This window comes from Jaculus jaculus, chromosome 11 (assembly GCF_020740685.1).
Source record: "Jaculus jaculus isolate mJacJac1 chromosome 11, mJacJac1.mat.Y.cur, whole genome shotgun sequence".
NCBI lineage: Eukaryota > Metazoa > Chordata > Mammalia > Rodentia > Dipodidae > Jaculus > Jaculus jaculus.
This window is the reverse complement of record NC_059112.1, coordinates 73,271,597-73,343,685: the sequence shown is the minus strand read 5'-3', so window position 1 is coordinate 73,343,685 and position 72,089 is coordinate 73,271,597. Positions and strand designations below refer to the sequence as shown.

General features: G+C 36.9%; 1 pseudogene; it reads left to right on the top strand.

Moving 5' to 3' along the window:
- The first annotated feature begins 31,886 nt into the window (after positions 1 to 31,886).
- LOC101607213 lies at positions 31,887 to 32,454 on the top strand (annotated as a pseudogene).
- Positions 32,455 to 72,089: the final 39,635 nt, after the last annotated feature.

The window sequence follows — 72,089 nt, the reverse complement described above, 5'->3', positions numbered from 1 at the left end:
GCATACTGAATGTAACTTACAGCCCTCATACTTGCATTCCTTTAATATTTTATTGAGTTTATTAAAATCAGCAGTTATATGTATTATCTTTGATGCTCTACATGAGTGCCAATCTTCTTTGGCATTGTAAAGTTGGTAAATAAATTTGTCACCTTCCTTCATCCATGTGTCATACTGCTCTTCCCCCAATTTATACTCCTCTTATCCTGGCTGCAGTAGCTACACCCAGATACAGTTTTTTATTTATTTATTTATTTTTTGTTGTTGTTTTTTTAGACTTGAGAGATGTTTGCCACTCTGTAGGTTATGACATCATGAAACACCTAAGGAGAATAAAAAATGAATAATTATTTTGGACTTATTATTTTGGGTCATTTATACTGGAAATATTTTGAATTTAGAGTATATAAATCCTTCCCAGATATTAGATTAAGTGCATGTTGCAGTGCTAAGTACAAGACTTAAATTATGAAATGTTAAATCTAGGAATTAATAAACAAGACAACACTTCCTGTTTATACTCAATTATTTTATTATTTATTTTTAGTCACTAAATATGTGAAACAAATGCGATTTAGTTGTTTCTTTCAACTCGTATATCACAAAAGTTAGAAACTAGTAAAACATAAATAAATATGACACATATATATGTCATAGATAGATAGATAGATAGATAGATAGATATGATTATCTGTTCTCATGATACTCTAATTATGAACTAACAAGTAAAATAAACTGTGTTTTGATGAGAATGAAATGCTCAATGTATTATCAATGAAGAAAGGAATTGTAATGAGAAGCTAAGCATAGTGGCACACACTTTTAATCCCAGCACTTGGGAGGCAAAGGTAGGTGGATCCCCATGAGTTCAAGTCCACCCTGAGACTAATAGTGAGTTCCAGGTCAGCCTGGACTAGTGTGAGACCTTACCTTGAAAAATAAAAAAATAAAAAAATAAAAAGTAAAATATAAAATTAATAAAAAGAATTGTAATTAACTTATAAATAGACAATGTAAAATATAATTCTGGCTTTATATTTTTTATCAGTTTCCTATTCTGCAAGTACAGGCAGTTTGGTACCATTATTAGGCTCATCCATGACCCAACCCCTCCCCATTGGCCCCTCCTTGTTGAGGTATATGGGTCATGCATTGTGGAGTTAGCCCACAGTTATTGGTACAATAAATGTCTCTGTATATCATGATCCAACATGTGGCTCTGCATTTTTTCTGCCACATCTTCATCAAAATTTCCCTGAGCCATGTTGGGTTCATTTTTGGTCTGCTTCAGTGATGAAGCGTTGGAGGCCTCTGGGCTCTGGCTCTGTGAATTGGTAGGCATTGATTTTTCTCTGTGTTGGTCTCCTTCCCCCTTGTGCTGGAATCCAGTTCATCAGTAAAACAGCACCCTTGCTTGTTTCGCCAAGTTTCCTTAGCTTCAGCCGGGGCTCCTTTTGAGGTATGATGGGATGGCTCCCTCCTTAGGATCTGCATCTATCTGAAAAAAAGAGAAACAGATTCTCCAATGGAGAGTAAGTTAGCACCAGGACAAATGAGATAGCCCTTAGTTTTTTAATATAGAGGTTAATAGGTGTAGGCTTGTTGTAGCCCATGATTGATGGTAGCTTGATACTGGAGAGTGGGCTTATGTTTGGATATGGTTCTGACTTGTTTCTCAGCTCCAGCTATGGGACCCATACCACTGAGGGGATCAGTTAGCCGAATCAAGAGCAGTTGGTTCCCCACCATGGCTGTGTGCCACTATTGCACTCATGTGGGCATCATACCAGGTTATTTGCTGCTAAGTAGGTTGGACCATGAGTTGCTTGGACAGATACTAGTCATTTCCCCCAGTTGCCCATGTAGCACCCTCTGGCACTAGATGTGCTGACTGTCTGGGGACTGATTCTTTCCTGTCTTCCAGCCATGCCATTTCATTTTACCTGTCAGCTGCATATGGTGTCTTCAGCAATAGGGTCTTACCACTAACATTTGGTGTGTCATCAAGTACTATTACATAAATCTGTCATTCTTTTAGAAAACCTTGTAGGTTTCTCTGATAAAAACTCATTGTGGGTGATAGCCCCAGGCTGGTACTGGGAGTTATAAGTCAGTGTCCCCTAAGAAAATGAGGGAAAAAGGTAACTAATATATAGGAGTTAGAGAGGAGGGGGGGGGAGAAAGAGAGGGAGGGAGGGAAGATGTAGAGGATTTAGGTTAGACTTAATCCTACACTCTCCAGTGTCTTGTGGTTCAGTTGTTTCCTATAAGGGACTGGTGAAGGTTCAACCATTTGGTCTGCATTTTAGGAAGTAGAATTTTATGGTACCATTGCCATTTGGGTCTAGATCAGTGTTTCCCACCCCTACAATGCTCTCCCCTCCCTCTCCATCCCTCCTACTGTCTAGTCCATGAGATGCTTGCTGGGTGTGTAAGGCATCTTGGGTAGATTCAGGTTAGGTGCTGTAGATGAGTGAGACTATGTAGTGATTTTTTTTCTGTGATTGGGTAAGTTCATGGAGAATGATTTGTTCCAAGTTCACCCACTTTTCCTCAAATTTCTTTGTGTCATTTTTTCTTACTGCTGTATAGAATTCCATTGTGCAGATATACCATATCTTAGTTATCCATTCTTCCAGTGATGGACATCTGGGTTGATTCCAGCTCTTAGCTATTACGAATTGAACTACTACAAACGTGGTTGAGCAAATCTCTCTGGCCTGTGGTTTCAAGGTTTTAGGAAAGATGCCCAGTAAGGGAATAACTGGGTCTGTTGGTATTTCTATTGTCATCTTTTTCAGGAGTCTCCATATTGTTTGCAAAGTGGTTGTACCATCCTACATTCCCACCAACAGTGGATGAGTGTTCCTTCTTCTCCACATCCATGCCAGCATTTATTTTTGTTTGATTTTTTTTTAATTTTTATCAATATTTTCCATGATTATAAAATATATCCCATGGTAATTCCCTCCCTCCCCACCCCCACACTTTCCCATTTGAAATTCCATTCTCCATCATATACCTCCCCATTACAATCTGTTTGATTTTTTGATGTTTGCTATCCTTATTGGGGTAAGGTGGAATCTCATAGTTGTTTTAATTTGTATTTCTCTGATGATTAGGGATGATGAACATTTTCTTAGGGGTGTGTTTGCCATTTGTAGTTTTTCCTCTGTGAACTGCCTGTTCATCTCTTTGCTCCATTTTGTGATTGGGTGTTTGACTTCTTCTGTTTAGATTTTTGAGTTCTTGTTGATTCTAGAGAATACGCCTCTATCAGTTGGATAACCAGCAAATATTTTCTCCCATTCTGTGGGTAATCTATTGGCTGTGCTTATTGTATGCTTGTCTGTAAATAAACTCTTCAGCTTCATATGATTATTGGTTGAGTGACTGTTTAAGATCATGAACTACTGCGGTTTTCAGAGCAGATTAATCACCTCAATGAACCCATCACACACATGGAGATTGAAAAAGTAATAAAAATCCTCCCCAAAAAAAGAGTCCAGGACCAGATTGATTCTCAACTGAATTCTATCAAACCTTCATGGAAAAACTTAAGCCAATCTTCCTTAAACTGTGCCACACAATTGAAGAACAGGGAAAGCTACCCAAATCCTTTTATGAAGCTAGTATCACCCTAATTCCAAAAGCAGGCAGAGATGCCACAAGAAAAGAAAACTACTGGCCTATTTCCCTAATGAACTTAGATGCAAAGATCCTGAACAAAATCCTTGCAATCTGAATCCAACAACACATTAAAAGCATCATCCACCTTGACCAGGTGGGATTCATATCAGGAACACAAGAGTGATTCAACATATGAAAATTTGTCAATGTAATACAGCACATAAAAAAGGTTAAAGATAAAAACCACATGATCATTTCGATAGATGCAGAAAATGCCTTTGACAAGATACAACATTACTTCATGATCAAAACATTGGAGAGAATTGGCATAGTTGGTATATATCTTAATATAATAAAGGCAACATACAAAGCTCCAAAGGCCCAAATAATACTTAATGGATAGAGACTGGAGGAATTCCCATTGAGATCAGGAACAAGATAGGGATGCCCTCTCTCACCTCTGCTTTTTAATATAGTACTGGAAGTCCTAGCTCAAGCAATAAGACAGGAGAAGGAAATAAAAGGGATACTTTTTGGAAAGGATGAAGTTAAGTTAGCTCTATTCGCTGATGACATGATTGTATATGTAAGAGACCCGAGAGACTCCATCCCAAAACTCCTGAAGGTGATTAACTCCTATAATAAAGTAGCAGGATACAAAATCAATGCACAAAAATCAATAGCATTTTTATATGCAAATGACAAAGATACAGAGAAAGAAATAAAGGACATAGTCCCATTTTCAATAGCAACAACAACAACAAAATACCGTGGAATAACGTTAACCAAGGAAGTGAAAGATCTATACAATGAAAACATAAAAACACTCACAAAAGAAATTGAGGAGGACTTGAGAAAATGGACAGACTTCCCATGCTCCTGGATAGGCAGAATTAACATTGTGAAGATGACAATCCTACAAAAGGCAATATATAGATTTAATGCAATTCCAATAAAAATCCCTTCTTCACAGAGATATATAAAATGATCTCAAATATCATATGGAAAGGCAGATGCCTCGCATATCCAAACATATCTTCAGCAAAAGAAATACCTCTGGAGGCATCACTATACCTGATCTAAAGCTATATTACAAAGCCTTAGTAATAAAAACAGCATGGTACTTGCATAAAAATAGGAGTATAGACCAATGGAACAGACTTGAGGACCCAGGCTTTGGGTCAAGCAACTATAGCTACTTGATATTCAACAAAAGCCCGAACAATATAGGCTGCAAAGCATCTTCAACATATGGTGCTGGACAAACTGGATAACCACATGTAGGAAACTGAAACTCCATCCACACATTTCACTATGCACTACACTCAAATCCGAATAGATCAAAGACCTCAATATAAGACCAGAAACTCGAATACTACTGGAAGAAAATTTAGGAAGTACTTTCCATGATATAGGAATGGAAAATGACTTCCTGAACATAACCTCAGTAGCGCATGATCTTAAAAAGTCATTCAACCAATGGGATCATATGAAGCTGAAGAATTTCTTTAATTCTGGTTTTATTATACAAAATTCATACCCGTCTTTAATTTTACAAGCATGAAATCATTTTAAAATTCTAAATATTGATGTAATTAGAATGATCAATTGTTATGTTGTTGAATGGGAATAATACACTACTTTGATATCCTGTAATAAATAGACTGAGAAACTGATAATCAATGTCATCAGATGATATTTATTTTCAAAATAAGTTGAAATGAATAATACAAATATCAATAGTTTAAGAAGCAATTGCCAAAATAATAATGAGAAAATTAAAATTAAAAATAATACTACATAGGATGATGAATAAATGGCTCAGAGGATAAAGCCCTTGCGTGCCACATAAGCCTGAGGAATGGAGTTCAGATCCCTCACATCTTCATAAATGCCAAATTGGCTTTGCAGCCCCCTTGATGCCTGCTTGTAATCTGGGAGCAGACAGTGGAATCCCCAAGCTAGACTTCTGAAATGAGCAAACTCTCACTTCAGTTGAGACATTTTACTTCAGTTAATAGAGAGCAAACTAAGAACATATCTTACATAACAAATTGCCTCCACCTATATATACACATATGTGTCCATGTACATTCAAATACACATGCACCCACATTCATTAAAACATGTATATCCACATGCACACATGCATGTGCTCACGTGTGTGTGCACAGACACACATACTCAAGCAATAGACTTCTTTATAGAGTTTTTTTTTTAACATCAAAGTCTTGAAATGGAGAAATAGAGAGATTGCTCAGTTGCTAAAGTGACTTACCTGTAAAGCTTGACAGTATAGGATGAATTTCAATTCCCACCAACCCATATAAAGCCAAATGTTTAAAGTAGCACACCAGAGTTCTATTGCAATGACAAGAGGCCCTGCCATGCTCATATTATCTCTCCCTCTCTACTTAAAAATCAATAATAAGTAAAAATATTTAAAATAATTTTCCTTTAAACAATCTTAAAAATATAGGAAGAATTTTATCTCTTCAGTTTTTGCTAGAAGAAGCAATGATTTCTTTAAAGTATCATAGAGGTAATGAACTATCAACTTAAATTTTATATTCATCCAAATGCCTCTAGGAATCACTGGTGAAATGATCTTTCATGACTTTGATTGCTATTTTCAAACCTTGTTCATACCTCTAGCAAGGATAGTGAGTGGCCAAGCACTGGCCAGAAAATAGTACACAGAGTATCAATGCAATACTCTGAACATTAGCCAACCAAGGGCATGTTCCCTTTGCTTACTGAGATGAGATGCCTGAGTGACAATAAAAAAAATTGCACGAACAAACACAATGGCCTTATACTTTGTTCCAAAATGCCTAGCAGCCCTTATTTAGCAAAAAGTGTTTACAGAAAATGTAAACTGTTGCATTGGTTATTAAAAGACATACATTTACACTAAAGAATTCACAATTTTGGACTAACTAAAACAACATAGGGTCACCCTTAGGTAAATCTATTTCTTTTGTAAAGATTTATAAATTAGAATGTTGTGATTAATTATGGTCTCAAAGACATGATTCCACTTAAGGAGGGAGACCAGACTGATTAAAATGTTTGAATTAGTTTTAACAGCATATGAGATAATCAGTATATTTGTAACATTAACATGCTTCACTTCATTTTTCTAATTAGAGTAATTGACTTTTTTCGAATTCTTATTTTTTGATAAGAAGCAAGGTAGTTTACCAAATGTTATCATTTATTTAATTTTTGAGACAGATTCTCATATATTGCCCAGGTTGACCTAATACTCATTATGCAGCCCAGCATAGCCTGAAACAGAAATTTTTCTGCCTCAAAATTCCTGTGTACAGAGATTACAAAACTAATCCTCCATTCTTATGTGAAACCATAATCTTTAAACTAAAAAGATACACATTTAAGGGCTGGAGAGATGGCTTAGCAGTTAAGCGCTTGCCTGTGAAGCCTGAGGACCCTGGTTCGAGGCTCGGTTCCCCAGGTCCCACGTTAGCCAGATGCAAAAGGGGGCACATGCATGTGGAGTTCATTTGCAGAGGCTGTAAGCCCTGGCATGCCCATTCCCTCTCTCTCCCTCTATCTGTCTTTCTCTCTGTGTCTGTCGCTCTCAAATAAATAAATTAATTAATTTCAAAAAAAGATACACATTTAAAAATTAAGAACGAGGGCTGGAAGATGGCTTAGTGGTTAAGCGCTTGCCTGTGAAGCCTAATGACCCTGGTTCAAGGCTCGAGTCCCCAGGACCCATGTTAGCCAGATGCACAAGGGGGCACATGCATCTGGAGTTTGTTTGCAGTGGCTGGAGGCCCTGGAGCACCCATTTTTTCTTTTTCTCTCTCCACCTGCTTCTTCCTCTCTCTGTCTGTCACTCTCAAATAAATAAAATAAACAAGAAAAATTTAAAAACAAATTAAGAACGAATATTATACCATGTTTTTTCTTCATTTTTCAGGTCTCTTTTAATTTTGTTGATGTTTTATTATATATAACTTTTCTTTGCATTTAAAAATAAATGTAATGGTAAAGGATTAAATTTTAAAGATAGTAAGATAGATTTGTGGTGTGTGTGTGACTCTTTTCTACACAAGGTGAAAGTTGATCTTACAGGGATCAACATCTATTGTGCTTAATGATTCTCCCACTCTGTCCATAAAGTAAGCTTCAGAATCATAAGCAATTAGACCAAAATGCAAGAATTTGGGAGAATGACATCTTGGGAATGAATGAAAGACTCATGCAGGCAACCTACCTCTAGGCATACTAAACATATAGACAAATTCTCAGTACAACATTTTTAAATTATCTGGCACATTTGGAGAAAAAAAAATCCTAAATTCTTGAATTGAGACAATGTTCAACCTGTGAGGTAAGGACAAGTTGATAGAAAACAGGGTATCGCATATAATTGAGAATTTGGAAGTGAGTGGGAGAAGTTAAAATAAATAAATATAAAAATAGATGTATGAGAATTCAGGAAAAGAAATTACTTAAAAGTTTTTCAGTAAAGCATTGCAATTTGAATCTTTTCTAATTTCTTTTAATGGGGCAATTTTTAAATGTAACATATATATAAACTAGTTAATGTTTCCTTGGTATAATAATTCCTAAAGGTATAATGTGGTTCTGTTTAATTAAGTACAGTTATTTTAAAAATACTTTTATTAATTATGCACATACTTATTATGGAAACATCATATGTGCGTACTCTTCTTTTCCTCATCTCTGCCCCCTTACCAAAAGGACCCTGCACATTGGGGTCCCAGGTTATCCCCGTGGAGATTGTGGGTTATGTGTTGCAGGAACAGCAGTTATTGGGGAGAGGCAATGGCTCTGCTCATGATGTCCCAACTTGTAGCTCTTACAATCTTGCTGCACCCCCCCCCTTTCACAAAATTCCCTGAGCTAAGTTGGGTGTGTTTTAAGTCTACTTCAGTGAAGGGCTCTTAGGAGCCTTTTGACCTCTGCTTTGATAGGTGTTGAGGGTCCTTAGGGTCTGTCTCCTTCACCCTGGTGCTGATTATCAGGCTCACCATGGAAACTACATTCTTGCTCATCTTCCCAATTCTTCTGTGGTTTCAGATGGGGCTAGGCTGAAATGCCAGTGGTAGGTTATCTCCTCTGGTCTTGCTCCTGTTATCCCCCAGTAGCTCATTTCATGCCTTACAGCACTTGACAGGCCAACTGTCTGGAGTCTGGCTTCCAGAATCTATCCAGGTCTCTCCATATGCCATGCCAACAGCATATGGTATCTTCAACTGTATGGTATATTCAACCTTTTGCCTCAGGCAGGTAATAAAGGACTTTGACAGAAGTCTGTCATGATTTGAGGACTTGTATATTTCTCTGATCAACAGCTCATTGTGGGTGGTAAACACATCCTGGTACTGGGAGTTACAGGCCAGAGACAAGGGAAAAAAAGAGAGAGAGAGAGAGATTTTTAAGGTTAGGTTTTCCTTTCACCCTCTCCAGGGCCTTTCTTTTCAGGTGCTCCTCCTATGCTCCACTGAAGGGTTCAACCCTTTAGTCTATCTTCAAGGATAAATGTTTCTACAGTACCAGTTCATTTTGGGTTCAGTTTTATCCCCCCCCCAATACTTCTCCTCCCCCAAACCCTTCCCTTCCTGTTGTCTGGGCCTAGGGAATGTTTAAACTCAGACTGATCCAGGTTAGGAACTACAGGTGAGTGAGACCATGCAGCAATTATCTTTCTGTGTTTGTGCAAATTTGCTGAGTACCCTAGTTCTCATAAACTTTTAAGAGATTACTACTAAGTTTTTCAAATTTCAAATGAACCACACAAACATCTTAGTAGCAACTTTATCAATAAAGTAAATAAAAATAATTAAATCATATTTGCTTTTAATAGCAATGACTGCTATTTTTGTCAACAATTTATTCAACCTCATTTGTCAGAGTGAATATCTGATAATTATGTTAAATTGTTTGTGAAAATATGGCCACTTCTGCATACATGCAAGTATTGTTGTATATTTCTTACATTTTTGACTATATTTTCAATGAAATTTCCTTACTATTTCAAGACAATAGCTTGTCTAGTTTTGTCTACTAGCCATCAGATTATTAGCAATAACATAGTTGATCAATTTTAAAAATATTTTTGTTATAAGTCTATAATATAATTCAAATATGTTCATTGAACAAAAATAATGTCCAACCTAGGAATGTGTTGTCATGCTTGTTAAATTAATATCAGTATTTTTAACATAGTCTGTCTATTCTATATATGTTGTGTTATGGAAAAATTATCACGATAGACAGGGATAGATGATTCAAGTGTGATAACCATTAATGAAAATTATTTACATTGGGCTGGAGAGATGGCTTAGTGGCTAAAGTGTTTGCCTGGAAGCCAAAGGACCCAGGTTCAATTCCCCATTACCCACATAATCCAGATGCACAAGGGGGCACATGCGTCTGAAGTTCATTTGCAGTGGCTGGAGGCCCTGGGGCACCCATTCTCTCTCTCTCTCCCTCTCTCTCTCTCTCTCTCTCTCTCTCTCTCTCTCTCTCTCTCGTAGCAAATAAATTTAAAAAGTTCTTTACAAAAAGAAAACTATTTACATAATTAACTTTTCATAGTTAAACTTTACATAGACCAAAATGCAAGAATTTGGGAGAATGACATTCTGGGAATGAATGAAAGACTCATACAGACAACCTACCTCTAGGCATACTAAACATATAGACAAACTTTTCATACAGGTGAACTAACTTCTTTTGCTACATGTACATGATGTGCATACCTGTGTGTATGCAGTGTCGAATATGGTGCATGTGGGGCCAGGGAAGAGGGAGCATTAGTGTGCTTCTGTGGAAGCCCAAGATTGACACTGAGGGTCTTCTTCATTCTCTCACCACATAATGCAACCTAGAGCTCACTAGATTGCTTTGAGGATACCCTGGCACTTTCTCCTTAACCCTTGGATTACAAGCAGGTAACCATAGCTATCTGACATTTCTGTGAGTATTCAGGTTAGGAATGTGTGTCATCATGATTTTGCTGAGAGTAATTGATCACATTTCTCTACCTGTAACAACATTGAAACGTTCCTAACTGGATCATTATTTTCCTTTTATCACTGGAATCATAAATTTCAAATGGAGACTAGCATAATTTTAAATCTAATCTGAATTCATTGAATATGCACATGCCTTAGATTATTTGAATTCATATCTAAGAAAACATATGAAGGTTCAATCATTTGGTTGGCTATCTAACACACATTTGTAAAAGTTCATCTGTATTGAAGACTAGTACAGCAATCATGTAGGAAAAGGAAGACTCGAAGGAGAAAGCAAACACTGAAGGCTTCAGTTGTCCCACTGCCTGTTTTCACTTGAAGTAAGCCTGCCTCCTGGTTCTTCATAAAGACATGTTTTTATATTTCTGTGTGAAAGATTAGAATACCTTTTGCCAAACTCATGAAATAAAAGCACATGCTAAAATTTATTCCAGTAGACTGAATACAAAAGAAATTTGATAATATGTAATTCAAATTTTTTTCTTTTTATTAAGAATCTGCCAGCCTTGGGGCGAAACCTCAGTGGGCAAAGGACTAGCCATAAAGCATGAGGATCTCAGGCTTTTGATCTCCAGTACACATACAAAATGATGAGTATGATGACACCATCTTGTAATCCCAACAGTAGGGATGTAGAGGAAGGTGGATCCCTAGGGATTGCTGGCTAGGTGGTTTAGTTGAATTAGTGAGATCTAGGTTCAGTGACAGCCACTATCCCATAAAATAACATAACTGAGGAAGATGCCTTACATTGACCTTTGACCTCCATACACCCATACATATGTATATGAGAACGCCCACACAGATATTCACCTCCAATCATATAAAAATACACACACACACACACACATACACACACACCACAAATGAATCTTGTATACCAGTTTTATGTTTTATGATACTATATACTTTAAAAGTTATGCTTACTGTGAATTTTAAGGTGCAGTACTAAATCTTAATTGAAAGTTTCTAAGTCAGTGAAAATATGTAAATGAAGTAACTAAAACATTCATGTGTGTGAATTCTCATTTCTTTTCCTAATATGAGGAAGGATGAAAAAATAGCCTTTGCAATTTTAGTATATTTTACTTATCTTGAGTAAGAGAAGGTGCATTATAAGAACAACTCATGTGAATTTTATTATTTTAAATGATAATTTTAGAACTATGTCAAGCATTGTATTCTATGAAAATAAGACCAGTTGCATTATGTTGAGTTAAAGTTTCATGATAATCTTTAGAATTGGTATTACTTTATTATATATTTCTCTTCATGCAATTGGATATTTTAGCAAATACCGTATCATTCCTTGTAAATAGAGGAAGACATGTTACATTTTAGTACTTTCACTATTGCAGAAGTGCTTAAGATATAATTGTATATTTGTACTCACTTGCTTGACCCACTAAAAAGCATTGTCTAACTAATGATCTATATAATAAACATAAGTCAGGATAAAATCATTAGTTTCTTAGTTCATTTGAAAGAACATTTTCTTTGACAGCAATGATATTCAAACTTTGAAAGTATAAAATGAATGAAATACTCTTATTCGGATTTGCTTAGCATTTAAAATATTGAGGGAATTATATTGTGTTCCATAAATTAGATTCCTATGATGATTATTCTTAAGTTCACATTAAATCTTTCAAGTTCCTTGAATCATTTAATGCTGTTCTGGGAATCACAGGAATATTTGGTTTATCTATTTTGAATATTCTATACAAATTTGATGAGCTTAAAGTTATAATTTTATATGTACTACTAAATCATTGCAAAGTATATTTTCTTCTATTTATGTCAAAAGTAAAATACTGAGTATGAATCATTAACATATGTTTTCAACAACTTTTTGTTATTATGCTCATTATGGAGATAAGCACAAAGCACAAACAAAATTTTAAAAATTATGTCTCACACAGATATACACAAATACAACATTATATAAAAGTATTAAGATCCATACATTTGAGTTGCCATGCATAAAGGAGTCCTTATAAAAATGAAATTGCTATAGGCCATTATCTAATAAGAAACGTGGTTCTAATGATCTTGAAGAAAAAATTGTTTAAAATATCTAAGCACTCTTTGTAGTTAATACATGTTCTAAGCCACTGATAATCAAATATTCTGTGATAGCATCAAACAAAGCTAGTGTGTGTTTGAGGACAGTAGTTCTAGTCAGGGAGTGATCACCTGTGGGGTGAAACCTGTTCTTTGTATCATGGAGTCTTATGTTGGTGTGGAGCAGGCATTAGGATCTAAGGGAACGGATGGGTTATTGAATCTGAAGAAGTATCCTTAAAATATAGTCTTCTGGGCTATTTAAAGTACTGCATCACTGACATTCCTGTTACCACCATCATGCCAAGCTGCCTTATTACCAAATAAGAAAGGAATACAATTCAACTTGCACATATCTCCATTCCAAAATATATTGAAATACAAGCTTAAGACTTTATTTTTAAGGAAGAAAAGCTCAGATTGGCAGTAGTAAATGCAATAACAAAAAGGCATTCACTATAATGTAAGTTGCAGAATACATAACATATAAAGAAAGATATATATATTATTGAATATTTATCATGAATAAACTCTGTGACAGGCACATAGATAAGGTTCCCAATCTCTACCTGGAGTCAGTGTTTATGTTCTATTGAGATTGAGTTTTTACTGGAATCATTTCAGTATGTAAATGTTACAATAAGGGTTTCTCTTTCCCCATATCTTCACCAACATTCATTGTCATTTAATTTTTTTATTCATTGCCATCCTGACTGGAGTAAAGTGGAATCTCATAGTTGTTTCAATTTCCATTTCCCTGATGGTTAAGGATGTTGAATATTTTCTTAGGCCAGTATTAGCCATTTGTAATTCTTCTTTTGAAAATTGTTCTCTGCTCCATTTATGAGTGGGTTTCTTTTATTGTTTTTTTTTTATTTTTATTTTTTTGAGATCTTTGTACATTCTAGATATTAGGCTTCTGTCAGTGATATAGCCGGCATAGATTTTCTCCCATTCTGTGGAAGTCTGTGGCTATTTATGGTATGTTTGTCCATATAAAAGCTTTTGAACTTCATGAACTTCACTGGTTGAGGGATTATTTAATTTTCTGGGCTATTAGATTATTGTTCAGAAAGTCTTTCCTCACTCCTATACTGTGGAGAGTTTCCCATATTTATCCATCCAGTAATTTGAGAGTTTTAGCTCTTATATTGAGGACTTTATCCATTTGAAGTTGAATTTTGTGCATGTTGAGAGGAATGGGTCTAGTTTCATTTTTCTACATGTGGTTATCCAATTTGTCCAACACCATTTTTTGAAGATGGTATCTTTTCTCCAGTGGATGTTTTTGGCACCTTTATCAAAGACAAATATCTGTAGTTACTTGAACTAAGGGCTGTGTCTTCAATTATGTTCCATTGGTCTATATGTCTGTTTTTATGCCAGTACCCTTATATTTTGCTGTCATAGCCTTGTAGTATAGCTTTAGATTGGGTATGGTGACAGTTCCAAATGTCATTGCTTTTGCTGAAGATATTGTTGGACATGTGAGGGCATCTGCCATTCCACATGAATTTTGTGACTTTTTTTTCTATCTCTGTAATAAATGATACTGGAATTTTTATTGGTATCACGTTGAATCTGTATACTGTTTTTGGTAAAATTGCCATTTTCACAATATTTATTCTACCTATTCAAGAACATAGGTTTTTCCAACTTCTCATGTCTTCCTCACTTTATTTCTTGAATGTTTTTATGTTTTAATATGTATGTATTGTGCCTACTTGGTTAGTGTTATTCCCAAGTATTTGATCTTTTATTGCTGTTGGTGATGTTCTTACTATATAAAATGGGACAGCCTTGCTGATTTCTTTCTCTGTAGTTGTGTATTTTGTGTATTGGAATAGTACTTGTTTTGTGAGTTGATTTTTTTATCCTTCCAATCTGGGTATTATCACTTTTAGAAGTTTTATCGTAGAGTCCTTTAGGCCACTTATGTATAAGAACATGGCATCTGCAAATAGGGCTAGTTTGATGACTTCCTTTCCAATTTGTATCTGTTTTATATCTTTATACTGTCTTTTTGCTAGAACTAGGATTTCAAGCACTATGTTGAATAGCAGTCATAAGAGTTGGCACCCCTATCTTGATGTTGATCTCAATGGGAACCCTTGACTTTAGTCCCCATTAGATATGATTTGGGCTTTAGGTGTGTTGTATATAGCCTTTATTATGTTGAGCTATAAACCCTCTATTCTCTCTGGCTTTTTAATCATGAAGTGGTGTTGTATTTTGTCACAGGTCTTCTCTTCATCTAGTTAACTGATCATGTGTTTCTTTAAGATTTTTTATATTATATTATATGTCAATCAATTTGTATGTGCTAAACCATTTCCATATCCCTGGGATAAAGCTTGCTTGATCAAGTTCGATGATAAGTCTTTTTTTTTTAAAATTTTTTATTTTGTTTTAGAGAGAGAGAGAGAAAGAACTGGCAAGATAGGGCCTCAGCCACTTAAATTGAAGTCTAGGTCCTTGTGCAATTTAGTAGGCATGTGTGACCTTGTGCTTGCCTCACATTTGTGCATGTGGCTTACATGGGATCTGGGGAGTCTAACGTGGGTCCTTAGGCTTTACAAGCAATGCCATACTGCTAAGCCATCTCTCTAGCCTGGTGGATGTTTTAGATGTGTTGTTGAACTTGATTTGCAAGAATTTTGTTCAGGATTTTTGCTTGTAAGTTCATCTAGTTATAGGTATATAGTTTTATTTTCTTGTTGTATCATTGTCTGGTTTTAGTATTGGGGCTATGCTAGTTTGATAGGAATTAGGGAGCATTCCCTGTTCTCCAATTTTGTGAAAATGCTTAAGAAAAATTGGTTTCAGTTTGTCTAAGAACGTTAAGTGGAATTTGGCTGAGAATACATCAGGTCCTGGACTTTTCCTTTTGGAGATGCTTCTGATTATGTTTTCAATCTAGATAAATGCAATAGGTTTGTTTTGGAGATTTATCTGCTTTTAATTTAGTTTTGGTAGGTGGTATATCTACAAATTCATCCATTTCTTTCAGGTTATACAATTTTGTTCAGAATACATTTTGGAAATAGGTGTTTTTGGCTGTTATGGCTTCATTGATTTCTGTTGTGACCTCTCCTTTTTCATGTCTAATATTTTTATTAAAACTTCTCTCTCTTGTGTTTTTTTTGTGGGGGGGGGTTAATGAAATTGGGCAGGAGTTTATCAATCTTATTTTTTCAAAGAACAACCTCTTTGTTTTGACAGTTTCAATTTTTTTTTTTTTTTTTTTTTTTTTTTGGTTTTTCGAGGTAGGGTCTCACTCTGGCTCAGGCTGACCTGGAATTCACTATGTAGTCTCAGGGTGGCCTTGAACTCATGGTGATCCTCCTACCTCTGCCTCCCAAGTGCTGGGATTAAAGGCGTGCACCACCACGCCCAGCCAGTTTCAATTCTTTTTGCTTCTAATTCTTTAATGTCTGCTCTGATCTTATTTATTTATGTCTGTCTAAAGTTCTTAGGTTGTGGTAGTTCTTATTTTTCCAATGCCTGTAGGTGGATGGTTAGGTTATTAATTTGAGATCTCTTTTTTCATTATGAAGGCATTTAGTGCTATGTCCCCCCACCCCAGGACTGCCTTCATTTTGTCCCATAAGTTTGGGTATGTTGTGTTTTCATTATCGTTCAGTTCTAGAGGTTTTCAGTTTCCTTTTTCATTTCTTCCACAACCCATTCTTCATTTAATAACAATTTTTCAGTCTCCAGTAGTTAATGTAATTTTTCTGTTTCTCTTGTTGTTAATTTCCAGCTTTAACAACTTGTGGTCTGATATGATGTAGGAAGTAAAGTCAATTTTCTTGAATTTATGGAATTGTGCTGTATGCCCTAATAAATGATCTATTTTGGAAATGGTCCCATAGTTGCTGAGTAGAATTAACAGTGGAATGTTCTGTAGAAGTGTGTTAGGTCTATGGTATTGTTGAACTCTATTATTTCTTTGTTAATTGTCTGTTTGAATGATCTATCTACCAGTGGAGTATTGTAATTCCCTATTATGGAAGTATTAGGATTTATTTCTGTTTTCTTTTTATTTTTTTGAGTAGGTATAATTGTGTTTGGTGCATATATCTTTTATGATGTGATGTCCTCTTGTTGCATCATTCCCTTGATGAATAAAAAGTGTCCTTTTTGATTACTTTTGGTTTGAAGTCTATTTTGTCAGATATTTATATAGCCACACACACACTTGTTTCTTATTTTCATTTGCTTAGAAAACCATTTTCCATCCTTTTACCCTGAGGAGTTGTTTATCCTTAGTGGTGAGTTGGGTTTCTTGAAAATAGCAGATATATCCACTTTTCTGACCTACCCTATTAATTTGTGTCTTTTTATGGGTAAGTTAAAACCATTAATATTTAAAGTTATAATTGCGATGTTCAATTTACTCCCTGCCATGTTGGGATCTTTATGGGTTTTGGTGTTTTCTTTTGGGGCTTTGTGCATTGCCATACCAATTATAGTTTTGTTATTATGTTTTTCTTGTTGTAGGATCTTGAGTGTGGTTGTTTCACTCTTCTGTGTGGAGTATTCCCTGAAGTATTCGCTGTAGGTTTGTCTTTGTGCAGGCTTTTATCATGGAAGGTTTTCCTTTCACCAGTTATTATAAAGGATACTTTCACTGGGTACAGTAGTTTTTGTTAGAAGCCATACTTTTTAAATTTTGAAGGGCTCCATTCCAAGCCTTTCTGACTTTTAGAGTTTCCAGTGAAAAGTCTGAGGTAATTCTGATGGGATTGCCTTTGTATGTAATGAGTTTTATGTACTCTCTGGTTTTTGTTGTTGTTTTTTGTTTTGTTTTGGTTATGTATACAGTGTGTATATAGTCACCTGGTACGATCATTAACCTCCTCCCAGTCCTATCTCCTCTGTAGGGACACTCCTTATTGGAGAATGTATGTTGTTCATTGTAGGGTTAGCCATCAGTTATGGGTAAGAAGCAATGTCTCTGGGCATAATGTCCCAACATGTGGCTCTTAAAATCTTTCCACCCACTCTTCTGCAAATTTCCCTGAGCCATGATGGGTTCCTTTTATGTTTACTTCAGTGATGAGGTCTTGGGAGCCTCTGTGTCTCTAGATATCTATTTGGTAAGAGTTGAGTCTTCTCTGTGTCTATCTCCTTCACCCTTATGCTAGCACCAGATTCACAAAGAAAGCGTCACTCTTTCTCATTTCCCCAATGACTCTTGGTTTCAGTTGGGGCCCTGGTGAGGTATGATGGGCTGATTCTCTCCTCAGGATCTGTGACCAACTGAAAAAGAGAAACAAATTCTTCAACAGAGAGTGAAGTCAACACCAGATAAATGAGATAACCATTATTATTTAAGAGATGATTTAATAGGTGTAGGCCCACTTTTAGTACACAATTGTGGGGACTTGATGATGGAGAGATGGCTCATTTTTTGGATATGGTTGTAACTCGTTTCCCAGCTCCAGCTATGGGCTCTGTTCCACTGAGTGGATAACTTAGCCAAATCAAGAGCAGTTGTTTATCCACCATGGCTGAATGCCACCATTGCATTTGTGTGAGCTCACATTGATTTGTTAGGAGCTGAGTAGCTTAGACCATGAGTTCCTTGGACAAATGATGGTCATTTTCTCCTAGTCACTCATGTAGTACCTTCTGGCACTAGACCAGGATACTACCTGGGGGCTGACTCTCTTCCAAGTTCCAGCCAGGTCACTCTGTTCTGTACCAAAAGCATATGGTATCTTCAGCTGTAGGGTCTTACCACTAACCTTTGGTCGGTCATCAAATACTCCAACAAAAATTTGTCTTCTTTTGGGAAACCTTGTAGGTCTCTCTGATCAACAACTCATTGTGGATTTTAGCCATATGCTGGTACTGGAAGTTATATGCGAGCACCAAGAAAAAGAATGAAGACAAAAACGGGTTGTATGAAAGAGACAGAGTGAAAAGAGGGAGAGAGAGATAGAAAGAAAGAAACAGGAGAAGATTTAGGTTAGTCTTCACCATACAATCTCCAGAGCCCTGTGAATCAGATGTTCCCTCTAAGGACCTGGTGAAGGCTCAACCATTTAGCCTGTCTTTTAGGATATAGAATTACATGGTACCATTTCCATTTGGGTCCAGTTTTATGTCCCCCACACCTACTCTTACCCCTTTCCATCCCTCCCTCCCTATTATCCAGTTAGTGCATTGAGATTCTTATTAGGTATGTCAGCATCTTGGGAAGATTCATTTTTGGAGCCACAGATGAGTGAGACCATGTGACGATTATCTTTCTGTGATTGGGTGAGTTCACTGAGAATGAGCTGTTCCAGGTTTGACCATTTTGCTTCAAATTCCATTGTGTCATTTTTTTTTTTCTTACTTCTGTGTAGAATTCCATTGTGTAGATATAATGTTTGCTATCCTTACTGGGATACTGGATTACTGTGTAATCTCATAGTTGTTTTAACTTACATTTCCCTGATGATGAACATGTTCTTAAGTGTATGTTTGCCATTTATATTTCTTCCTGTGAGAACTTCCTGCCCAATACTTTGCCCCATTTAATGAGTAGGTTGTTTGACTTGTTATTTTTTAGGTTTTTGAGTTATTTGTAGATTCTAAAAATTAGGCCTCTATCAGTTGGATAGCCAGAAAAAATTTTGTCCCATGGTGTGGATAATCTATTGGCTCTGTACTCTCTGTTTTGTTATTTAGAGTTTTAACTACATGATGTGCTTGAAGTGTTTCTTGTTTGGTCCAGTCTGTTTGGTGGTCTTCAGGCTTCTTTGGGAGGGTGGGAATGTTTTCTAAAATAATTTTGTTGAATATGTGGTCCATGTATTTGGCTTGAATACCTTCCCCTTCTCATATACTCATAATCTGGATGTTTGGTCATTTAAGGTATTCCTACAATTATCTCATGTTCTGTTCACATTTCTTGAAGTTATAGTGGTTTTAGACTCCTAAGCAATTTCTTCTATCTCATCTTCTAAAACTGAGGCTCTGTCCTCCACATGATGAACTCTGTTAATGCAGGTTTCTAGATAGGCCTTTGCAATCTCTATTTGATTTTAGTTTTCTAGTAAGTCTAGTGTTGAATGCTGTGTGATTTTCATTTAGGCAACTTTTGTTTTTGATGGTTTGTTTCTAGGATAGTTATTTATTTGTTCAGGGCCACTATCTTATTGTATTTTCAGTGGAGGTTATATTTTGGTTGCCTCCTCCATGTTTAAATTTGAGATTTCCATTGTAGGACTAGGCAATCTTGGTGGAGATCACTTAGGTGATTTTTGTTTTGTTTCCTTGTTGTTTTCATGATATGTTTTAATTGTGGTCTATCTATCTGTGGGATGAATTTTCTTTTCAAGGAAGAAGCATGAATTTCCCTTGTAGGATCTTCTGTGAGTGTTCTGCTTTGTGTTTGAACTCGTTTGGATTGGGATGGTGTTGTATTCACAAATGCACAGGTTGTGGAGGTTGCACTGTGCTGTCACCTCGGGGCTATTGGCTGATACAAAAGCTGCAGTTGGAGATCCAGAATCTTTTCAGCCCACTATCCCATTTGTTCCTTGCATGTGTGGCTCAGGAGCAATAATACTTGTCCCTGATTCTCCACTGTTTCCCAGCTGAGCAGATTGTGGAGGAAATCCTGGTACTCTCTGGTGCGCATAGGCAAGATACTTTGCTACTTGTCTGGGGCACTCGTAGGGGGATTTTAGTGGAGAGAACATGGAAGGAGTTATATGGAGGTGGATGGGTCTCTGGAATTCAGTAACCAGGCCTGAAGTTTGTCTCAGGAGGTGGCTCGTGTGAGAGTTTAGGTATGAGAAGGTAGCCTGTGGCATAGTTTTGTGATCAGAAAAGGCAGCAGATAGCAAAAAGATTCTATGATGATGGTGGTGTGGGGATCCTCAGGAGCCAGCAGCATGAGGAACAGACCCCCAGGGTTTGGTTTCTGGGTTGTGGCAGAAGCATGGGTCATGAATCTGGCCACATGGGAACCATAAGTGCAGGAACAGATGGCAATGGAGGAGGGGAAGAGGGTGAACCCTGTCCTTGGCACCCTGGTGATGTAATCAGGGGCTGGTTGTGTGAAGAGGGGTAGAAGGGTGTGTGGTAGGGTGGAGGCATTGGTCTGAGCTCTGGCACCATGGGTACCCCAGGGTCCAATGACACAGAGTGGTATGGAAGCTCATTTTCCTGGCCCTGGCACAGTGTGGATGTGCTGGTGCCACAGGCACAGAACTGGAAAGACACTAGGGTTGCATATGTAGCACCTGGGTACCCATTAGGCTCGAGGTGCAGGGACTGATGGTGAGGGGTGGGGCAGAAGTCTGGGCTCTGTGTCTATCACCTGGAGACCCTCAGAACCCTGCAATGCAGGGACTTGCAGCTCCTTGTAGTGTGTAAGCAGGTGCCCTGGCTCTTGCACTGTGGGGACCTGAGGCATGGGGATCTTATTAGTAGCAGATGGGGCCAACAGCAAGTAAAGACAGTATGGGGATCCAGGTGGGCAGATGCAAGCTGGAAGTGGAAGTTCCTGGTGCCTGGATCCTCCCCATAGGGGCCACCATTTGGTTCCCTGTCTGATTGGTGGGCATAGAGGAAGGCCAGTTGCCATTCTACCCTGCCCACTTGAACTCAGCAGGGCATAGGTACCAGCCCACTCCATTCTGTGGTTGCATGGTAGCTGGTAGTTGTGCTTGAGAGTGGACAGGAATAAGCAGATTCCTGAATGTGTGCCCCTGTGCCCAACCAGGGGAGGTCCTTTAAGACCTGCTGGCACTTGAGTCCACCCAATTCTTGCCTGACATCATCTCAGTAATTTTAGCATGTTTATGAGCCCATAAACTTGACAGGGAGTCCTCAACATTTTCTTAAGTACTTGTTGCCCATTTTTGTTTCTTCTTAATGTGATTTTTTTCTGATTGACAAAAGAAATTTTACAAAAGGTATAAAAGACATGACACCACATAATTGAAAGACATGCTCTTCCATTGACAAAATCAGCATTTTGAAAATGATTATTGTAACAAAATAATCTAATGATTTCATGCAATTCCCATCAAAATTCCTCACAGAACTCAAAAATATAAATTTGGGGATTTGCATGTAACCACCAAGGGCCATGAATAGCAGCAACAACAACAAAAAAAATCATAATGGAAAAGAGCACAGCATGTAGGTATCACCATATCTGTGGGGATAGTAATAAAGACAGCATGGTACTGGCACCAAAACAGGCAAGTAGAGCAATGTCACAGGATTGTGGATCCAGAAATTACACCACACACTTTTGAAACCTGTTTTACAAGTGGACCTAAAATATTCATTGGAAAAAATGTTTATTTAGGAAATGGTGCTGGCAAAACTAGATACACAATAGCAGAAGAATGAAATTGGATACATACTTCCATTCCTGTACAAATATCAAGCAAAATTGATGGACTACAAGCTAAAACCAGAATTACTGTAAGTGCTAGATGGAAAATAAACAACACTTACAAATAAGCAACTCCAGGAGATAGGCATAAGCAACTTTATGAATGGGACTCTAATAGCACAAGAAATAGCTCCAAGAATTACTAAATGGGATTACATGAAATTAAAGTTTCTGTCCATTAAAAAAAAAATGAACAGACAACCTATGGAATGGGAAAAACGCCTTACCTCTTATATTTTAGACAGACAGCTAGTTACCAGAGTATATAAAGAATTATAAAATTTAAACACAGAAAGAATTACTTTGCCAAATCACCAAGTTGGCTGATGAAATAAACAGTTTTTTTTTGTTATTGTTGTTGTTTGTTTCTTTGGAATTACAGTGGTTTTATTTTTAAAATCTCTAGATACAACTAAATTATCCATATATTGTTTCATGTGATCCAAGTTTTCATCAGAAACTTTAACATATAAATAATAGTTAATTAAAAATTGTAAACTAACATTTTAATTGAAAAAAATGTCAATTGTATCACATGTGAGATATTTGATGTTTTGATGCCCACATACAACATAGAATGCAATTTCCATCCAAAGTCTAATGATATTCTTCACAGAATTCAAAAATCAATCACTTGATAAATGTGCATATTACCTTACTTATCTATCATTTTAATGATGAGGCATTGGTAATTTATTTGATTATTTTATTTGAAATACACATTATTGGGCTGGAGAGACTGCTCAGCTACTAAGGTACTAGCCTGCAAAGCCTAACCACCAGGGTTTGTGTCCCCAGGGCCCTTGTAAAGTCAGACAGACAAAGTGGCACATTCATCTGAAATTCTTTTGCAGTGACAGGAGATACTGACACACATTTGTGTTCTCTCTTTCTCTCTGTCTTACCCTCTCTCCTTGTAAATAAATAAATATTTAAAAAGAAATACACCTTGTTATTAATGATAATCTTCATAACCTCAGTAGACCTCAAATCCTTTCCTTCTATGTATCTGAAACTTTGTACTCATAAATAAAGAGATCTCCATTTTCCTCATCCAATTTCTGTTTTCTACCTTTTTCTCCTTATGTCTATGATTTTTAAGACTATTTTTAAACCACATGTAAGGACAATTTTCCAAAATTGGTCTTTTGTGCCTATCTTACTTTACTTATCATATAGTCTACCTAGAATATCCATGTTATTGACATGTCAGCCTTTCCTTCTTTGAGGTGATTGGGATTTTGCCTACTCATTCATTGGTGGACCCTTAGATTGATTTTAAATTTACTATTAGTTAATTGGATTTTTAATGATTAAAGCTGAAAGAAGCATGGGAATACAGTTATTAAACATAACTCTTAAAAAATTAACACATAAGTGAAATTACTGAATCATGTATTAATTTTGTTTATTTTTTTAATATTTTTTAATTTTTATTTGCATTTTCCATGATTATAAAAAAAATCCCATGGTAATTCCCTCCCTCCCCACCCCCACACTTTCCCCTTTGAAAAGAAAACTCTACTCAGTCTTTTCTATAAAGGTTGTACATGTACATACTCACTACTTGTCAGGAGCCATAGAGCAAAGGCCTCTCCATTTTGCCTGGGCCTGCTCATAAGCTGACTCATTACTCAGAAAGCTGGTCCATCCAGCTTTCTGTTAGGTACTTCTGGAACATTGGTCAGCAGACTGCTTACAGAATCTTATCTTTTGCATAAGGCCAGTTTATGGTCAGGATGTGAAGCCTGGTGTAGTCAGGTTGTTAAGCCATTGAGGCAAGATTAGATGAACACCTAATTACATCCCCTCTAGGTTTCCTGACAAGTCCAAAGCCCTAAGTCATGTCAGCCAGCTTATTCCTCCCCTTTTCTTCCCCTATATAACCACTGTGTAAAAAAATAAAGACTCTGAGGCTTTGATAAACATGTAGCATGGTCTCCTTCTTGTGTGTTTTTGCCTCTTCTCATTTAGGTTAATTTCCCCTCGTGTCCTTGTTCAACTCCCCACTGGCTGAGACAACTTCTAACTTATTCAAATTTACTTTGCACTGTTCCCTGCCAACATTTGTTGTCTTTAAGCATTTTGATAGAATACATCTGACAGGTTATGATGCCATATCTATTTCTGGTTGTCCTAAGAACATTCCTATGTTAACAGTGAAGTAGAGTTTTTTAGGCGCTTGCTAGCTTTTCTAAAACAAATTTCTTTGGGTTTTCTGATACTTTTAAAGTTGGATTGTTTGTGTTCTTGATATTGAGGTCAGAACACAAATAAATATAAAGACATCAAGTTTTCATTATTTGGAAAATTTAATGTTATGAGCATAATTTCTAAAACAAGCTATGGATTCACTGAAACAACTATAAAAATGTTAATCTCATTTTTGGAAAAAGGGCATGGAGACACAAATCTGAGAGATGAAAACATTTTGAAGAGAAAGAACATTTCTGGAGACATATCATTACTGAATTTAAACTATGTTATAGAGTAATCATGACAAAAGCAGAATGGCACCATAAGTAAACAGATAAATCAATCCCAAGAATACACAAAGTCAACTGAGTTATGGCACAAGGACAATGAACTTAAATTGGATAATACATTCTTAGAAAATATGGTCATCACAAGCAGAAGAAGAAAATTAGTAGGATGGAAGGGAGGAAGGGAAGAAGGAAAGGAAGGGCAAAAGGATGGAGGCCATCGGGCAGGAAGAAAGGAAAGAAAGAACAAAGGATGAATGGATAACATGTAGGGCTGGGTATGGTAGAGGTAGAATTATGTCTTTAGCATGAGGACTTATGCTATTAAGCCAGAAGTTGGGATCTGTGTAATTTCTTTGCTGAATAAATCCCACAAGACATGGGCCAGTGTCTTCAAGTTCCTATACAGTTTTCATTCTCCACCTCTTGTGCTGACTGTTATTAATGTGCTTCCTTTCCTTGATAAACTCCCAGAATCACAAATCTATTTCCTTCAGAGATTTTTCTTCATCATGGCAATGTGAGTTAGTGGAAAACTCAATATAAACTTTCTTAAATTGAAAATGATCACTAGAAATAAGGTAAACTATATTAGAAGCTGGTTATGATTCAATGAAAGATCAAAGCCAGGGCAATACAGGAAAATCAGTACTGACATGGATGACAAATTGAAATAAGTAGAAATTAAAAATCAATGGTTATAAATTAAGAAATAATTGACACCTAAAATCATAAATTACATGGATTTATAAGAGATTGGTTAGGTATACATATAGACAAATATGTTTATTTTATTTATAAGAGAGAGGTAAAAGTGAGAGCAAAAGTGAGAGGGTCTTGAGAGATGGCTTACCTGTTAAGTCATTTGACTGTGAAGCCAAAAGACCCAGGTTCAATTCTCCAGTATCCATGTAAACCAGATGCCCAAGGTGGCACATGCATCTGGAGTTTATTTACAGTGGCTGATGGCCCTGGAACACCCATTCTCTCTCTTTCTGTCTGCCTCTTTCTCTCTCTCTCTCTCTAAAATAAATTTTAAAAAATATTTAAAAAAGAATGATAACAAGAGAGAAGAAATTGGTGCCCTAAGGCCTGTAGCCGCTGCAATTGAACTCCAGAAGTATATGCCATCTTGTGGGTATGCACAACCTTGTGCTAATGTGTCACCTTGTGCATCTAGTTTATGTGGGCTCAGGGAAGTCAAACCTGGGTCCTCAGGCTTCACAGGCAAGTGCCTTAACTACTAGGCCACTTCTCCAGCCTGAAAAATACTTTTCTTTGCATCTCCAATGTAGAAACAGTAGACATGGAAGAAAACCCTAATTTTATTGGAGTTCTCTTAAGTTTTATCAGATTAGATTTTTCTTTTTATTTTAGAGAGACTAGGACTTCCTTTGACACTATGACACCCTGGGGATAACTGATGCAAGGTATTTATTATATGGCTCTTGCTTCTAAAGTTATGCAACTCAACAATTTCTAGCTCTAGAAAGGCATCACTCAAAGACTATTAAACATCAATCTTGTTAGTGTACAAAAATAATGAAAATTGATACAGTGGTGAACATTGAATTATCCTATAAAGGAACACATTTGAGTAATTAACTTATTTCTTCTTCATCATGTTTTAGTTGTAAAGTTGTATAAACCTACTGTTAATTTCTCTAGGGTGCCAAGTTAACTGTCTTCTGCAATGAAAAAGTATGGTGGGTGCAGAAAATTATAAGAAATGCTTTTATTTGAAAACTGCTTGTAATTGCATTATCTTTCCACTGCCTTTCAATAAGGTTGTATGTTAGATGGAAATGGATATGTGTATTAGTTTGGCATGAAAAACAGAATTCCTGTTTATATTTTATATATCGATTTGGCATTTTATCCTGTAGAAACCCTTAGCAGGTGAACAAGTCAGGAAAGCCACCTGCTGGTAAAAACACGACCTATCACATGACTTCATTTATCATGTTTAGTAAGAAATTGTAATGTAAGTTACTAACAAAAGTAGTTACTTTAGACATATTAATGAAATGATACTGAGGAATCAATGTACAGATGGAATAAAGGAGGGTGCCTGAGTTATATCATTTGGTACTGTAAGTTTTCAGATTTTGAGAACATTATAGGTTTTGTATTTGGTTCACAAGCACTTCCACACTTCTTTCCTTTCTTCTTCATTGTCTCTCTCAAAGTCTTTGTCAATCCCATCCCTTGTTCCTTCATTTCTTTGTTCCTTCCATCCTTTCTTTTTTCTTTCTAGCTTTTTAGCATTTGAAAATTGACTCACAGTATATTTCAAGCTGGATTGGAACTAATTATTTAACCAATGATGACCTCATGCTCACAGTAGTTCTCCTGTCTAAGCCTCCTAGGTACTGGGATTACAGGCATAACCCATCAGGTGTTGAAAACAGTACATTTAAACTTGGGGAAACTGCATTTAACATTATATTACTTAGAGAAACTAAGAACAATACTAGTCACAAGGTCCAATAAATAAATATATGATAAAATCTCAAAACTAAAATGATTCTCAGGTTGGGCATCACCTTTGGTATTGATTGACATGAGATTGTTTTTTGAAATCAGATGCTTTATAATGTAACTCAGCATTTGTTACAGTACTTTAGACTAGACAAAGGAGTACTGAACAATGTTCATTATAAACCTTAACTAGAAATGTGGCATAAAGAAATAAGAAATATCTTTACTTTAAGTCTGTCACTGTACATAAGTAGAACAGGCAAAAGCTTCACATTGCCATGGTTCTCCACTTTCATGGACGTGATCAGAAAAGCGTTACTGGGAAATGCCTGCAAGCAACAACTCTGAATGCTCATGTTCACAGATTAATGCAGGTGATATCTATTCCACATCCAAATGTCACAAAGACAACGTGCAAAGGGAGAGTCAGCACTGGGTCAGCAGATACAGTGAAGTAGATTTAGAAGATGTCAGCATAGATATAGTAGTAAAACTCACGAGTGTGATGCATGGTACCCTCGAGAAGCTCATAAATGTATAATATGTGGAAATATCCATTGTGATTCCTAACATAACCTGGGTTATATTATTTCAATAAAAACATATAACACATTGTAAAAAATAAAATTTGTTATAGGCCAGGATATATAAAAATTTTACACAAAATAAAGTAATTTGAGCTTTCTAAAGTATCTTAAGAACATACAGAAGAAAATGAGTTATAGAATTGTAAAGCAAGTAACATGTTTATATTTTATTTACATGGAGGGCATTGTCCTATTTGCTTTTCTATGTGCTTTACAGATAATGAAAAAAATATACTGAATATAGGTAACAAAAAGGAGAAAACATTTAATTTCTGTCACAATACTAACTACTTAAGTTTCTGTGACTAAAAATATGGTCTTGCTCTCTGCACTTGGGATAATAATGTAAGTGAACTGTGAATGAATGCTTTGAATGGCTTTCAAAACAATGTGATCACAACAACTAAAAGCAAAAAAAAAAAAAAAAACAGAATTTGGGGGATTTTTTTGTCACTTTGGTACATGACATTGCTGTAAAATTAAAAAGAATAGGAGTCATATTATTTATATCTTTTATGATTTTCCAAAGTTGAAAGTCAATATATTGTTTGATGCATATTAGGATATTAAGTTGTTTATCTCACCCCATTTTATTTATTTATTTATTTATTTATTTATGGTTTTTCGAGGTAGGGTCTCACTCTAGCCCAGGCTGAGCTGCCTGGATCTCACTATGAAGTCTCAGGGTAGCCTTAAAAACTCATGCTGATCCTCCTACCTCTGCCTCCCAAGTGCTAGGATGAAAGGCGTGGGCCACCACGCCTGGCTACTTAGGACATTTCTTTTGGCTGTGTCACTGAGATATATGAAATATGTTGATACACTTGAAATAAGGAAACATTTTTTTAAATTTTATCAAATTTATATATTTTCTTGCCCATATCATTTCCATAATTGTTGCTAATGTTAACCTGTACGAATCCTCAATGTAAGTTACTTTTCTGGATCATTTTCCACTGCATATACTAGGACATTTCATTCATACAACTGTAACCTTATCTTTGCCTTCTTGTCATAGGTCACTGATGAGTCTTGGCTCGGCAGTGAAACCCCTCAGCACCCCCACTGTCACCATTCCCTCCTTGACACCTGAGGGTTCAGTATCTACAGAGTCAGCATTTTAGTGCTTGCAACCATTGAGGTCACTATTCCTATTTTAAATGTTGTGCACCCTTTTAAAATAATCATATAGAGGACAGTTAATTAAATATCACCAGTTCTCAGAAGGTTACATCTTCAATAACCCCTCTTCCAGCATTCAATTCTGTATGAACAACTTTTCAATATCAGTCATTTAAAAATATGATCTTCATACCTATTTTTTAAATATTTTTTTAAATTTTTATTTATTTATTGAGGGGGGTAGAGAGAAAGAGGCGGATGGAGAAAGAGAGAGAATGGGAACACCAGAGCCTCTGGTTACTGGAAATGAACTCCAGACACATGTACCATCATATGCATCTGGCTTACATGGGTACTGGGGAATTGAACCTTAGTCCATAGGCTTCACAGGCAAGTACCTTTACCACTATTCCATCGCTCCAGCCCTCTTCCTATCCATTGATTTAAACATTTTATTGTTAATGACTAAGACATACTTCTCACTTTTATATCCTAAATGCTATGAGAAATTATTTTGGAAAAATCATAATGGCTGCTTTTTATAAAATTATTTACCTTATATATTTAGGGATATATGCTGATGCCTGGCAAATTCACAAAATTAATTAATATAGTTTAACTTTGGCTTAGCATGTGAAGCCAAAGCTGAGTCAGGAAAGAATACACACATAAAATGCTCAGATATATTTTTTTAATTTCATAATGATCACTTTAGGGTTCATTGATAGTGTGTTAAACAATATACTATTAAACAATAAATAGTGTATTAAAACAAAAGTATGCATTTTTTATTTTTTTATATTTTAAGTTACTATTTATTTTCCATTTCTCTTAATTTTTGTATTTTTATCCTCTTCAATTTTCTGGTATGTCTCCCTTCTTCATTAAGCTGAAAATACTGTATTATTAATAAAATTAAAACAGTCAAAGGAAGTTTCCTAACCCCCTTAAACTTTGCTTATTGACATCAGTATGTGGGCATGTGAAGGGAACTTCCATAGCTGTATACTAAAGCCAAGCCTGCACTTTTCTCATAGATATTGATTATGGATGGTCAATCTTTCTTTTCTTTATATTTTATTTATTTATTTGAGAAGGGAAGAGAGGGTGAAAGAAAATGGGTGCATCACTTGTAGCCACTGCAAATGAACTATGAACTAAAGATACACAATCCATCTTATACATTTGGCTCACATGAGTACTGGGGAATAGAATATGGGCCATTAATGCTTGACAAGCAAGAACCTTTACCAAGCCATCTCCCCAACCCTGACCTTTCTTAAAGTAATAATTTTACTGGTTATTTATTCATTGATTCAATCAATAGAAAGATTATTTCTATGAAAAATTTGCAAACCCAAAGCTCTTATTTTCCTATTTCCACACCCACCCACCCCCAGAACTGTTAGCTCATATTCTCTTTTTTTACAGCAAGATTTTTAGGAAGAACTTTTAAGTTTTAGCTTCCTTTAATTCTTCTCATCTTATTTTTTCTACAATCATCTACAATCAATATTTGTAGAACACACTGATTTACATTCCTTGGACCTTCTCATCCATCCAGGGTCTCCTCATTTTAAAATATAATGGTCACTATTCTGTCTTCACCTTATCAGCAACTTGAGGTGGTTGATGACACCTCCATCTGGAAACATCTGGTTTAGTTGGAGAGCAAGATACCCACTGCTGTAAATAACCATGAAGAGAATATCATAGATTTATAAGTCTGGCTAGCATTCCTGCCCTGAAATAATATGATGTGTCATTAAATGCTCATTATTATTTGGTATGTCACAAACCATCCTGAGATTTTTGATCTTCTCTTTTTCCCAGATGTGCTCCTTCCACCATTTCCCAAGACTCATTTAATGAAACCATGTTTCCAATGTTCCATAACAGAAAACCAGTTGACATTATTTTATCTGGCCTATTTTTTACCCTGTTTTACCAGCTTCTTTCATACCAGCCTGACCTATATCATCAAAACTGAAAAATTAAACAAAGGAAACCTTTGCTGTATTAGTTTTCTGTAGCTGCTACTTAAATTGGTGCAAACTGCATGACCTGAACAACAGGACTTTATTCTCTCAGCATTGTGCAGGCTAGAAGTCTGGGGCAAATAGTTTGTGAGTACTGGTTTCCCCTACAGCTCTTCCTTCACATGTAGATGTCATCTTTTTCCTGTGGCCTCAATCCTTCTTCCCATTGTGTGACTTATGTACTAGCATCAGGACATAATTCATAGTGGACCTGCCATTATAACTTCAATTTACCTTAATTATCTCTGTAATGACTTTATCCCTAAATATGTTTGCATCCCAAGGTACTGATAGTATACTTTTTATTTCACATGTCTATTATATTATGTTAAAGTATGCCCAGGTGGTTATTAAAACAATACTTATGAAGGTGCCTGGATTTCTGGATGCATTTCTGGATGGTAGTCATATCTAAATCCATAGGCAGTAAAGTAATTAGCTGAACTCACAAAAGTGGGTGGCCAAATTAATCTATGATGAAGCTCATTATATATTAGCTCAAACATGATTTAATCTATCTAAAGTTTTCTAAAGCTTTTTTAAACTTTTAAATGTTCTGTGTTCTTATCCCTATAGATTTCTTTTAAAATATCATATAAGAACTGGAAGTGTTGCTTACTGGTTAAAGATGCTTGCTTACAAAGCCTGGTGGTCTGGATTCAATTTCAAAGCCAACCAAGTAAGTTGGACACATTCACACACACACAAAATATGGTGTAAGTTTCTGGCATTTGTTTGTAGCTGCAATAGGCCCTGTTACACACACACGCACACACACACACCTGAGCACAAATACAAATTATAATGAATAAAAATATCATGCAATTATGTTTTTCTATTTATTGAAGTAGATTGCCCCTCTTTTTTAGATTAATATACAAAAATTAAAAATAAGCCGCCCTCCCGCCCGCCACGCCAGCCTTGGTGGTGAGGCTCCCGGCGCCCGCGAGCCTCGGAGCCCCGCAGCAGTTGGCCTTGCCCGCCCGCCCTCCCGCCTCAGGTCTCCGCGCTCCGGCGCCGCCTCCTCCATGGCCACAGATGTCTTTAATTCCAAAAACCTGGCCGTTCAGGCGCAGAGAAGATCCTGGGTAAAATGGTGTCCAAATCGGTTGCCACCACCTTGATCAAAGACACGAGCAGCGAGGTGCTGGATGAGCTGTACCGGGTGACCAAGGAGTGCACGCAGAACAAGAAGGAGGCCCAGAAGATCATCAAGAACCTCATCAAGACCGTCATCAAGTTGGCTGTCCTCTACAGGAACAGTCAGTTCAACCAGGAGGAGCTGGCCCTCATGGAGAAGTTTAAGAAGAAGGTTCATCAGCTCGCCATGACCGTGGTCAGCTTCCACCAGGTGGACTACACCTTTGACAGGAACGTGCTGTCCAGGCTGCTGAACGAGTGCCGAGAGCTGCTGCATGACATCATCCAGCGTCACCTCACGGCCAAGTCTCACGGACGGGTTAATAATGTCTTTGATCACATCTCAGATTGTGATTTTTTTGGCTGCCTTGTATAATCCCTTTGGAAAATTTAAAACTCACTTACAGAAACTTTGTGACGGCATCAACAAAATGTTGGATGAAGAGAACATTTGAGCTTGGGTGCCTGGCCTGGGGGTGAATGGGATGCATTTGAAGTTGGAGCACCGCTGACTCATGAAGGGGAAAAGAGGACTCCAAAGACGACACTTGAGAAGGGCTTGGCCCCATCCAACAGCCACACATGACGGTGGTCCTTTGGTGAGGTTTATTCTAAAAAAAAACATATTGCCAACCTTTCAGGTTTTTAAAGACTCTAATGGGTGACAGGACATAAATAGGAAAGATGTGGAGTTGGTAATACAAACGTAGTTACATAAAACAAAGTGCATGTCTCCAAACTCTAGTACTTTTTTAAGAACAATTATATTGGTGGTACATTGGATATTTCTGATATGTACAAAGGTGTGTGTTTTTTATTCACTTTTATTCCATACTCTGCATCTCTTTTTAAATGCCAAGAGCTCCTTTTGCTGTCTTTGCTCCTTTTAAAGCAATTCGGTATTCATGTGTACCCCCCCCCCTTTTTTTTTTTTTTGGTTAAAGAGTATGTCACTGACATTCAGGAATTAAATCTGAGGAAAAATGAACCTGAAGTACATTACATATCTGAAGTCATGACTTTGGGAATAAAGCATATTAGATATTATGAATAACGTCCAATGTTAGAATATGCTTATGAAATTGAGTATTGGCTTCTTTGTACCAATAGTGATACTTAAATTCTCAAAACTGTCGTGGCATGCCACTGACTTGAAATATTTGCTTAGAGCTTAACCTCGATGCCATCTTCAACATGTGCCGACAAAATAGTCATCATTGACATCCATTTCACACGTAGGAGGAAACCTAGCTTGGACTTTGTTATGAGACTATGGAAGTCAATACAGTAAGACAGACAGGAAGAACTCATTTTAGAAGTGAACCCATCAAAATAATGTGGGGGGAGGGCCAAAAGGAAAGAGCGGATAATCTGCTTAATAACCCAAGAGGGAGATGAGTGCATTTCAATGTGTAACAAGGTCTGATAAATGAAGATTGTCATTTTTTTATTAAAAAATTAAAAATAATTACAACTATAAAAGTGGATATAAACCACTGGTGAACTGGTAAATTTTAAGCAAATGGATATAGTTTGAATCACTTAGGGTAGAAATTATAAGTATTTTCTTCCTCTAAGGACAACTCTTCATTTTATATCCTACCTATTATTAGCATTATTACTGTCCTCTAAATATTGGAGAACAAAACAGTGAAACTGGTCAACTTTCATAATTTTTACACTGGAGTGTCTAGTGAATCTTTTATCTGAGTTTCCATTATGTGAACTTCTTGGAAAACTATTGTCAAGCACTGTGTCAATCAAATAACCCCTGAGTTCTTTCACTGTGGCTTATGTCACTGGTAAGAAGAAAAATTACACCTACTTGAACCTATCACTCTGTTCAACCATTTCTTTTTTTTTTCTTTTGTTTTAAATATTTTATTTAGTTATGCGAGAGATAGATAGAGAGAAAGAGAAAATGGGCACACCAAAGCCTGTAGCTACTACAAATGAACTCCAGACACATGGGCCCCCTTGTGCAGCTGGCTTATGTGGGTCCTGGAGAATTGAACTGGGGTCCTTAGGCTTTACAGGCAAGCACCTTAATCACTAAGCCATTTCTCCAGCCCTAAAACATTTCTTAAATTGGTTTAGTCAGCTTTAATAAATTACCATACAATGAGTAGCTAACCAGTTAGCATTCATTGTTCATAGTTTTGGAAGATTAAGACCAAATGGATAAAAAGCAAGTTCCTGTAACGAGTCTACTTCCTGTTTAGTGATTTCTTGAAAGAAGGCCCTCTCCTCTAGCCAGGCTTCACAAGGGCTCTGATATTTCATGAATTAATTAGCTCCACAAGCACCATCTCCAAATGGTCTCACACTAAAGATTTGGGATTGAGCATAAGGATTATGTAGGCACACATAGTTCATAGTGGTACAGAATTCCTTCATTTGTTAATCAGTCTGAGCTGAATGTTTGATGTTGTTCTTACTGACCACATCCATAGGCATTGATTTTTAGTATCACATCTCTGCAACAGATCTGCTTTATTTGACATATACTCATTCTTCTCACTCAATCATCACAAAGTATTTTTAAATTGAAATACTTTTGGGAGCAGAGGTGAATGCTTACACTTCCAGCACTTAAAAGACAATAATAACACAAGCTTGATGCCGGACTAAAAAACAAATACATAAGTAAAAAACAAAACAACAAAAAAAAAAAAATTGAGCTTTAAATAAGACATTGCTTAGGATGAAAATATTTAGTAGAAATAGAATAACATATGCTTTTCATCAATTTGAATATAGAAAAGAAATACTATGATTCATATATGCTCCTTTCACACAGCTCAACACAACTATTATTACATGTATCATAACCAGGAGGAAATGAGCTGCTATAAACAATCTGATTTGTTTCAAGTATTATCTTTGCATAACAAATACAAGTGATTTCTATATAGTCCAAAGACACGAATCTGACTGATCCCTTCACTGGTACCAGACCCATAGCTGGAGCTGGGAAACAAGTCAGAACCATATCCAAACATAAGACCACTCTCCAATATGAAGCTACCATCAATCATGGGGTACAAGAGGGCCTACACCTATTAAACTCTCTATCAAAAAAGTAAGTGCTATCTCAATTTTCCGGGTGCTAACTTACTCTCCGTTGGAAAATCTGCTTCTCTTTTTCAGATAGATGCAGATCCTGAGAGAGCTGCCCCAATACACCTCAAAAGGGGCCTGACTGAAACTAAGGAAAATTGGCAAAACAAGCAAGGGTGCTGTTTTCCTGATGAACCGGATACCAGCACAAAGGGGAAGGAGACCAACACAGAGAAAAATCAACTCCTACCAAATCAGAGAGCCAGAGCCTCAGAGGCCCCCAACAGCTCAGCACTGAAGCAGACCAAAAATGAACCCAACATGGCTCAGGGAAATTTTGTGGAAGAGGGGGTGGAAAGAATGTCAGAGTCACATGTTGGGACATGATATGCAGAGACATTTATCATACTAATAACTGTGGGCTAACTCTACAATGCGCGACCCATTTACATCAACAAGGAGGGTCCATTGGGAAGGGGTAGGTCATGGATGAGCCTAAACAATGGCACCAAACTGCCTGTATTAACTGAAAAGAAAACTAATAAATTAAATTAAAAAATAATATCAAAAGGGGTTGTTCAAATTACAAAAGAAAGCAGTCTCTTGTTGCAAATGGAAGGACATAATTTTCATAACTCAAGAAAAATTTGACTTACTCTTTATTTATGTGTTCTCAAGTTGTTTGAAAAGTAGCAAACAGTACTTACATGAAAGAAAAACACTTATAAACTCAGCATGAAACTCACCTATATTTAGAAGTCAATTGAAAATTTCACTGAGTCTTATGTAGAAATATTTGGTAAAAAGTCAGTGAGAGATGAGTCAAAGAGAGGAAGACTGAGAACTTATTCATTATGTGTTAAAATGAGAGGAAAAAAATCAAGATTTTGGGAAATATCATGTTGTATACCCATAAACATATAATATAGACACCAGAATAAATCATATTCTATAAATGTTGCATTTAGAAAAGAATGTTTGGTCATGTTAATAAAAACAACAACAAAAATCCCTCAAACTTTTTCCTCCAATATTTAAAACTATTTCAAAGACAATTGTCATATATGAACATGATATAATCTGATCATAATCCCTTCCAATTCCTTCTCCTCACCTTTCTTCTTTTCAAATAGTCCCTCTATTTTGATGAGTCTTTTCTTGTTTTTGCCAACATACTTACATCACCCATGTCAAAATATTGATGAGCTTAACATTGTGTAGGTCTTGTGGCAGTAAACACAGCCCCTGTGAGGTCTTGAAGTAAAGATTACTTTGGTGTCCAGACAATAATGCCCCATTGTACTCAGACCCTTCTTGTGGCTCTTACATTCTTCCTGTCCCTTCTTTGGCAATGTTCCCTGAGCCTTGGTTGGCATACTAGAGATGTCTCATATAGCACTGAATACTTGTCACTTATTCTCAGTACTTGGTGATAAGTCACCACCATCTGCCAAAAGAAGCTTCTCTGACAAAAGCTAAAAGCAGCACAAATTTATTAGCATAAACTTAATAGCTATCTATTCAGTCAAACAATGGTTTTGACTTCCTGGCTAGGGTCTGTGATCTTCTCAGTTATAGGATTTTGGTTATGATTTTAGTACACGGCCTGATTTTCCCCCTGTGGAGTAGGCCTTATATCCAATAGAAGAGCATTTGATTACCCCTGGATCAGTCATGCCACTCTTGCCCTAGTAGGCACACCTTTCTTAGCAGGTTAATTGTGCAGCTAGCACAATCAATCCACAGTTATTTAAGTGTTGATGATCATTCTCCCACAAGAGACTGCAGAACAGTATCGAGAATTACAAGAGCTAGCTAGCAAGGTTGGAGGACTCTTCTAGCTCTGTTATACCTTGATTTGTCAGTGTTCTTTGACAGACACATTCTAGTCAGCAATTCTTCTTACCATATAGTTCTGGTGAGCAATCAATAGCCTGCAATACTTGAGGGACTTTGGGGACCTCCATGACCAACCACACACTAGGAGGTATTACTCCTAGCACTGAGGTTTTCCTGTAGTAGTTTATGTCTTCAAAAATAATATTATCTATCCCTGTATGAAGTTCCTACCCAACCTAGAGATCTCTTTTTTCTTAACTATAATTTGGAATTAGTTAACAAAAAAGTATTTCCAAAATAAGTTTTTATAATGTTTTGATTTCTTGTTTATTGTTAAATCACCACTCTCCCCTACTCTTATTCATTTCTCTCTTCTGACCCCACACAAATTCTATAGGTTGTTTCTTGACTCAATGAATGGTTTTATTAACTATATAATAAAGGTGTAGTTTCATTAGGTTTAATTTGTTGAATGTTTGCCTTATGTTCATAGCTAGTGGAAGCCTGTTCAGAATATTATTCTCTCTACCTGTGTCTTGTTTCCCCAACATGTTCCTCTAGTCACTTCAGCATAACAGGTGCAACGTTGGGGTCCACAAACCACTGGAATTTATTTATTTGCCTTGTGATATATATGGGACCTTATTCATTCTTTTACATGTAGACACCCAGTTTCCCCTGAACCATTTATTGAAAATTCTATCTTTTCTATAAAGTGTCTTCTAACTTCTTCGTCAAAATAAAGTGGCTATAGTTACTTTAACTTATACCTGTATATCTATTGTATTCCATCAATTTACATGTCTTTTTATGCCAGTGCTATGCTGATTTTATTAATATAGCTCTGAAGTTCAGCTTGAAATCAGGTACTATGATACTTTCAGTGGTATTCATTTTTCTGAGGATATAATCATGCCTGATATATATATGTATGTATGGGCTATCTGAAATAGGTTTTGCTTCCATTAGAATTTTGAGGCTGTGTTTCTGTTTCATTGAACCATGATACTATAATTTTGATTGGAATTACATTGAACCTGTATATTGCTTATGGTACAATGGCCATTTTCATAACAATTCTTTAAATCTATGAGCATGAGGGATCTTTCCATCTTCCAGTGTTTTCCTCATAATTCTGTTTACTGTGGAGACTGTAGGATCACCTAAGTATGGAAATTTACCTGCAAATAATGATAGCTTGACTTCATCCTATCTTATTTTTAACCCTTTGATTTCCTTGTCTTCCCTTACAGCTCTAGCTAAGATGAGCATTGTATTAACTAGAAGTTGTGAAAATGAACACTTATCTTCTTTTAGAACTTATTAGGAATGCTTCAAATTTTGCTCAAATTAGCATGATATTAGCTATAGACATTCTATTTATCACCTTTATATGCTGGCATATATCTTTTTCAACCCTAGTTCTACCAGTGTTTTTATCTTGAAAGTATGTAGAACTTTATCAAATGCCTTTTCTGCACCTATTGAAATAATCATTTAATTTCTGAATTCCTTGAATGTATTTAAATTATTTTTACATCATATTGAACTATTTCTGAATTTTTGGAGTAAAGGTAACTTAATAGAAGTCAATAATCTTTTAGAGGTGTTCTTGAATTTTATTTGGTGTATTTTATTGAAAATTTTTGTTTCTGTGTTTATCAGATATACTAATTTCTTGTTTTGTTATATGCTTATCAGCCTTTGTTATTAGTGTAATACTATTTTACAGGAGGAATCAACAAAAACCCCTTTTCTTCTCTTATGAAGTAATTTTAGAAAGAATTATTTTCAGTTGTCTTTAAAGTTCTCATAGAATTCTGCAGTTAATCACTTCTGTGCATACAATCGTTTTAACTTAGAGATTGTTTTTATTTATTTATTGGATATTTTAAAATTTATTTTATTTATTTATTTGGGAGAGAGAGAGAGAGAGAGAGAGGGAAAGAAATGGGCAGGTAATGCGAGAAGATTGAAAGAATGGGTGCATCAGGGCTTCCAGCTTCTGCAAACAAACTCTAGATGCATGTGCCCCCTTGTGCATTTGGCTTACATGGGTCCTGGGGAATCGAACCCAGGTTCTTTTGCTTTGCAAGCAAGTGCCTTAACCATTAAGATCTCTTCATTCCTTTACTTATTTTATTTTTTTACTCCTTCAATACTATTGGTTGGTATAGAACACATTATTTATAGAATCTCAGTTTGACATTGGAAGGACTTATCTACAGAATTTCATTTATTTCTTTTAGATATTTCAATTATTTACAGTATAGATCTTTGAATTATGCCCTTATGATTCTCCAAGTTTCAGTGTTATGTGTTAGAATGTTTATAATGTTTTCTTTTCATACACATAATGTATTGTTTATTGCAGTCCTCCTCTTTATTTTTGTTAATTTAGATTTTTATTGATCTTGTTTTCATTCTGAAGAAGTATCCTTCCTTCATCATTATTATTTAAATTTTTAATTAATTGATTTCTGCCTTGATTGTACTTTTACTTTCCTTCTGGTACTTTTCATTATAGTTTATTCTTGATTGTCCAAGGACTTTAGAGCATCTTATCAATTTAATTGAAATCTCTCTGTTTTCAGAGCTATAAACTTCCCTATTAGGAATGCCATCATTTTGTTTCATAACTTTTGGTGTGTTATGGGTTCCTTCCATTCATTTATAGGGTATTACTCATTTCCTTCTTGATTTGTTCAATGACCCATTCAATATTCAATTGTATTTCCACATAGAGATCATTAAGACCAAAGGAAATGAAGAGATTAAATAATGTTAATTCATATACAATCAGCATGTGAACTAACATTTTCTCTTAAGTGCTTCTTCTTTTTTATTATTATTAATTTTTTATTAGTTTTGTATTCATTAAATACAGGCAGTTTGGTACCATTATTAGGCTCATCTGTGGCTTAACCCCTCCCCATTGGCCCCTTCTTGTTGAGATATGGGTCGTGCATTGTGGGGTTAGCCCACAGTCATTGGTATGATAAATGTCTCTGCATATCATGACCCAACGTGTGGCTCTAACATTCCTTCCACCCCCTGTTCTGCAAAATTTCCCTGAGCCCTGTTGGGTTCATTTGTGGTCTGCTTCAGTGACGAGGTGTTGGGGGCCTCTGAGGCTCTGGCTCTCTCATTTGGTAAGAGTTCATTTTTCTCTGTGTTGGTCTCCTTCCCCCTTGTGCTGGTATCTGGTTCATCAGGAAAACAGCACCCTTACTTGTTTCACCCATTTTCCTTAGTTTCAGCCAGGGCCCTTTTGAGGTATGATGAGGTGGTTCTCTCCTTAGGATCTACACCTATCTGAAAAAGAGAAGCAGATTTTCCAACAGAGAGTAAGTTAGCACCAGAACAAATGAGATAACCCTTACTATTTTTTTTTTAATAGAGAATTTGATAGGTGTAGGCCTACTTGTAGCCCATGATTAATGGTAGCTGGTTCATCAGGAAAACAGCACCCATGTCTGTTTTGCCAATTTTTCTTCGTTTCAGCTGGAGCTCTTTTGAGGTATGATGGGGTGGCTCTCTCCTTAGGATCTACATCTATCTAAAAATAGAAGCATATTTTCAATGGAGAGTAAGTTAGTGCCAGGAAAAATAAGATAACCCTTATTTTTTTATAGAGAGTTTAATAGGTGTAGGCCCTCTTGTAGCCCATGATTGCTTATAGCTTGATATTGGAGAGTAAGCTTATGTTTGGATATGATTCTGACTTGTTTCCCAGCTCCAGCTATGGGTCCGTACCTCTGAGGGGATCAGTTAGCCGAATGAAGAGCAGTTGGTTCCCCACCATGGCTGTGTGCCACTATTGCACTTGTGTGGGCATCACAACAGCTTATTTGCTGCTAAGTAGGTTAGACAATGAGTTGCTTGGACAGATATTGGTCATTTCCGCCAGTCGCCCATGTAGCACCTTCTGGCACTAGACATTCTGACTGTCTGGGGACTGACTCTCTCCTGGCTTCCAGCCATGCCATTCCATTTTACGTGTCAGCTGCATATGGTGTCTTCAGCAATAGGGTCTTATCACTGACCTTTGGTGTGTCATCAAGTACTCTGACAGTAATCTGTCATTTTTTTAGGAAACCTTGTAGGTTTCTCTCATCAAAAGCTCATTGTGGATGATAGCCACATGCTGGTACTGGGAGCTGTAAGTCAGTGCCCACTAAGAGAAGGAAGAAAAAGATAACTAACATACAGTGTTAGAGAGAGGAGAGAGTGAGAGAGAGAGAGAGAGAGAGAGAGAGAGAGAGAGGGAGGGAGGGAGGGAGGGAGGGAGGGAGGGAGGGAGGGGGGGGAGATGGAAAGGGAGGGAGGGAAGATGTAGAAGATTTAGATTAGACTTGATCCTACCCTCTCCAGTGTCTTGTGTATAATTCTGCTTCCTAAAAGGCAGAACAAATGGCTGAACCTTCACCAGGCCCTTACAGGAAATATCTGAACCACACCTGAACCTCAAGTGCTTCTTCTACTTAAGAATTCTATGATAAATTATTATAGTGACATATGATATATTAATGAAAATATTTTATTGATTGAACCAGCAACAAAATAGTGACCCTGAAGGTATCTGCTGAGCAATCAACAGGACATAATTTCAAGAACTAAGTATCAACATTATTGTTAAGATTTTTTTAATTTATTATTTATTTGAGAGTGACAGAAAGAGAAAGAGGCAGATAGAGAGTGATTGAAAGGATGGGCATGCCAGGGCTTCCAGCCACTGCAAAGGAACTCCAGACTCATGTGCCCCCTTGTGCATCTGGCTAATGTGGGTCCTGGGGAATTGAGCCTCGAACCAGGGTCTTTAGGCTTCATAGGCAAGCGCTTAACCGCTACACCATCTCTCCAGACCTACGTTATTTTTAATCAGCTTACTTCTGATTCCTTAACAAAATCATTTATAACATAATTCATCTATAATGAAATGTTAGGGAAATAAATTTATAGTTAATATTAGAGGCATACAAAGATGGAAAAATTTGAATTTCAATGCTGAGTACTACTCTCTTCACTTGACGTTAAATATATCAAGAAATGTAAGTATTCAAAATGTGTTCCAACTATAAGTTTATTTCTTCATGAATTATCACAAATCAAATACTCTCAATTGCCAATTAAGATAAGTAGTAGAATAATACCATTATCTAGATGATACTTTCTTTACTCTTCGATACCAATCATTCTACTACATAGGACTTCTGTTTCATCTTACTTGGTTGTAATTTTTTTTTTTTTTTTAAAGTACCATCTGCAGACACAATACCTCATACTATCTCAAGCCCAGGTTATTTCTTTTAACTTAAAGCTAATGAAGTTCATCTCCATTCATGATTATTTATTTCTATATAGAACTTTGTATCACAGACACACAATGGTTTGTTGTCTATGTTCCATGTTTATGGACCTTCTTATTGCTGCTTTAAGAAAACATTATTTGAATATTTGTATATGTGTCCTGACATGCATATCCTTGGCTTTTATTAGAGTATTCTGATATTTATAATGCTTCAATGATGGGTTATGTGTTACAGTAAATGTGTATATAATAACATATTTTCTCAGATGTTTTGCTAACTTTCTTTTTTTTAATTTATTTTTTAAACTCATTTATTTATTTGAGAGCGACAGACAGAGAGAGAAAGACAGATAGAGGGAGAGAGAGAGAATGGGCGCGCCAGGGCTTCCAGCCTCTGCAAATGAACTCTAGACACGTGCGTCCCCTTGTGCATCTGGCTAACGTGGGACATGGGGAACCGAGCCTCGAACCGGGGTCCTTAGGCTTCACAGGCAAGCGCTTAACCGCTGAGCCATCTCTCCAACCCTTGTTAACTTTCTTATCCTTGGTCCTCTTGAAATAACATATGATCCTTTCAGTCATTCTTCATCCTTACCAGCATTTAGCATTTATTTTTGTTTCATACAAGTAAAATGCTTACAAATTATAAAATCCTGCTTAATTTCTTTATAATTTAAGATAAATTAAATATTTCAACTTAAATTAATGTACTATCCTTATTTAAAATACAATTTCTTCTGTAATCCCAAATGAACATATTTTCATCTTTCTGTTTCTATTTCTAATCTTCAGATTCATTACCTTTCTTCTGTTTTTCCTTAATGTTTCATGAATATTTGTCTTATACTTCAAATTCACTAGCCTCACCATTAGTTATATCCAATCTTATAATAACTACATCCAGTGAATTCTTCATGTTAATTATTACATTTCATTGATGTTTGTTTAACCAAGGATTCTTTCAACTGTATATCTCAGTATTTTACCAACCCTGAAAAACACCTTATGTTAAACTATAAGTAATTACAGAAATGTATTATTTTTCTCAATGCAGACCTACATCAATATGTTTACTATTTTTCTTTTAATTGTTTTCAAATTCATAAGCTTAATCATCTGATATTTTACATACACCTATTATAATAAGCAGAGTTGTAGTAAAGTCTGGGGGCAATTATTTGTATGCATGTCAAACCTGTGAACATGTTGGTATGGCTTAATGGTTTACTGTGACTAAGCTATGTGCTTCTCATAATACTTGACTGAATGCAAGTAATCATGTGGAAAACAAGAGAGAAAAGATATAAAGCTAAAGAAGATGATATTTTCTTTAAGTACTTTGACTATTTTTACAATAAGTTTTTTTGCTATGACTATATTTTGTTTGTTATCATTAATACAGCATCAAAGACCAATAAATGAATGGTTTGGGCTTTCAGCCAGACAAAAAATTACAAGAGTTTTTGCTCTTTTTATATGTGTCATGACTACTTGTTTTCCTCAGCTTCCCTAAACCTGATCTTCATTTTTGTTGAGGCATAGTCCTCAAAACCTTAATTGTGGATTTACTGAGTCTGACAACTGTGTTCTGTGCACTTTGTTCTGGGAATATCCTTGCATTCATTTCATAATCTACTGGAGCACAGTACCTTGATTTTAGTACTTGGTACGCCACTTATATTGTCTGGCCACACTGAAGTTCAGAAGTATAAATTGCTTTTATAAGCAAAATTAAAGATACTGACTGTAATGGTTCATCCTGAAGCTTCTTGTTTTGCCAGCCTTTGGAGGTCATGTGTGTACTTGTCACATAACCTCCTTACTGAACTTCAAAGTCTGCAGTATAGCATCTTAAAATTTCCTTCCAACTCTTATCCTTTGTTATAACCCATCATGTTTTCTGTGGCCCTCTTACATTTCTCCTTTTCCTAAGAGATAGCCACATTAGGAGGGTAGTACAGCCTTCCTTATATCATTCTATTAGTCACATCAAGAGCTTCTTCTACCACATAAGGTAACATATTCACAGTTTGTTAGATTTAAAACATAAATCTTTGGAGCTGTCTTTTTTTTTTCTTATAAATCATACATCTATTGAAATTGGGGCCAGAGAGTCTGAGTTTTTCAATCTCTAATTTAAGATCTTACCTTTATAAATACTATCTTCAAAATTTAGTTGAACTAAAAAAAAAAACCCAGGCTGGAGGGATGGCTTAGCGGTTGAACCATTTGCCTGCTAAGCCGAATGACCCAGGTTTGATTCTCCAGGACCCATGGTTAGCCAGATGCACATGATGGTGCATGTGTCTAGAGTTTGTCGGCAGTGGCTGGAGGCCCTGGCATACCCATATTCTCTCTCTCTCTCTCCCTCTCCCTTTCTCTCTCTTTCATTCTTTCTCTGTCAAATAAATAAATAAAATATTTTTTAAAAATCAGAGTGCTCTGTCTTTCTGAGTGAGAGTCCCTCCCAAGAACCTTTTCCAAAATGAAAGGAAACATGTCTTTCCAGGAAAAAAATATGCATATATATGTCCTAAAACTGTTTCCATGATTGTCACAGAAAATGTCAACTCAAAAATTGGTTTTAAGGGTATAAAGTTTCAAGAATATAAAAATATAGATATACTTTTTTATATATTTTCTTTGAATCTTCTGTCCAGTTTGTTGAAAATCAATTCATTATTTACAGGTTTATCTTGTAACTTTATATTCCATTAATTTCTAAAAAGTTCCACATTTAATTTTGAGATATATTGTCAAAATCTAAGAACTACTTTCTTCTTAGTCATATTCTTTATGCCTGTATAGATATTTGGCATATCCCCATAATTTTAGAATCACATATATTTTTCTCAAATAACCTGCCCATATTTTGCTTATGATGCTAAAAATTGTACAGGGAAACTAAGACATGCTTCCAGTCATCCTCATAGTATATCATATCATTGTTATCCCTAAGCACATATTATCTTCCTTATTTGTTTAAATCTACACCAAGGATTTCATTAGTCTGTGTGTGTGTGTGTGTGTGTGTGTGTGTGTGTAGCCACTCATGTGACAAGGTGCAAACAAAGAACAAATGAGAAGTTGGGATCTGGATTGGTACATTCCTTCCACCATTTTTTGAAGCAGATTTTTTTTTTTTAATTCACTGCTATGTTCACCAGGCTATGTGGTCTGCCAGATTCTAGGGCATCTACTGATGCTGGTTCTGTTCTGGTTATCATAGATACACAGAGATTACAGATTATTTGCTACAATGTCTGGCTTTATGAGGATTTTGGTGCTATGAACTCAGGTACTCACAACTTTCTTGGTAAGTATTTTATGGACTTAGCCATCTGTCCAATCCCCTTTAAAGAGAATTTTGAAATGACATGGATAATACTCACTCAAAATCTATAGTCAGAATTCCTGGATTCCCTGCTCCAGACGGTGTATGAGGAGTGAGTAAGCCAGATCTCCCTGTTTTCCCCACTCCTCCCAGTACTCATGTCTTGGTGGTTTCCCATGCAGCTGGCTTGGGGCTTCCTGGAACCTATGAACTTATTGAAGAAGTCGCCTCCTTGCTCCACCTTCCTGATTGAAGGGTCCCTGTGTCCCCAATTCCCAGATCCCCTGCTTTGGAGGTTTGTGCATGCTGTATGAGTATGCCAGAGTTCCTAGGTGGTGGTTTCCCAGCTCCCAGTTGCCTGGTCCTAGTAGCTCTGCTGCTGCCTTGGGAAGCATGGTCCCTGTTTGTGGTCTGGAAAAACAGGCCTTTTGCTCTGGTTTCCTGATTGACTGGCGTATGGGTACCCAAATACCTATTCCCTTGAGTCAGAGGGTACATGGGCCTCTATAGGAGCTGGCCTCTTACCCCTGGCTATCCAGATTACTAGCTTCTGGCTCTTCAACTTCAGACCACATGTGCTGAAGAGTATGCACAAGTGAAGTAGGCCAGAGCTCCCAGTTATCCAGGTAACTTTCATGTACTTGCAACTTTCCATCCTACACTAAGCCAGGCCACATTGAAAACAGAACACCCTCTGAAGATCATACAAGGACAAATATGCACTTCCTTCTCAATAGAATAAAACATTTCCCCAACATGTGTAGATCATAATGCAAGAGAGAGAGAGAGAGAGAAAGGTAAGAGAAAAGGTGAGAGATTGCCATCAAGAATGCCTAGTCCCAGGCTGGAGAAATGGCTTAGCAGTTAATTGCTTGCCTGTGAAGCCTAAGGACCCCGGTTCGAGACTCGGTTCCCCAGGTTCCATGTTAGCCAGATGCACAAGGGGGCGCATGCGTCTGGAGTTTGTTTGCAGTGGCTGGAGGCCCTGGCGAGCCCATTCTCTCTCTCTCTCTCTCTATCTGTCTTTCTCTCTGTGTCTGTCACTCACAAATAAATAAATAAAAAATGAACAAAAATAAATTAAAAAAATAAATTTAAAATAAATTAAAAAAAAAAAGAATGCCTAGTCCCACAATGAAACGTCCAATGAAGTCATAGAGAAATCAACAGAAATTCAATACCAAAATGAAAACCCAACAACTAATCTAACCCTGGTCACAAGAGTTGCTAAACTGGAAGCAAACCATAAAAACAAACCAACAATTATATGGATGAAATTGAGCAGACTCATCTCTTAGAGCACTAAGCTTTGAGACAATAGGCTTAACTTAATTGAATATGTTACAGATCTCAAAAGAGATATAAATGTATTGAAGTTGAGTCAACAAATGGAAGATCTCAATAACCAATTGATTAAGCTTAACAAGACCTTGATCAAACAGAAGAATGAATTCCAGGAAACAACAACCAAAAATTCATAATTGAAACTGAAATTGTACGTCAAAAAGGAGATGGGCCTACTACCTGCCCCTGGGACCACCCAGTATCTCCAAGTTCTTCTCCCCACCACTCCACTGTGTCTCTGGGTCCCCATGCTAACTCCTCCCATCTGAACAGACAGTCTCCCTGGCCACCAAAAAATAATCTAGTCAAACATAAATGGGAACAGGGGACTGGAGAGATGGCTTAGCAGTTAAGTGCTTGCTTGTGAAGCCTAAGGACACAGGTTCAAGACTTGACTCCCCAGTACCCATGTAAGCCAGATGCACAAGGTGGCACATGCATCTGGAGTTTGTTTACAGTGGCTGGAAGCCCTGGTGCACCCATTCTCTCTCTCTCCCTCTCTCTCTCTCTCTCTCTCTCTCTCTCTCTCTCTCTCTCTCCCTCTTTCTCTGTCTGCCTGTCACTCTGAAATAAATAAATAAAAATAAACATTTTTTTAAAGGGGTTGATCACTGAAGACAGTTCAAGGATAAACTACATGTTCCTCCTGAATTAAATAAGATTCCCCCACTGTGATGGGAAGACCATAGCACAAAAAGAAGGACATAAAATAACAAATGGAAGGAATCCCCACAATGTTGCCAATTGACATTTCTCACAATGGAACTTTCTAATAAAAACATAGAAAATGCAACAGCATCAGAACTCCAAAATGAATACAAAATAGGTGACCTTGACCAAGCAATTGGCAGAACGTTCATAAAATCAACAAAAGACCAACAGTTGTGTGAATTCTGCTCTTGCTAGTTTGGAGCTAGTAGAACAAAACCAGAGAGACTTCAAAAGAGAGTTAAGCAATCTGAAGGACCACCAATAAATAAATAACTCAATAATCAGCTGACTAATCATAAGTAAATGCAAGGATGAATTCCAACAAACATTAAATAATTTTTAAAAAGTCCTGAAAAGGGTACTCTACACAGGGATGGATACTATAGTGATAAACCAACCAAACAAACAAACAAAACCCAGAAAATACAAACTAAATTGAACAGGTCTAAACCTCTCTAGAAGTCCTCAAGAGCAGATTCAGTCTTGTGGAGGACAGAAGCTCAGAAAAGGAAAACAAGACAGAAAAATAGTTCATGAATATAAAAACTTGAGTAAGTTCAAAAATTTTTATGAACAGAACATGAGAGAACTGTGAGATACCCTTAAACATCCCAACATTCAGATCATGAGTATACCAGAAGGGGTAGAAATTCAAACCAAAGACATGGAGAATTTATTCAACAAAATTATCAAAAATTCTTAGCTGGGCGTGGTGGCGCACGCCTTTAATCCCAGCACTCGGGAGGCAGAGGTAGGAGGATCGCCGAGAGTTTGAGGCCACCCTGAGACTACATAGTGAATTCCAGGTCAGCCTGAGCCAGAGTGAGACCCTACCTCGAAAAAATTCTACCCCACCCTGTCAAAGAGAGTCCCATCAAGATACAAGAAGCTAACAGAACTCAAAATTACTGGGACAAACTAGAAACTCTCTAAGACTTAATATAATTAAGAGTCTAAACAACAAAAATTTTAAAAAGTCCTAAAAGTAGCAGCAGGAAAACAACACAATACATATAAAGGTAATCCCATCAGATTTACCTCAGATTTCTCAATGGAAATCCTGAAAGCAGGAATGTCCTGGAATGGAACATTTCAAAGTCTAAGAACCTATGGCTTCCAACCCAAACTACTGTACCCAGCAAAAATATCCTTCATAATAGATGGTAAAAGAAAAATTTTCCATGGCAAAAGTCAGCTATACAACTAAGTGAACACCAAGCCAAAACCACAGAGAGTACTGCAAGGAATTGTCCACACAGAAGAGTGAAACAACCAGTCTCCAGAGCTTACAAGAAGCAGACCAAATTAACATAACCTAGAGAAGGCTCAAAAAGCTACCAAGTCTAAGGAAACCCAAAACCCCATAAAACACCACAATATAGCAGGGATTATATCAAACCTCACAGTTATTACCTTAAACAATAATGGCATTAATTCACCCATAAAGAGACACATGTTAACAGGGTGGTCCAGGAAAATGGACCCCACAATCCACCCTCTTCAAGAAACCCACTTCACCACTAAAGACAGACACCAACTCAGGATGAAAGGGTGGAAAATGATATTTCAAGCAAATGGTAAGAAGAAACAAGCAGGCATTGCCATACTAATATCAGATAAAATGGATTTCAAAGCAAAATTAATAAAAAAAAACACAAAGAACGCCACTTCTTACCCATCAAGGGAATGATGCAATAAGAGGATATCACAATCATCAATCTATATGCTTCTAACACAGATACACCACAATCCCTAAAACAACCTGCACTTAACCACAAAACAGAAGTAGACACCAACACCATCATAGTTAGGGACTTCAATAGTCCACTATCATCCATAGACATATCATCCAAACAGAAAATTAACAGGGAATTAAGAAAGATCAACAATACCAAAAATCAACTAGACCCAATGGTCATTTTCAAAACATTCTACCCCAAATCTGCAGAATATACATCATGCTCAGAAGCCCATGGATCCTTCTCCAAAAGAGAGCATATATTAGGCCATAAAGCCTGACTCTATATATTCAGGAAAATCGACATAATTTCCTTCATGATATCAGACCACAGCTAGAAATTAACAACTAGAGATGCTCCAGGAACACTATCAGCTACTGGAGACCAAACAACACACTTAAATGATAAATGGATAGTGGATGAAATTAATAAAATGAAATTGTAAAATTTCTAGAATTAAATGACAATGAGAACACATCATACCAAAACTTATGGAAAACAATGAAGACTGTCTTTAGGCAAAAATTCATAATAATAAATGCCTTTATAACAAAAACAGAGGCATCCCAAATAAATAATGTCAATATTTTAACCCTATATTTAAAGGCATTATAAAAATAAGAGGGATACAATGCTAAGAGCTCCAGACAAAAAGAAATAAACAAGGCCAGACCAGAAATTAATGAATTAGACACAGATAAAACAATTAAAAAACTGATACAACTAAGAGCTGGTTCTTTGATAAAATAAACAAGATTGGTAAATCCCTGGCCAATTTGATGAAATGGGGGGGGGGAGAAAGATGGGGGGGAGAGATCTCAAATCAACAAAATCAGAAATGAAAAGGACAGGTCAAACAGACATCACTGAAATTGGAAGAATCATCAAGGCATACTTTCAAACCTCTACTGCACAAAATTGGATAAGCTGGAAAAAATGGATGCAATCCTAGACACATACTCCTACCAAAACTTAACTCAGAGCAAATTAGTCTCCTAAGGAAACCTATCACATCCATAGAGGCTGAAAAGGTAATAAAAAACCTCCCCCAAAAGACAATTCCAGGACTGGCAGGCTTCACAGCTGTATTCTTTCAAACCTTCATTGAAGAATTGAAACCAAATGTTCTCAAATTTTTTGGCATAATAAGAAATCAGGGAATCTCCCTAACTTGTTTTATCAACCTAATACCAAAACCAGACTGAGATACAGCAAGCAAATAAAATTATAACCCTATATCTGTGATGAATTTAGATGTAAAGGTCCTGAACAAAATCCCTACAAACAGAATTCAACAACACATGAAATAAATTAATTACTTCAATTATGTTGCAAAATGCAAAATCAACACACAAAAGTCAGTAGCCTTTCTACATGCAAATTTAAAATATACAGATTAAGAAATTAGGCTGTCCCATTTTCAATAGCAAAAAATAAAATAAAATGCCTTGGAATAACACTAACTCAGGATGTGGAAGTCCTACATAATAAAAGCACAAAAAAAAAAGAAAAAAAAAGAAAAAAAAAGAAAAAAAAAAACTCAAGAAAGAAATCAAGGAGGACTTGAGAAGATGGAAAGACTTTCCGTGCTTCTGGACAGGAGAATTAATATTGAGAAAATGGAAATTCTACCAATAGCAATATACAGATTTAATATAATACAACACCAATAAAAAATTCAGCATCATTCTTCACAGTGATTAAAAAAGAATTCAAAATTCTTATGGAATTCATATGGAATCCAAGGCAACTGGCCTTGGATATTCAGCAAAAAGATTACATCTGAAGGGATCTCAATACCTGATCTAAAGCTATATTATAAAACCATAATAAGAAAAACAGTGTGGTACTGGAATAACAACAGAAACACAGACCTGTGGAGCAGAATTGAAGACCTGGACCTTCAGTCAAGACACTATAGCTACTTGATCTTTGACAAAGGTGCCAACCAATATTGTAGACCTGAGAAAGACAGCATCTTCAACAAATGGTGCTGGACAAGTTGGTTGACCATGTGTTAAGAAAATGAGACTAGACCCACTCATCTCTCCATACATGCAAACCAAGTCCAAATGGATTAAAGACCTCAATATATGTTCTGAAACTCTTCTACTGGAAGAAAAAAAATAAAAGGAACTCTCCATGATATAGAAATAGAGAAAAAAATCCTGAACAAAACTCGAGAGACCCAGGAAATTAAACAATCACTCAACCAATTAGATCTCATGAAGCTAAAATGCTTTGCACAGACAAACACTCCATAAGCAGAGCCAATAGATTACCCACTGAATGGGAGAAATATTTCATGAGCTGTACCACTAATAGAAGCCTAATATCTAGAATCTACAGGTAACTCCAAAAAGTAAAAACAACAACAAAAAAATAATCAAAATCGCACTGCAAAACTGGAGTAAAGAACTGAATAGGGGCTTCTCAGAGGAAGAATTACAAATGGCTAAAACACAATTAAGAAAATATTCGACCTCCCTAACCATTAGGGTGAAATGCAAATTAAAACTACCATGAGATTCCACCTTACTGCAGTAAGGTTGACAATAATTCAGAAGCCTAACAACAACAAATGTTGACCAGGATGTGGGGAAAGAGGTACCCTCAATCACTGTTGGTGGGAATGTAATCTTATCCAACCACTATGGAAATCAACATGGAGATTCCTGAAAAGGAGGAACATAGAGTTAACCAAAAGATCCAGTTGTTCCCTTACTGGGCATTTACCTAAATACTCTGTGTTTCACTTCAGAGATACTTGTTTAACCATGTTCATAGCAGTTAAGAACTAGAGTCAATCCAGGTTTCTATCATTGGATGAAAGAATAATGAAGTTGTGGTACATTTATATAATGGAATTCTACTCATCATTAAGAAGAAATGATACAATGAAATTTGTAAAAATGGACAGACTTGAAACAGATCATACTCAGCAAACTCACACAATCACAGCACTATGAGCAACCAGAGGTCTAAACTACTCAGAAGCGAGTATCCTGACAGGATGTACACTGGACTAGCAACAGTGGCACACAATATTGGTGGATAATCAATAGGTTTCTGGTTGGCTAAGAGATCTACTCAGTGTACAGGAAACCATATCTGGAATTTATAACCATATCAGAATCCTATGGAAACAAAGATTATGCTCTCCATTGTCAAGGTCTCACTAGTCTTTGGCTAAATGATGGGTTACATCCGTCAAATTCTCTCTACATTAATAATGCTTATCCCATTTAAATTTCATGTTGACGTCACTCTCCATCAGAGAATCTGTTCTTTTTCAGAAGGTAGTGAGACCAGAGGAGATAAACTACCCCATGCACTTCAGCCAAGCCACAACTAAAACCACAGAGGAATTGGGGAGATGAGCATGAGTGCTGCTTCCAGGCTGAGCCTGACAATCAGTGCCAGGATGAAGGAGACAGACCCCGAAGACACTCAGCACTTACCAAAGCAGATATCCAGAGATTTTTAAGAGCTCATCACTCAAATAGACTTAAAACTCACCCACCACCACTCAGAGAATTTTGTGGAATAGGGGCTGGAGAGATTGTATGAGGCGTACATTGAGACATTATGCCCAGAGGCATCCCCCAGCTGACAATAACTGACTGCTGCTCCCACCACACATAAACCACAAACCCATAGGGAATATCTGCAACCCCAATGAGTAGCATCCCCAATAGATTGGGGGCAGGAACAAAAGAAAAGAGGGTACCAACACATGATATATCCATATGAAATTTGTTAATCATCATCATAATTAAAATAGAAAAAAAGCTATAGCCAGAGACTGAAGTACATAAGTAAAGAGTAAAAGAATCTTATCTTTTTGTTCAACAGTTTGCTTTTGGTTTTATTTACTTATTTTTAAATTTAAATTTTTAAAATGTTACACTCATATCCTGCTTCCCATTTCCACTTTACTGAGTAATTTTGCCTCAAATTTATTAGATATACACAAGGCACTTGGCAATAGTAATCAAGTGCCAAGAGTTAAAAACTTGAGGTTACTTAAACGGAATGGAAAGCTCACCTTATTAGTTTATGATTGAATAAGCAAGCTTTTCCTGTTATGTGAATAGACCTGTTTCACCAAAGCCTTCTGAAATTTTGTGTCTGATGAGATAACCCAGTGGGCTTTTGGGTTTGATCAATAACCTTATATATTATGACAGAGATTTCTACTAAATCTTCAAAAACTAGCTGGAGCTCTGAAAAGGATGTTTTCTTCTCTGGAGGACTGTTCTTCTAGGAATCATTATGTTAGATATTAATTTGTGTAAGGCATTCTCTTCTGTCTCTGTGTCTCTCTCTTGTCTCTGTCTCTCCTTGTGCATTCACACGTTATGTATGTATGGAAGCTAAAGAACTAATTTAGCTACTGTTATTCAGGAATGAGGAATATAATCTGGTTTATTTGACACAGACTTGTAAAGTAGCTCACCAAGTACTCTAGACTGGTTGACCAGGAAGCCCAGGAATCCTTCCATTGCTGCATCCCGCATCCACAGTGCTATGATTACAAGCATGCAATATCATGCTTCACATTTTTTAAACACTTTTATTTAATTTATTTGAGAGTAACAGAGACAGAAAGAGGCAGAGAGAGAGAGAGAGAATGGGCATGCCAGGGCTTCCACCCACTGCAAACGAACTCCAGACGCGTGTGCCCCCTTGTGCATCTGGCTAACATGGGTCCTGGAGAATCGAGCTTCAAACCGGCATCCTTAGGCTTGACAGGCAAGCTCTTAACCTCTAAGCTATCTCTCCAGCCCCATGCTTTTTAGTGTAAGTTCCAGAGATGGAACTGACAAACTCCCCAATCCTAGAAGTTACTTTTGATAAAAGTAATTTAGTCAATAAAGACATTTTTGTGTATTTATTTTGTTTTGTGAAAGATACAAAATAAAAAAGGCAAAATTTATAAGAGTTGTCTTAAAATAAAAACGAAAAAGAAACTAGGAAAATAACAATGCAAGAGGTCTTGCCTCACCAAGCCCTAGAATGGGGAATTGAAAAAATAAAAAGAAAAAGAAAACAGACAAAAAGGAAATAAAGAAAAACTATGTATTTTTCTATTTTAAGCCAATAATAACATTAGAGATATTGGAAAATTTCATCTAAGCTTAATGTTTACAATAACCATACTACTTGCTATAATATAGCATGCCACCTATCACAGAATAATAGACAAAACCCCACAGAACTTTTAGCCATAAGCAATAATCATATGAATTAAAACATATAAACCAGGCATGGTGGTGCACACCTTTAATCCCAGCACTCAGAAGGCAGAGGGAGGAGGATCACCATGAGTTCAAGGCCACTCTGCGACTACATAGTTAATTCCAAGTCAGCCTGGACCAGAGTGAGACCCGACCACATAAAAAAAGAGATAATATTTATAAAACATGGCATCAAATTATTTTTACTTCTGAGCAGCTCTACTTTGGCACAGTAAACCTGACTAATTTCTGTAATGAAACCTAACATCTCTATTATATTTCTCAGTTTTTCTATACTATCTGGCTTTGTCTTTTTTTTTTTTTTTTTTCTAGATTGATGTAATAATGAAAATTTCAGTTTCTGTTCTGTGGCTGCCACATTTTTCCCTTGACCTTGGATTTTTGTTGAATGTTCCTAGACCTTTGGCTTTGTTCTGCCCATTATTCCCTTCCTGCCCATCCCCAGCCCCTTGCTTCTCTTTCTCCATTAGGTCATATAACGGAACAAGTTACTGATACTCTTGCAGTTACAACATTCAAAAACTAATTCTGATCTTTCAAGTGTAGGTCTATTAATTTTTTTTGACAGGAAGAACATTGTTTCTATAGCCATGTACCCCTATTATATCATAACAAAATAATGATTCACAGTAGTTTTTTTCAAGTATATTCTACTAAAATAAGTATGTTAGGTATACAATAAAGACTAAAAACTTGCTACTTTTGCTCTTTTTCTCTTTCCCAAGAATATTTCCCTACTCCTTTGTTCTCTGATAATCTTTGCTAAGATTTTTTTTTTTTTTTCACTGCTGATTTCCTTTCCCAAAATGTATTTCCTAACCTAGCCAGAATTTTGATCAGGATTCTAGTCCAGAACATCATTTCAGCTAAAATCCATGAAGGAACATCACTCTGAGGAATTTTCCACTTTAAATCTTTAGCAGGTGGAATGTAATCATGGACTAAGAATGCAAGAATTCTTATGGATATGTGTTCCTGAGAAGTATTTTTGACACTGACTATTCCAAGTAAACTTGAATTTAGTATGGAACACATATCTCTGGTTTGTGGAGTTTCACTTTGTTTCAGAGAAAAGTTATATTCTTAGTCAGCTTTAAAGCACACTTTGATCTTAAAGAAAAAGTGTTGTAGATTTTGCCTGATAAATTCCCTCTCAAGAAAGATGTCTCAATATGCCTTGTAGTTAGTTAATAACTGTAGAAAGAATTCCTAAGATGTTGGCTTTGTGTAAAAAGTAAACAAAACCCTGATACTTTCCTCTATTGCTTTGACAAAGGAGATGTGAATTGGCTTAAATTTTACACAAACAGCTGATTTCAATAACACCAGGCAAGTCACAAATATTCAAAAAAAAAAACTAACATTATGCCTCCATGGAAAAGAAAACATTAAAAATTCATAACTACTTCCTTGAAAAATAAAAGTAAAGAGTAAACTCATTATCAGACTAGATAATTCTTATTCTTACTGAAACTAAACTGTCTATTCATTAAATGCAAATGGTTATTAGCCTAGGTTTTGTTTGGGTAAGGGCAATAAAGGCTAGAATATAAGTTGACTATGAATGGAGCAGACTAAAACAAAGTAAAAACAAAAAGATTTCTTGTTATGGTTGACAACATGGGCATATATAGGACCCCTTGCCACAGAGGTTGTCTCAAACCAATGTCAATAACCTGCCAGATTTGAAAAGAAGGTGTCAACCTTCTGCTGGACTGACTAGTGAGGTTGATATGCCCCTGGGTGGGTTAGGCTTAGTCAAATTCATAAAGCACAGCAGAGATTAGTCAATGGTGAAGTTAACTAGATTTGTAATCATATAAGGACATACATAGGGTTTATGTAAGTGACAAGGAGAGGAGACACAGTCTGAATATAGGCAGTACCATCCCAAGTACTGGGCCCCAGACTAAATGAAACAGGAAAGTTAATAAAGTTCTATGAACAGCAATATTCACCTCATTTTTTTGCTTCCTGGCTGTGGCCACTGTCACTAGCTCATACTACTCCTGTGCCCTCACCATGAAGATGTATTACATCCCATGAGCCATAAGCCAAAATAAACATTTTTATCCTTACATTCCTTCTCATCATGAATTTTGCCAGAACAATGAGGAAAGTATCTAGTAGAACAAGAACTGTTTATGTTTCAGATAAATTGCATTTCAAAACATTTTTATATTGGTACTTAACAAATTTCTTAGGCTTTCAAAAATGTTATTTACAAACAAACTTAATACAGTTTGCCATACTTTACCTAATAACAAATATAATTCATTGAGTAACATAAAATTTCATAGGAAAGGAGTTATTTTAAAGCTAAGATATTGTAAAATATGATATGACTAAGAGAACTAAAAATCTATAGAGTCAGAACATGATTTTACCATTCTAGATGTTAGCGATTTCTTTTTTATTTTTAAATACTATTGAACTCTTAACCTATTTAGTATTTTTATCTTGCTTGGTATTTTTGCATATGAGACAACAGTGAATGAATGAAAACTTAAGAAAATAATCAAAGCAGTGCAAATAGCATGCACTAAAAAGCTGTAGCAAGAAGTGTTTTCACAACATACAACAAATAAGGACAACACAGATAGCAAACATTTGAGTGGTGAGGGAGGTGAAACAGTGGCAAGTGTCAGGGAGGGTTTGGATTTGCTATCTTGAAACTTGATGATGATTGTGTTCCATATATTGGGCAATGGCCTGGAATTATTAAACAGAAAGGGATATCCTGATTTGATATGCTCTTTTAAGGATGCCATCCTAGCATTCTGGCAGCAGTGAGTTCTAAAGATAGTGCAATAATTTTAGTAAAGGTTAGTGTGAAAAAGTGATATTGTTCTAGATAGAAGTGTGGGGATGGAAGCAGCAATAGGCAACTAGCATCTCAGCACTGCCCTGAAGAGCTGTGAGATGTCTATGTCATTATGTGATACAGATGTGTGAGACTCCTTAGGATGATTCCTTGTTGAGAGTATGACTGTGTGCGACTTCATTACTTTGTTAGCACAATTTCTGATCACTACATAGTAGGTTCCATTAGTATAATACTCAGTGATGAAAATTATAGGGATGGCTTAGCAGTTGCCTACAAAGACAAAGGATTCAGATTCAATTTCCTAGTACCAACAAAAGCCAGACGTGCAAGGTAGCACATGCATCTGGAGTGTGTTTTTTTTTTTTTTTTTTTTTTGTGGTGGCTAGGGGCCCTGGTACTCTCTTTCTCTCTCTTTCCCTTTTTCTCTCCAATAAATAAAAAGAAAATATTTTTAAGAAGAAAATTAGAAATATTAACATACATAGACAAAATGCCTAGGAAATTCACTCACTCTCAGTTGAGAAAAACTCAGATAACATTCTGACTCAAGTTCTTAATCTATAATTGGGATTATAACAGTAAATCCTATAAGAAGAATTTTTTTTTAAACTACATTTTGCTTTAATAAGACTTTATGTCACATGCATTAAATCATATAAAATGGAACGATTATTAGTCAAGTAATTAATTAAAACTAAGTTATGGTGACAGTAAGAAATGGGTGAGAATGCAGAAAGAAGTGGTGCACGAATCTCAGTCTTATCAACAATATTAATCTTGTAAAAATTATATAAGATAGATGTTGAGGTGGCACTCTCAGAAACTGTGTACTTATGAATGGACCACCATGGCTGATTTTGTACAAATATTGAATTATAAGAAGAAATGTACCCATTTTACTAAAATTTTCATGTACAAAACACCATTATTTTTTTCTCCTTTTAAATGTTGTAAAATTAAAGCTTCTGTCTAAATTCCCCATGACTTCTGATTGCCATTGATAATAATTGCCTTGTACTTTAAGTATAAGTGATATAAATCAGACTGATAATTTCAATGCAATTCAATATATGATTGAATAATAATTTTATTGAAAAGAAAACACACAGAAGTATTGATACTTTAGTTTTGGAGGGTTTTTTTTTTTTGGTTTTTTTTTTTTGTTTTTTTCGAGGTAGGGTCTCACTGTGGCTCAGGATGACCTGGAATTCACTATGGAGTCTCAGGGTGGCCTCGAACTCATGGTGATCCTCCTACCTCTGCCTCCCAAGTGCTGGGATTAAAGGCGTGCACCACCATGCCTGGCTCAGGTATTGAGACTTTAAATGAGGAGAAATAGGTGAATAAGATTATCTCTACCTAAATTATAGTTTTCTTTTTCCAAAAAAATATTCTTTTTATTTACTTATTGGAGAGGAAAAGAGTGAGAAATAGAGAGAGAATGATCATGCCAGGGCATCCAACTTCTGCAAATGATCTCCACATGCATGTGACACTGTGCATCTGGCCTACATGGGTACTGGGAAATTGAACCAATGTCCATAGGCTTGGGTTACAAGTGCCTCAACTACTAAGCCATCTCTCCAGACCTAAATTATAGTCTTTTAACCTGATGAATTCATTAACAATGAGACACTATTCACTAATAGTCAATTCTCTACTGTAGTCTCATATTACAAGTTATTTCAAGCACAGTGATAATCAGTATAAAACTTTTAGAACTTCAGTGTAGACGTTTGATTTCTCCAACTTGTAAAACCTGATTTCATCTGTATATCTTAATATTACTAAATTCTTTAAATGTGTACATATTTCAGAAAATTGTGTTTTAAGGATAATCATATACTACCTCACCTTGGTGTAATATATTCTGTTTCTTTAACTTTTTATCAAAAATTTCCCATACTTTTTTATTGAAGGCAATACTTCACAGTTTGTAATTGTGTGGAAAGAAACACCTTATAATTTTACTATCAGTAACTTACAGTTTTATTTTGCCTATTAGCAACACTTTGTACATAAAATCAACTTTATAAAATTTCTTCAAAAATATTCACTCTTATATGATAAAAGTTTCTAAGAATAATAGATAACACTAATTAATTCATCAAATATGACTTTCCCTTTTTAAAGAGTCTCTATATTAACTGCCACTCACTGCTAAAGAAAACTTTTTATTAAAAAATATATTTTATTTTTATTTATTCATTTGAGAGAGAGAGAGAGAGTGAGAGAGAATGGGTGCACCAGCATTTCCAGCCACTGCAAACAAACTCCTGGTGTATTCACTACCTTGTGCATACGCCTTATGTAAGTCCTAGGGAATTTAACCAACATCCTTTGGCATTGAAGGTAAGCACCTTAACCACTAAACAATCTCTCCAGCTCCAAGAGGAAACTTTTCTCAACCAAGCTAATAGGAACCTTAATATGTGGGCATAAACATAAATATTTAGAAGGGAGTTAAATGGGTACAGTATATCCATTTAGCAAAATTACAACAGTACCTTCCTTCCTCCCAAGCAGTCTTGAACCAGGTTTACATTACCATATATGAATTTCCTCTTGGAGACTATACCTCAAATCTAATTAGAAAGCACTTTTTTCCCCACAATCATGCCACTATTGCCTGGTGAAGTGGGGAGGGGACTTATTTTCTGGTAGGTCAGTTGTGTAGCATGCAGCTGAGTAAGATCATTGATGTCCTTTCTTCCCCCAAGAGAGTCACAACTATTCCAACTGCTGAGAATAATTCATTACTGAGTGATCAGACCTAAGCAGGATATCTATATTACCCCATTATGGCTCAGAATTCATCACAGAACATGCAGTGGAACAAATGTCAGAGCCATAACATGGGAGGGAGGGCTGTGGAATGCTTTCTTACAAATATGATATAGCAATTTTATTAATGTACCTGAAGAAGCTATGATTACTTGAACAAAATCTGTACAAAAGAAGGCCAGTCAATGTCCTGTCATGGATGGGAGAGAGGATTAATGGGTATCCACCCCTCCCTAAGGGCTATTGTCAGTTAATGGTTTCTGGGAGGGGGACACTCTTCTCTTCAATGATGTCTTACTTTTAAGTTCTCCATGCTCTAGTAACTTGCCATCCATGCTCATGAAAGCAACCCTGATTAAACACAGTGGGTCACACAAAATGGCATGAAGATAGTAGGGTTGTGAGTGACTCATTAGCAAGAAAAGGATTATTAGGAATGGGAGGAATATAAGAAAGTGTAATGAGGGTGAATAAGATCAAAATGCATTATATGCATATATTGGAATTGTCAAAAATAAAGAAAAATTATACAAACACTAGAATGCCATAAGGTATCAGAATTCACTGGGCATCATACTTTGCAGAATTAACCACATGGAACATAAAAAAATAGCATGATATTCATGAAGTTAAAATAATTGACAACCAAAAAAATTGACAACCAATGTTAATATGAACAGTGCAGTTCATTGGAAAAAGCTATCCCCCCAAATTAAGTAGCAGGAAATATGTTTATTATATCCATACTACAAGGAAAGGTATATGGATTTTGGTTTTTCACTTTTTTACAACATATTATTACTACCCACAGTCTGTTTATAATACTTCTATATTTATTCACCCTACATTATCCAAAGTGTGTATTCTGTTTGTCTACTGCTCTTCCCCACACCACTCCTGAGAATCCCAGTTCTATTCTCAGCTTCTATATACTCAAACTTTATTTCTTCCCTTTTTTATTCATTACAAATATATGACATCACACGTTATTTTGTCTATTTTCAGTTAGAATAAGTTTTTGTAGGTACAGTTATGAGATTGAAAAACTCAAGATTTCAACTTTTTAGGTATTTTCCTCTGGGTGGTGATACCACAATTTTAAAATCTGTTTGTCTATTGATGCAATCTGAGGCTGTTACTTTATCTTAATTTTCATGGTTAATGCTGAGATAAGACTACAGGTGCCTCCATGAATGTTGCTATATTCATTACCTTTGGGTGTATACTTAGATGACAGAGTTCTATATAATGGTAATTGTATTTTTGAAATTTCTTTAGAAGTCACTATAATCTTTTTTTAATAATAGATGCACCCTTTGACATTCTCTACAAAAGTATCAACAATCCTCTTGTTCCACCCCTTCATTTATCTTTTGTATAGTGTCTTTCTTCTTCAGGTGTGTTGGAAGATATATCTTTCTAGGAACATGTTCCATGTTCTCTTCCTATCAGTTATCTTTTTTGTTATCTTTACTTTTTTATTTATTTTTTATTGACAACTTCCATAATTGTAAACAATACCCCAAGGTAATTCACTCCCTTCCCCCACTTTCCCCTTTGAAATCCCATTCTCCATCCTGTAACCTCCGCTCTCAATCAGTCTCTCTTTTATTTTGATGTCATGATCTTTTCCTCATATTATGATGATCTTGTGTAGGTAGTGTCAGGCACTGTGAGGTTATGTGTATCTAGGCCATTTTGTGTCTGATGGAGCACATTGTAAGCAGTCCTACCCTCCTTTGGCTCTTGCATTCTTTCTGTCACCTCTCCCACAGTAGACCCTGAGTGTTAGAAGGTGTGATAGAGATATTTCAGTGCTGAGCACTCGTATGTCACTTCTTCTCAGCACCATGGTGCCTTTTGAGTCACCCCAAGGTCGCTGCCATTTGAAAAGAGAAGGTTCTCTAACCAAAACTGAGAGTAGCATTGATATATGGATATGAAAATTAAGAGAAGTACATAAAAATTCAATACTTTTACATTCATTGAAACTTTTGTATTGCTTAATTTATAGTATATTTTGATGTGTATTCTATTCACTTATACACTGAATCACCTCCCAGGCCCAAAACAAAATTTATTTATTTATTAAATATTTTATTTTTATTGATTTGGCAGAGAAGGAGAGAGAGAGAATGGATACTCCAGGGCCTCCAGTCACTGCAAACAAATTCCAGACTCATGTACCACCATGTGCATCTGGCTAACGTGAGTAGTGGGGAAATCAAACCTGGATCCCTTGGATCTGCAGGCAAATGGCTTAACTGCTAAGCCATCCCTCCAGACCCCAAAATTTATTATTTATTTATTTATTTTGTTTTTTTTCGATATAGGGTCTCACTCGGTCCAGGCTGACCTGGAATTAGCTATGTAGTCTCAGGTTGGTCTCGAACTCTCGATGATCCTCCCACCTCTGCTTCCCAAGTGCTGGGATTAAAGGCATGTGCCACCATGCTTGGGCCATACTTTATTTTTAACTGATATATAAAATAATCATGTGTGTGTGTATGCATGTGTGTGTGTGTGTGTGTGTGTGTGTGTGTGTGTGTATGTGTGTATGTTTCCCTACACATACATCCTTAGGCTCAAACTATAGGATAGAAGTCTAACATTGTCTGATCTAAGAACAGTAGTATTTTGAACTTCAATTTTTGTGTTCATTTCTTAGTGGATGTTTCAGTGATTTGGGAACAAAGATTAATTTTTACAGTAAAATCCAATTTAAAATAGACTTACTTTGGTAAATAGAGCAGTTTTCCATCAGTTAAATTTTGAAATAGGATAATTCATATGTTATACTATTTATAATGAGTTGTCTTAATTATTAATTCAAGTGATGTGTTTATACTTAAATTCTAGAGAATAAGAGGAATCCTATTCTGCAATGGCTATGTGAGATTGGTAGGTGCTATAACAAAGCACTGTACACTGAAGAACTCAAAGAGCAGAAACATATTTCCTCTACTTTATTGAGGAAGATTTCAGGAGATATGTTTCCTCAGGTCTACCTTCCAATGTTGTACATGCTCTGCTCTTGTGCCCTCACTTGGAACATTCTATGTCCAAATCTCTCCTCAGTACTTCTTTGGTCTAGGACTTGCCATATTACCTCACTTCATCTCAGTTACCTTTTTAAGGCCTTAGCATGTCCAAATAGCTACACTCTGAGAGGGTACAGGGTAAGGACATTAACATGTAAGTGGCAATATTTAAATGTTAGCCCATATCATATTTAGCCTTTTATATTCAATCACATATTTCTAATAGATTTGCTTCCTGTTTTGATAAGTTTCCTGAACCTAATGAATTGTTTTTCATGGAATCTATGACTGCTGAGGATTCTTCCCTTGAAAGATGTTTCTTGGGGCTTCCACTCAAGATGGCATCCTCCTAACCATGTTTCATTTCTGGTGGTAATATCATGCAATATCTGCAGGGTTCCAGTGTGAGCAAAGTTTGGCAGACCACCAATGGGCGAGCACAGAGGAGCACAGTAGGGAATCTGCTGTTTCCCATGCTATTGGGTAGCTCACTAGGCACTTGGGTCCCTCCAACCATGTGCTCCAGCTTCCACTCTCTGACCACTTTCTCTGCTATGCAACCTTCAGGCCTCTCTGACTGGGGACCCTGGCTGTCCCTCTCTCTTGAAGCACCCCTGCATCACCTGCTATATCTGTTGGTGACTGTGTGCCATTCCTCTCTCCCAGAGTGTCTCAAATGACCAGCCCAAGCACACTCCCTCTATTTTGGAGCCCCCCCCCACACACTTTGCACATTTTGGTGACTACATGCTTTCTTTTCCAGAGGTCCCTTCCAACTGGCCTACTGGCCTTCCCTATTTCCTGGAGACTCCCCATTGCACCATTATTGTGCCTTGTGCATTGCATCTGTATGTGGCCCACCCACACTTCCCTGGCTCCCAGATTCCTATTTTATTTCATCTTTGGTGGCCTGGGCACACTTCCTTGTCTCTCAGAGTCCTTCCACACAATGCATCCAGCCTAATTCTGGCTCTAAAGGCTCAACAGACTAAGCCCATAGCCTACTTGTACCCCTGTCTCATACCTTGCTCCCCTGTCTGGTATCTTTGGAGGGCTGGCCTGAAGGCTGCCTCCCCCTGTCACAGACCCTTCAATAGGCACCATTATGTACCCCTTGAACAGTGTCCCTGTCTCACACCAGCCAACACCCTGATCTGACCTGAACTGTGGAATCCAGGGAGCCCCACCATCTTCCCAATGCCCTACTCCCCTCCCAGTGAAAGCTATAGTATCCTATTAACCCCAGAAAGGGAACACAGGGACACCAGGCAATCACCTTCCTGGGGGAACCAGTGAGTCTTCCACAAACTGCCCATCTGGGTTCAATAGGACAACAAGGGCAGGTGCTAAGGTCCTAGAGCCATAGGCAAGACACTGCTGAGACAAGGTCAAAGGGACAACAGACCTCCAATCCCACCTTTGGTAGTAAGCACAAGCCCAGAATGGCTGCTGCATTAAGCCCTTCACAAACTGTGCATCTCAAAATACAAAGTGATAATTAGCTTATTCTATTCAAAAATAAAATGGAACACTTACTGAAGACACTATAAGAGAAAACAAAGTATTGCTTCCTCCTTAATTAAATAAGAAACACACACTGTGATGAGAAGACTACAACACAAAAGAAACAACATGAAAAATCAAAAGGGGGAACACCAACAAGTTGCCTTGTAACAGAATGGAAGTATCTAATGAAAACATACAGGAAACAACAGGAATATAACACCAAAAATGAAGACAGAAGATATATGACCCTGACCAAGCAAATAGCAGAACTGAGAAAATCAAGAAAAATCTAACAATCACAGAGAAACATCAAAAGAGAGTTAAGTGAATTGAAGGTGAGCCAAAAAAAAAAAAAAAACGAGGATTAAAAATATAGGATTTCAATGACCAACTGGCTAAACTTAATGAAGACATAAGTAAATGCAAGAATGAAATCTGAGAACCATTAAGAAATTCAAAACATGACCTGAAATTAGAACCAGACAAAGGAATGATTAGTATACAGAAAAACAAAGCAGAAAATACAAACCAAATTGATCTAGTGAAAACCACTCTGGAAACCCTCAAGAAGAGAGTTAATCGTGTAAAGGACAGAATCTGAGAGGTGGAAGGAAAAATAGAAAAAAGTCTGGCAGTCCAAAAACTTTAATAAGTTCAACAATTCTTGTGAACAGAACATGAGGGAATTATGGGATACCCTAAAATGTCCTGACATTCAGATCAAGGGTATATTAGGAGGGGAAGAAATTCAGAGCAAAGGCATGGAGAATGCATTCCACAAAATTATAGAATAAAACTTTCCCACTCTCAAAACGCATTCTCATCAAGATACAAGAAGCTAGCAGAACTCTAGTTAGGCTGGACCAAAGAAGAAAGTATCCAAGGCATAACACTATTAAGACTGTAAACAATGAGAACAAAGAGGGAGTGCAAAAGGCAGCAAGAGAGAAACAACACATTACATACAAAGTCAACTCCATCAGAATTACCTCAGACTTTTCAGTGGAAACCCTGAAAGCACTTCAAACTCTAAAAACTTATGGCTCCCAAGACAAAGTAATGTGCCCAGCAAAAGGAGCCCTTATAATAGATGGTGAACGAAAAACTTTCCGTGATAAAAGTCAACTCTATGATTAGATGAAAATAAAGCCAAACCTACAGAGAATGCTTCAGAGAATTCTTCACATAGAAGAGTCAAACAACTAATCTCAAGAGCCTACAAGAAGAAGATCACAATATCTAAAAACAGACCAGGCTCATAAAAGTACAAAGTGCAAGAAAATCTAATACCCCATAAAGAACCAAACATGGCAGGAATTAAACAAAACCTCACAGTTAAAATATTAAACGTTATTTTTCTTAATTCACCTATTGAATGACAAAAGTTATCAGGGTGGATAAGAAAAATGGACAATTTGATTTGCTGTCTTCAAGTAACCCAATTCACCACTAAAGAAAGACACCACCTCAGGGTGAAAGGATGGAAGATAATATTTGAAGTAAATGGAAATAAGACACACATAGTTGTTCCCTTATTAATATCTAATAAAATAGACTTCAAACCAAAAATAATAAAAAAGGACAAAACGTCCATTTCTTATTCATTAAGGGAATGATCCAAAAAGAAGACATCACAATCATAAATCTATATGCACCAAATACAGGTGCAGCACAGTTTATGAAACAAAACCTACTTGAAAACAAAACAGAAATGAACACCAACAACATAATAATTAAGAACTTTGTTGCTCCACAATCATCACTAGACAGATCATCCATCCATGCAGAAAAGCAACAGGGAAGTAAAATAATTGAACAACACCATAAATCAATTAGATCAACAGACATCTACAGAACATTCTACCCTAATTCTATAGAAAACACATTCTTCTCAGCAGTGTACAGAATCATCTCTAAAATAGATTATACGATAGGCCATAAAGCCTGCATCCATAATTTCAGGAAAATTGACATAATTTCCTGAATTGTATCAGATCACAATGCTATGAAGCTTAAAATTGAAAACAAGAGATGCTTCAAGAATTCCACTAGCTCTTGTAGACTGAACAATATACTTTTAAACAAGAAATGTGTATTGAAAGAATTTTTTTTTTAAATGTAAAAATTATAGAGTTAAATGGCAATGAGAACACAACATACCAAAAATTTTGGGACACAATGAAGGTAATCCTAAGGGGAAAATCATAGCACTAAATGCCTTTATAAAAAAAAAGACAGAGAGAAAATGAGTTACAGTCAAGATGGCACCTACCTAACTGTGCTGCAACTCCCTAGAAGGAGAGGGAAGGAATTAAGGGGTCACTGGGACCTGTAGGGGACAGCAAAATAGATCACAAGTGGGAGGGACAAAAAAGGGAATCAGCTGATTCCCATGCTCTAGGGTAACCCACCAGTCCCCTAGTCTCCCCAAGTAGGCCTCCTAGCTACAGTCCCAGCCTCCGACTACTCTCAGCAACTGCAGGCAACGAGTCCCAGGCCAGTAGCTCCACCAGACACAGGCGATTGCTGGCATCCACAACCCCCTTGTGTGTTAACAGATTCCCCCCACAGCCCTCCCACTCAGCCTGTCTTCAGACTCCCCTCATCCCCCAGTTTTGTCCCGCTCTACTCCTACCTGCAACAACTTTGGGAGTGCTTCACTATGCCATGCACCCCCCCAACTTCCAACCACCCCACTTGGCCCAGTCATCCTGCACCTTCCTTCAGACCTGCTCTGCTTGGCTTGGACCAGCCCCTTGCCCCACCCCCACGACTTTCTATCCACCCTGCTCATCTTTGCCTCCATGTGACTTCTGACCCACTGGACTCTTCTCCACCCCCACCCAGTGCAACTTCAGACCTGTTCTGCTCCACCCCACCCTGCTGCAACATGACTTCCCACCTGCTCCACACTGCTGCCCCACCCCACCCCATACAACTTCAGACTGGCTCTGCTCCACCTGTTCCATCTCCATGAGACATCCCAACCACTCTGCTCTATTCTGCCCCCACCCCGCCCCTACACATGTTTCCACATGGTCCGCTCTGCTCCTCAGCCATGCACATCTTCTAACTGGCTCTGCTCCACCCACTCTGTTCCCTTGCAACTTCCCACCCACTCTGCTCTGGTCACCCCTGCACCCCATGACTTCAGTCTGGCTCTGTTGCACCCATCCCTGCCCCCACAGAACTTCCCGTCCACTCCAATCTACTCTGTCCCCTGCTCTGCCCCCATGCGACTTCCCACCCACTCTGCTCTGTCTGCCCCACAGGACTATAGGCTTGCTCTGCTGCACCCCACTTCACCCCATATAACTTCCCACCTGCTCTGCTCTGCTCAACCCCTGCCTCCCACTTCAGACCTGCTCTGCTCTGCTCCACTCTGCAACCCTCCCCTGACTTCGACCTGCTCTGCTCTGCCATAAGAAAAGGAAACTGTAGGCCTATTTCCCTGATGAACTTAGATGCAAAGATCCTGAGCAAAATCCTCACAAACCAAATTCAACAACACATCAAATCTATTATCAGCCTTGTTCAAGTGGGCTTCATCCCAGGAATGCAGATGTGGTTTAACATATGGAAATTTGTCAATGTAATACACCTCATAAACAAAGCTAAAAACAAAAACCACATGATCATTTCGATAGATGCAGAAAGGTCTAAGATAGAACATCACTTGATGATCAAAACATTGGAGAGAACTGGCATGGTCATTTTATATCTTAACACAATAAAGGTTATGTACAAAGCTCCTAAAGCCCAAATAATACTTAATGGGGAAAGACTGAAGGAATTTCTATCGAGATCAGGAACAGGATAGGGCTGTCCACCTTCACCTCTGCTCTTCACTGTAGTACTGGAAATACTAATGCAAACAATAAGATAGGAGAAAAAAAAATAAAAGGGATACAATTTGGAAAGGAAGAAGTTAACTTAGCCCTATTCACAGATTCCATATGTAAGAAACCTGAAAACCTCCATTCCAAAACTTACAAGTGATAAACTCCTTTAGCAAAGTAGCAGGATACAAAATCAATGCACAAAAATCAGTAGCACTTCTACATGCAAATGACAAAGATACAGAAAGAAAAAAAAATAAGTGACATTATGCCATTTTCAATAGCAACAAAAAAATAAAATACCTTGGAATAACATTAACCAAGGAAGTGAAAGATCTATACAATGAAAGTATAAAAACACTCAAAAAAGAAACTGAGGAGGACTTAAGAAAATGGAAAGACCTCCATCCTCCTGAATAGACAGAGTTAACACTGTAAAAATGACAATGCTTTCAAAGGCAATCTACAGATTTAATGCAATTCCCATCAGAATCCCAACATTGTTCTTCACATAGATAGAGAAATTAATCTCAAAATTCATATGGAAAAGCAGAAGGCCTTGGATATCCAAGCATATCCTCAGCAAAAGAAGCACCTCTTGAGGCATCACCCTACCTGATCTAAAGGTATATTACAAAACCATAATAATAAAAACAGCACGGTACTGGCATAAAAACAGGAGTATATACCAAGGGAATGCAATTGAGGACACATACTTTGGGTCAAGTAATTATGGCTAATTCATATTTGACAAAGGCCCTAACAATATAGGCTGGCAAAAAAGATAGCATCTTCAACAAATGGTGCTGGACAAATTGGATAACCATATACAAGAAATTGAAACTAGATCCACACTTCTTCCCATGCACAACAATCAAGTCCAAATTGATCAAAGCCCTCAATATAACACCATAAACTCAGCAACTACTGGAAGAAAAGTGAGGAGGAACATTCCATGATTTAGGAATGGGAAAAACGTCTTGACCAAAGTCCCAGTAGCATAGGATCTTAAACAATCACTCAAACAATGGAATCTTATGAAGCTTAAAAGTTTCTTCACAGAAAAACATACAATAAGCAGAGCCAATAGATTACCCACAGAATGTGAGAAAATATTTGCTGAATATCAAATGGACAGAGGCCCCATTTATAGAATCTATAAATAGCTCAAAAACCTAAACAATAAAAGTCAAACAACCTGCTCACACAATGGAGCAAAGAACTGAACAGGCAGTTGAAAGAGGAAGAAATACAAATGGCAAACACATACCTAAGCAACTGTTCATCTTCCCTAATTATCAGGGAAATGCAAATTAAAACTACTATGAGATTCCACCTTACCCCAGTAAGGATAGCAAGCATCAAAAAATCAAGTGCAAACAAATGCTGGCGATGATGTGGACAAATAGGAATTCCCCTCCACTGTTGGTAGGACTGTAAGATGTCACAACCACTTTGGAAAGCAATATGGGGACTCCTAAAATACTGACTATAGAGTTGTCAACAGATCCAGTTATTTTCTTACTGGGCGTGTACCCTAAAAGCTCCACTCCTCAGTTCAGAGAGATTTGCTCAACCATCACTATAGTTGCTCAATTCATAATAGCCAAGATCTGGAATCAACCCAGAAGAATGGATAACTAAGATGTGGTGTATCTCCATGATGTACTACACAGTAGTAAGGGAAAACAAAACAATGAAATTTGAAGAAAAATGGTTGAACCTGTAACAGATCATTCTCAGTTAACTGACCCAATCACAGAAAAAAGGAATCCCTGCATAGTCTCACTCATCTACAGCTCCTAACCTGAATCTACCAAAGTCACTGACATACCTACCATGTATCTCTCGAGGACCAGACAATAGGGTGGGTGAAGAGGGAAGGGAGGGTAAGGGAGTGGGTGGGGGAACACAAAACTGGACCCAAAAGGCAATGGTACCACAAAACTCTGCATCCTAAAAGACAGACCAAATGGTTGAACCTTCATCAGACCCTATTGGGAATACCAGATTCACAAGGCCCTGGAGAGGGTACAATGAAAACTGATCATTATCACCTCTGTTGTCTCTGCTCCTTCTCCTTTTTCTTCTTCTTCCTCTAGCTCTTCTTCTCCTCCTCCTCATCCTCCTCCTCATTCTTCCTCTAGTTCTCCTCCTCCTTCTTCTTCTCTCTCTCTCCCTCTCTCTTTCCCTCTCCCTCATCTCTTTATCTATTTTATATCACCTATCTTTTTCTTCCTTCTCTTCTTAGGCACTAACCTGTAACTACTGGTAGCAGCAGGTGGACAGCATTCCAAAAAGAGCTTTTGATCACAGAGACCTACACGGTCTTCCAAAAAAAGTCAGATTTATGTCAGAGCACTCAATGACCAACCATAGGTTAGTGGAGAGACCCTACTGCTAAAGACACCATACATGGTTGGCATATATCATGGAGTGACATGGCTGGAAGGTGAAAGAGAGGCAGTCCCCACACAGTTAACATGTCTAGTGCTGGAAGGTTCTACATGAGAGACAGGGGAATATTGAGCAACATCTTTCCAAGCAATGCATGGTCTAACCTACCTAGCAGCAAACAATCTGACGTGATGCTCATACAAAGGCAATAATGGTGCATAACCATGGTGGGAAACCAATTGCTCTCAATGTGGCTAACTGATCTGCTCAGTGGAATGGAACCCACAGTTGGAGCTGGGGAACAAATCAGAACCATATCCAAAAATGAGCCCACTCTCCATTAAACTATCTCCAAAAAACAATGGTTATCACATTTACTTGGTGCTAATTTTACTCTCCATTAGAGAATCTGCTTTACTTTTTCAGATAGACTCAGAGCCTAAGGAAAGGACCACCCAATTATACCTCAAGAGGGCCCCAGTTGAAATGAAGAATAACTGGGGAAACATGCATGAATGCTGTGTTCTTGACAAACTGGAACTAGCCCTTAGGTGAAGGAGATAGAGTCACAGAGAACAATCAACCCCTACAAAACCAGATATGCAGAGACACAGAGGTTCCCAAGAGATCCACATGGAAGTAGACCAAATATGAACCCAACATGGTTCATGGAAATTTGAGGAAGAAGTGGTAGAAAGAATGTCAGAGCCACACATTGGGTCATGACACACAGAGACATTTCCTCCTACCCAAAACTAAAGGCTAACCCCACAATGCATGACCTATATACCCCAACAAGGAGGGTCCCTATGGAGGGGAAGGACAGAGAGGAGTCTAACGGTGGTATCAACTTGACTGCATTCACTGACTAAAAAAAAAAAAAAATCAGAGGTAGTTCCCAAATTATTAACCTAACAATTCTCCTAAAGTTACTGGTAAAACAAGAAAATTCCAACCCAAAGAGTTACAGGCAGAAAGAAATTATCAAGATCAAAATAGAAATCCATGAATTGGAAACTAAGAAAACAAGAAAATTGATTAAATGAAGAGCTGGTAGCTGGTTCTTTGAAAAAATAAACTGGATTGATAAATCAAGCA